The sequence below is a fragment of the Coenobita brevimanus genome, chromosome 102, assembly GCF_032717465.1.
Source record: "Coenobita brevimanus isolate Jiangsu-jjx chromosome 102, ASM3271746v2, whole genome shotgun sequence".
Classification (NCBI taxonomy): Eukaryota; Metazoa; Arthropoda; class Malacostraca; order Decapoda; family Coenobitidae; genus Coenobita; species Coenobita brevimanus.
In genome coordinates this window covers 4152329-4224417 of record NC_137055.1, presented here as the reverse complement: position 1 = coordinate 4224417, position 72089 = coordinate 4152329, and positions in this window count along the sequence as shown.

The window sequence follows — 72089 nt, the reverse complement described above, 5'->3', positions numbered from 1 at the left end:
TCCCTCCTACTCACACACCCCTCTCACATATATCTCTCTACACCATCCTTCCATCACATCCTTGGTCTCCTCCTTCTCCTCTCCCTCTCCACATCATATACACTTTTCTAGGAGTCACTCATTCTTCATACTCTCTTCACCTCTCTCAGACTAAGTGATCTGGTTTTGACCCAGGATGGATGCAATAACAATTAATAATGATCTGATATAGATTTGATATGTTTTAGATACATAGATATTCCACTTTTTATTGACCAACCATATTCAAAAGCCAACTCTCTCACTGCTTGTCCACCACCCTGCAAAGCGTTAGTCCGTGTAATTGAATACTCTCCCCCACTTCCTTTTTTCTCTTTCTCCCCATCTATCATTCTGTGTGTGTGTGTGTGTGTGTGTGTGTGTGTGTGTGTGTGTGTGTGTGTGTGTGTGTGTGTGTGTGTGTGTGTGTGTGTGTGTGTGTGTGTGTGTGTGTTTAGCACCACTGCCTTCGTGATACACAGGCTACTTTCCATATTACAGGTAGTTATTCTCTTGCATGCAGTGATGCTTAATATCAATTACAGCTTGCATAAATTTCATGGGGGGGGAGGGAGAGAGAGAGAGAGAGAGAGAGAGAGAGAGAGAGGCCCAAGACATCACTATGTTTTGTTCTTGCTTCGTTGATTAATATTATTCAGCTAGAAGGCTTCCCGAGCTGCATGAGTTAAATGTAGCCTTCAAAAAAGCCTTTGATAATAAATAAAATAATATAAAGAAAGAACAACAAAAAAAGTAGAGTTCTCTGGGCTTGTGAGATTATTATGAACACACACTGACTAATAATGGCTCAACATAATATTACGCTGCCTGACTTTGTTAACATATGCTGGTAAGGATGAAATATCAGTAAGTTTTCTTGGTCAACGCGAATACAGTTTTTGGTCAGGTGAAGAAAGAGGAAACTGAAATGCGACACACACACACACACACACACACACACACACACACACACACACACACACACCTCACTGAGTCTCACAGGCCAGTGCATCTCGACCACCACCACCTCCACACAGTATCACCTCCGTCTCATCGATTCGTAAAACTTTTTCTCTAAATTTTTTTTCTTGCCTTTCCCTACGCCTTTTCAAAACAGTTTTCAATTTCCAGAGCAGATCGCTTCATTTTTTTTTTTACCCTTCGTATCTCTAAAGTATTTTTTATTTTATTTTTTTAACTCCATTCAAAAACAATTTCCGGTAACATTACTTTTTCTTCTTACTCCTCGTTCATCATATATCTCTTTTCCATCAAAGCTACTAATTATCTGGGAACACACACACACACACACACACACACACACACACACACACACACACAAACCATCCCTCTTATATCGAACCTCCATTTTTCTTTCTCACTCATTATTTTCCCTTCCCTTTTGCATATTTCTTTTTCATTACAATTTTCTGTTATCGGAGAACATCACAATGGCTTCGTCTCGTTTCATTCACTTACATTTCCTTTCTGCTTATTATTTACTTTTCGGGGACTATATTGATTATTTATTTATTTATTTATTTATTTATTTATTATTTTAATTTTAGCAACTTTTTTCAACACAGTTTTCTGTACCACAATATTCTGTCTTCTTCGTTTGCTTTATACATTTTTGCCATTCTATTCACCGTCGCCTCTCTCGCCTCGTCTCTCCACGTTTTTCTTTAAATATTTTCTTGCATTTTCGCACGCGTTTCCGGAAAACCTTTCATAGTTCGGGGTGCATATATTATTTTATTTTTCTTCCTCCGTGAATTTCTTTGACATGTATCCTTTCCCCGAGGCCCTTCAGTCCTACGCCTAACATACCTTTTCATGTCACCTCCTGGGTGCTTATATGTCAACTTGCATTTTCTTTTCATTTAATAATTCTCAGGTACCATATCTGGCGGTCCTGTACTAAGCTGAAATGGAGATTTCATAATACCTAATCCTCATCATCTCATTATTATGTTGTATGTTCCTGATACAAACCATGTTGAAGTTAAAACGACATAAGGTATTCAACAGATACAGTACGAGAATGTAAAAATGTAATATGCAAAATAAATCGCTAGGGAGGAGAAAACAAGAAGCCTCCTCTTCCAGGTAAAATACGATCCTTGGTATCACAGTCTCGTACCTGGCCGTGGTTTTCCAACTCATTTTATTTATTTTTTCTACATTTTCGCTCTTCTTCTCAAAACACTGTCCTGTTTTCACTGTCAAGTTAAAATTGGTTTCCCATTCCTCTTTTACCGTATTATGTGCTTTCCATTTGCCTGTCTTTTGATACTAACGTAACGTCTCAGACTCGAATTCATTCCCCAACTTTTCCTCTGCCGGTTAAATCAGTTTCACCTTATGGCACCACGTTCACAACCTACTTTACATTCTTGAAAAAAACATCATATTCCCGCTTTTCCTTATTCTCTGTTTATCTTATATCTGCTTTCTATTGATTCATCCTCAGCTCCACACACAATATTAACTCCGCCCTTTGCGAAATGCCATACTTTTCTCTCAAATATTTTCCGAAGTTTTGCACCTCTTTCCGAAAAAAGAAAAATCTTATTTCTATGCGCATGATTTTGCATATGTTTCCTGATGACGCATTTATTTCTTCTTTCCTTATATTCACTGCTGGACACAGACTTTACCCTTATTACTCTAACTTGGCTAAAAATTGCCGTCTCTCCATCTTGAATGCTGAGATGTGACACTAGATCAGCAATAGAATGTGATGCAAGTCGCGAAGAAGTGCTACGTATAATATGGTGAACCGTAGCACCATCTCTTTCTACCACTAAGCTACGTGAAATAAATAGCAAATGGACGAAAATCTGCGCCAAGATAAGGTGAAAGAATTATAGTACAGGTCCGTTCCCTGAGGCCCTGGAGATCTACCCGCAACACCTGGCTCCATACATCTCAACACCTGTCACGCGGTGTTAATTACATGTCACCTTATATTACCTTATACGCCAGTTTGCTTCTGTTTACTACTCCTCGGCAACACTCAGACCTGTATTCTCGTCGCTTAATGAGGCTCCCTAGCACCTCTCCCTTAATGACTTACGTTTGGATACGGATTGTTTATATAATTTTTCATGTTATTTATGAAGAGTACAGTGATATTAGAATTATTTACACAACAAAGAAGAGGCCACCAAGGTGATGCAAGGAAAATAAATCCCTTAGGAAGAGCTGTCAGGAAGCTTCCTTTACCAACGGGAATACGGGCCCCAAAGTTTTGCTGCTTCCCTCATCACTTTTCTGATATGTTTTGCATTCCGTACATCGTTTCAAAATTATTTGATATTTGCTGGGAACATTACGCTAATTTCGCGATTCTTTGCTGCACCCGCGGTCGCGAAGCAAGAACAACCATTGCGATTTGTTCGAGGTGTGTGTGTGTGTGTGTGTGTGTGTGTGTGTGTGTGTGTGTGTGTGTGTGTGTGTGTGTGTGTGTGTAAGGGTGAGGGAACGAAAGGCTAGATGCATGCAAAATTGTTTCCTGCAAGAATAAAATAAAAACAAGACAAAATAACTCGAACAGTTTTTATCAGATTTTGACTAAACTTGATGGAAAGGCTGAGAGTGAACCAGAGCGTTAACCAACTGGTTTTTACAACAGATCAAAGGTCAAGGTCATAAGACAAGCTTAATATTGTTTACCTTTCAATGCGAGAGTTAATTTTTTGTCCGATTTGGACTAGATCTGGTGGAAAAGTTGAGGGTAACGCAAGAGCAGGATGATTCGACTCTGAAAACAGTCAGTAAAATGTCAAGGTCACTTGGCAACGAGATCAAAGTTCGACTCTTGTATCTGTGTATGAACAAATTAATTCACTTTTGATCAGGTCTGGACCAAACTTTGTGGGAATACTGAGGAGCAGACAAATGTTGACTTTTTTTTTTCTTCTACTTTTAAGAGAAGCAGATCGATGGTCAATGTCGCATAGCAAGGTCAGCTTTAAATTTTCATCTAAATTAGATCAAAATTCGTGGAAAGAGTAAAGATTCGGCATGGCTAAAGCGATTCAATTTCGTAAACAATTAAAGGTCAGTGCCAACTGAAAAGATCAATGGTGTAGGTCAACTCAAACAGTCATGATTCGATTTCCACCATGCTGGAAGGGTTAAGGGAGAGATAGGAACAACTGGTTATAGGTCAAGGTCACGTGGTAAAATCAAATGGTTGGCCCTTAGACCAATTGGTGGGCGTGGGGGTTGCACTAGGCGACAGCTCCATCCTGTCTAAATTTCCTTTTGCATTTCAGTAACTCCTATCATAACAGTTTTCCTATACCATAATATTCTTGCTTCCTCATTTAACTTTTTTTTTTCGCTCTCTATTCACCCTCATCCATGTCTCGCTTCGTCTCTCCACATTATTCTTAAAACATTTGCTTGCATTTCCGCGCGCGTTTCCGGAAAACCTTTCATATTACTAGGACGATAAATTGTTTTTCTTTTCTTTCTTCTTGAATTTCTTTGGCATGTATCCTTACCCCTAGGCCCTCCAGTCCTACACCGAACACACCTTTTCATGTTATCTCCTAGTTTCTTATACTCACGTCAGTTTTTTTTTCTTTTTTTTAAATAATTCTCAATCACTATATTTGGAGGTCGTATAACAAGTTCTTTCTGAGATTTCTCAACACCTATTTCTTAGTGATTTAGTCAAAACATTACACCTCGTTACCGTCTTGCATATTACTAATATGAAATACAAAGAAATAAAAATTACTCCAAAAATAATATGAATGGAAAAGTGTAATTTCCAAAATAGAACGCTATGGATGAGTAGAAACCCTATAGAAAGAGAGACTGGACAGCCGGCACGTAGGTGCAACGAATGGGTGTTTGCTGGGCACCACTAAAGTACGTATAAAGATAGTGACACTGCTAGATTACACCAGGCCACTTAACTACTTTTCATATTTTATGGCACGTTTTCGAACAACTGTTACGCAATGTTTGCACAAATGGTGCTTTCGTAATAGGTAAGGTTGTATAAAAATGAGACTGTCCTCTACCGTTTGTATTAGCTAGGCTAATTTCAAAGTACAGAAAGATCAGGGACAAGTTGCCAGACAAAGCTAGATCGATTAACATCAGCAGGGTTTGCCTATTTTGCCTGTGGATCCACTCATTCGATGTAGTGCTGCTCTCGGGTGTCTGCCCTTTCCTCTCCTTTATCCTTCTGTCCTTCCATCCTCTTCTGTCTTCGTTTCCTTCATTCTTTCCTTGTCCTTCTGCCTATGGGTAACTTTACACTCCATCTTCTGTATTTCTTTCCTACATTCTTTCCTCTTCCTTCTGCCTGTGAGTGACTCTGAACTGAGTGACAAGCCAAATGGTTTCCTGTACACCAGGAAACCATTTACTGCTCTGGCTGGGAACCATATAACTAAATTTTGGCGCCTGGTGGTTTAGTGGGTAATTATTGCACTCCAATCGGATCGAGCTGGTGAACGTTTATATCCAAGGGGTGGTTAGGGTTGACTGCTCATGTAATGCCACTCAGGGATGAGTGAGGCTGGTCACTCTCATCTTAATGTCGAGACCAACTGTCTAGCCCCGTGCTCCTGTGCTCCTCATGGGGCAATGTAGGATTGGATGATGGATGATGGTTTTTACATCTGATTGAGTTTCGGTTGAATTTAAAGATTATCATTCTTCTTCATATCCATAATTGTGATAAAGTGGTATCCACTGGAAAATATCTAGGCTTACCTCCCTACGTGGATGTGGGCCAAATTCATGTAAAATAAATAAAACTTGCCTAGCAAAGCCGACGACATTCACTCGCAGATCAGCTTACTTTCTTCACCTTAACCAATCTGTATCATAATGATCCAAATTCTGTATGAATGTTTGTTACCGTAACACGGCAAAAACGGCACAACGCAGCACAATTTTTGTTAGAGTTAGGTACCATGAAAATGCTCCAACTTGAAGAAAATAAAACAATCTCCACTCCAACTGGGCCACTGGTTCCCGAGTTATGACTCATTTCTGGTATTTTGTTTAAAGTTTAGTATTTGCTTTTGGTGGAAGGGATGGATTCGTCCTTGGTCCGGCACTGAAATTACCAGCATGACAGATGAGAGAACAGTGACGTGTTTGTTGTATTACCACTCTCTCGCCTCTCCTTCCTACCTCCTTATACTCCGAAAATAACGCTATATTATTATTTAGTATATGACCAAATACTACTATCCTGCCTCTCTCTCTTTTCTCAACGGAGGTCCCAGCGGGATAAAAATAAGGGAAAATTCTTCACTACGTCTCGGTCACGGCATGAGTACTTCAAATTTGTTACCTTTCGACTGAAAACAGGTGACATCAAGCGGAGGTCATCAAAGGCGGCCTTCGCTCAATGCCACTGAAGGCAGCCTTTAAGCGAGGAGCTACAACGCATCCCATGACACATAATACAAACCTTTGTATCATTTTAGCTTCGTGCCTGGTATATTTGTGTATCGAATCTTCAGTGCTTTATCTACATCTTTTCTGAATGTTCCCTGTAATTTTATAAATTTATTTCCAATTTCCAGAGATCGCCACACAAATTTTGGTTTCCGATTCCTCTTTGGCCCTTTATTTGCCTTCCATTTCCTTATCTTTTGAAGCCAGTACATAGCCTCAGTGTTACAGTGATTTTCCAATTATATCTTTGCAGGTCAAATCTTTTTCAGCTTTTCACAACGCTTTTCTAACTGATTTACAAGTCTAATAAACACATTCGTCTCTCTCTCTCTCTCTCTCTCTCTCTCTCTCTCTCTCTCTCTCTCTCTCTCTCTCTCCTTTTTCATCTTATATTTGCTTTCCACTAACTAATCCTCAATACCCCACTCAGTATCATCTCCGTCTTTTGTCAATTCTCAGATCTTTTTCTCAAATATTGTCTGAATTTCTACACCTTTCCGAAAAAAAAATAATAATAATAATTCCGATTGAGTCATCTGCATGTTTCCTGATTACCCGATTTTAACATTTCTTTCCATATATTCGTGGCTGAGCATATTCTTCACACTTTTTACTCTAACCTGGCTTATAAATGCCGTCTCTCCATCTTGACGACTGAGTAGCAACACTGGATTAGCAATAAAATGTGATGCTGGTTGCGAAGAATCGCTATGTCAAGGCTGTGGAACCGTAGCATTGTCTCTTCCTGCCACTTACCTACGTGAAATAAACTGCAAAAGGACGAAAATCTGGGCCAATTTAAGCTGAAAGAACTATAGTACGGGTCCGTTTCCTGAGGCCCTGCATATCCCCCCCACAACACCTGGCTCCACACCCCTCAACACCTGTCACGCGGTGTTAGTTACGTCACCTTACACGCCTCTTTGCTTCTGTTTACCAATCCTCGGAAACACTACTGCATGTATTCTCTCCGCTAACGAGGTTCCACAGCACCTCTTCTTTACCGATTTTTTCTTGGAAATGACCGGTTAATATAAGTTTGCACTTTATTTATGAAGAGTATGGTGATGTTAGAATTATTTAAATAATAGAGGAGAGGCCACCAAGGTGATGTAAGGAAAAAGTATCGCTTAGGAAGAGGCATAAGGGAGCTCCCTCTACCGACGGGAATACGGGCCTGTGGATCCTGGTGTTTCCTTCATTATTATTCTGGTATGGTCTGCATTCCATACATCATTTCAGAATTATCTGATATTTGCACAGAATATTACACTAATATCATGATTCATTGCTGCACCCGCGGTTGGAAGCGGGAGCAACTATTATGATTTGTTCGGTGTGTGTGTGTGTGTGTGTGTGTGTGTGTGTGTGTGTGTGTGTGTGTGTGTGTGTGTGTGTGTGTCTGCGTGTGTGTGTGTGTGTTTATGCAAGGATAATGGGACCATAGGTTAAAAGCCCGCAAGATTGTTAAAAAAAAAAAAAAAAAAAAAGCTTGAACAATTTTATCAACTTTAAGAAACTTGGTGGACTGGTTTGGAGAATGACTGAGGGTTGACCTACTGACTTTTGCAACAACAGGTCAAAGGTCCAGGTCACAGGACAAGGTCGAAATTTTGCTTTCACTGCCAGATTAAAATATTTGTCCGATTTAAATCAAATTTGGTGGAAACAATAAGGATAACGCAAGAACAGGGTGATTCGATTTTGAGAACAATTAATTAAAGGTCAAGGCCACAGGACAAGGAGATCAAGGTTCAACCAATGTGTCTGTGTCTGAACTAAATAACACAAACACCTCGGAATAGACCTTGACCAAACTTGGTGGTAACATTGAGGAGAGCCACATTTTGACTTAATGTTATTAAGAACAATAGGTCAGAGGTCTGTGTCACATATCAACATCAGCTTAAATTTTCATCTGAATTAGAACAACTTTTGTGGAAAGGGTCAACGTTTGGCAAGGCTAAAGTAGTTCGATTTCGCAAAGAAATCAAAGATCAATGTCAATTGAAAAGATCAAAGGTCAAGGTCATGCGACAAGTTAACTCAAGCAGTCTTTATTCGATTTTGCCATCCCTTGGTGGAAGAGTTAATGACACAGGGGAAAACCAAATGTTTGCCCCTTTGACCAATTGGTGGGCGTGAGTGTTGTGCTAGGCAACTGCTCCTTCCTGTCTCTAAGTTTGATTTTGTGTTTTAGCAACCATTATCATAACCGCTTTCTTCACAATAATATTCTTTCTTCCTCTTTTAACTCACACATTTTTTCCTCGCCCGGGACGGAGTCTGGCGAGATATTGTTTTTCGTCGAATTTCTTTGTCCCTTTGTTTGTTAGTAACACTACGGATAAACAGCTAAAGGAAATTAAGTAAAACTTTCAGGATAAGTAGGCATTGATTCCACAAGGAAGTGACTAAATTTTGGAGGCAACTGAGTGACCTTGAAAGGTCAAAATCAAGGTCACGGATTTTCAGAGAGCTATAACTTTAAACCCGTTGAAGACGAGATATTTCCTATTATCAACATGCAGGAACGCTCATATGGGTTTTCATCTGGCACCAAGACATCTGACCTCGAAGGGTCAAACTGAAGGTCAATGATATTCTAGGGACTATAGCTCAAAGCTGGTTGAAGATAGAGGTATTTACAATCATCAACATACAGGAAGTCTCATATGGGCTTTCACTTTACACATGACTGCGTTTGGGTGAGGTTTGTTTTGCCTGGCACTTTTTTCTTTTTTTTTGCATTTACTTTCATCCCTGTCTCGCTTCGTCTCCAAATTTTACTTTACATATTTTCTTGTTTCCTGAATTTCTTTGGCATGTATCCTTCCCCCAGGGTCCTCCAGTCCTACACTGAACACACCTTTACATGTTACCTCCTGGGTGCATATACCCAAGTCAGCATGTATATATTTTCTTTCCATTCAGTAGTTCTCAGGCTCAGCCTTTGGCTCCTTCTTCCTCGCATTAAAAAAAAAAATCAGGGGGTCATGTATTAAATTGCTTTTGAGTTTTTGTAACACCCCATCCTTAGCGGTTCAGCCTAAATATTCCATCTCATCATCATCTTGTATATTACGATACGAACTATAAAGTTATAAAAAGGACACAAACAAAAACATATCTGAGTGGAAAAGTGTAATATGCAAAATAAATCGCTAGGGAAAAGAAGCTACGAGGTATTCCATGGCATACAGAATACAATCCTTGGTATCAGTTTAGTTTCGTGCCTGGTGTCTTCGTCTATCGAATTTTCGATGCTTTATCTAAATCCTTTCTGTGTTTTCACTTTTCACATCATTTTTTTCCAATTTTCTGAGATCGCCACACAAATATTGGTTTCCGGTTCCTCCTTGGTCCTTTATCTACTTTCCATTTCCTAATCTTTTGAAGCCAATACATCGCCTCAGTGTCACAGTAATTCTCCAACTTTATCTCTGCAAGTAAAATCCTTTTTGCTTTTTCCTATAGTCTAACTGGTTTACACGTCTGATAAATACCACGTCTCTTCCCCCCCTCCCCTCTCTCTCTCTCTCTCTCTCTCTCTCTCTCTCTCTCTCTCTCTCTCTCTCTCTCTCCGAATCATGTTCCACAAACTAAGATACGACCATACTAATCCCCTCTTCAGTAAGAATAAAATACTTAAATTTCATGACATCATCCACCCTCAGACCTGCTTGTTCGTTTTCAATGCTATATAATTATATTCACCAAGTTGACTGTGGTTTCAGAGAGATATATATATATATATATATATATATATATATATATATATATATATATATATATATATATATATGTGGTTTCAGATATATATATATATATATATATATATATATATATATATATATATATATATATATATATATATATATATATATATATATATATATATATCATACTATTGACACCAGAAGAATCAATGACCTCAGACTCCAACTGTATAGAACATCACACGCACAACAAAGTGTCACTTATACGGGAGCAAAGGTGTGGAACCAACTGCAAGAGGACATCAAAAATACTGTCACTTAACTCCTTCAGTTACAAAATTAAAGCAGAATTATTCAGAAAATATAATTAAATTACAATCTAACATATTAACAATTGTTGTATCTACTAAAGTATATATGGATAGTTCGTGTACTTATTGTTGTGGGAGTGTGTTGGTGTAGGTAGGAAACAGGAAGTGCATATGTACAGCATGTAAAAAGATGTGTACCGGTATGTTAATAAACTGGGAGTATGTTTATCACAGGATAATGTTACTGGTACGGACAATGATGGAGAGACTGGTAAAGCTAGTGTTTTCAGTACATGTTAGTGCTGTAATTATTATTATTTATTAATATTTCTATTATATTATTATCATTATTATTATTGATACTACTATTGCTATTGATACTATTACTATTATCATTACTGTTAAAAATTATCATTATTATTATTAGTCACTGTCATTATTACTACTAATTTAAGTTATCTACCATTCAATACCATTTATGAATTCATATGCTATTATCATTTAAGACTACTGTTGTAGGCAAAGCACTGACATTATTAGTAATTATTGTTGTTAATATTTTTTCCATTATTAATATTATCATTGCTTATTTTCCATACAACTTATGTTCACCTCTCTCTCTCTCTCTCTCTCTCTCTCTCTCTCTCTCTGAAACTACGAGAAATCTCCATCTCATGTCCTTTCCCCTATCTTTCTCCTTGTTTCTTTCTGCATTCCTCACTCTTTTTCAAAATAGTTTAATCTTTTCAGGGAACATCACACTACTTCCATGATTTCTTGTTTCTCTTTTATCTGCTTTCCATTTACTGTACATCGTCCAGCTCAACCAGGCAAAGATTTTCGTCTTTTTGCAGCGTATTTCCTGTAGCTCAGGGGCTGAATATGACAATACCCTACAGTACATTGGGTCTGCATCCTTTCCACAGCACTTCTTAATGACTAGCATCATATTCTAGTGTTACTCTCCTGTTACAGTTTAGGAATAAAGTGAAATTGCAATTTTAAGCCAAGTAAAATAGGAAAGGATAAACTCCATAAAGATCCTCCCGACTCTCACCGTTTTGTGTACCGAAATGAGTCTGTATGTTGGCGCTTCTTTCGAAAATCATTCGTATTTTCGGAGAATATCAGTCATTCTGTTCTTTAACCCCAATTTACCACATATTTTCGTTTCTTTCGGTAATCTTTTTCCATGACTCTTTGCATTCAGTAGTTTCTCCGTGATTCATATGAACTTCACTATCATGTGCACCACAACCATTACTTTCAGATAACCTATCAATAGGTAACCTTCAGATAACCTTCAAATAACCTTCAGATAACCTTCAAATAGTCAGATCGAGTTAGAGGTAGCACACTTGCTTCCCACTCCGGGATTCGAAACTCAAAACGTGGTTATGTCTTTGCACATATTCAAACCCTGGTATACCGGTTTTACTCTATCTTGTCCTAAATTTTGTCATCTCTCCATGTTTAATTACGAGCTGTAACAAGAGGTGACACTAGCCTATGAAGCTGGCCAAGAAGAAGTTTCATGAAAAGAAGGTAGAGTCCGTAATATTGACTTATTCTGACATTGATCTACGTGAAATTTGTTATGAAAGGATGAACATATGGGCCAGGTTAAGATAAAAGAACTATACTTCACACGAATGACGAATGCTCACTAACTCAGTTAACATTACCTCCAACCTTTGGTCGTGCTCTATATTTTATTTTAGCTAGGCCCCTCGGACTAAATAAGTAAAGGTAAATGACTGATCTGTGCCCATTTGTGACATTATATAACAGACCACCCTACATTACCTCTTTGGGATAAAAACTATGCAAGGAAGGTGTACCTCTTTGGGATAAAAACTATGCAAGGAAGGTGTACCTCTTTGGGATAAAAACTATGCAAGGAAGGTGTACAGACTCTGACCACTAGATTAACAGTGCCTTAATGTTAGCCCAATTAAAACTACAAGGTATCCCGGCCTGTGGTGTGGTTTATAATATGTGTGGAAACAAACATAATTACTCCACATATAATAAGAAGCATGAGTGGCTAAGTTAGTCTGCTTAGAAGTTATGAAATAATTGGTATTCTATATCACTGTTAGCCCTTTAACAGCCAGGGATGGTTATCCGCTACACAAAACAGATCACTGGCAGCAAAGAAAACAAAAAGAAAAATGACAACAACAACAATAACGACGACGACGACGACGACGACGACGACGACAATAATAATCACTGTAATATGTCATATGTTTGTCTGTTGTCAATGAAAGTGCTAATCGAGATGGGTTAGGACGCATTTGTTAATGAGGCAAAAGCATTCAGAGGCCGAATGCTAATAATCACCTGCAGAAATATGCTGGACAAAGTGCAAGTTATGTACAAACAATAGAGAACACTAGAAAAAAAATAACAAAAAGGCTATGGAATTCAGTCACCACGTTTCGCAAAACAAGCCAATCCACATTTAAAAATATCTGGCGGCTGGCATTCGGTCGTCTTCGATCAAATCCTTACCAGCAGTAACAGGCTTCTGCCCGTCCACATGGTTGCTATTTCCTGAAGGTTTGGTGATCATTCGTCCACAACTTTTTGAGATATTTTGGCAAAACACACACATACACGCTCGCTGGTGCAGTGGTAACGTTCTCGCTTGCCAACTGGTGGACGGGAGTTCGCGCCTCGCTCAGGTTGCGAAAAGTTTCACTGACGAAGTGGGTGGTTACTGTCCCCCTTGAGCAAGGGGACGGGTGTGCCTGTGTGAAGGTCACAGCCTTGCCCTTAGATCGGACTATATGAGCTCCCAGATCCCTTCCGGGAGGGTAAAAGCTGACAATCACGACCATCAAGTGATCCTGACCGATCCGGTGAATTACACGCACACACACTGACAAATATTATATTGACGCCTTGCTACAGGCAGGCTATAATAAGGGTGCACATGGGTTTGTTGTTGAGGCTAACATCAGACGATTTTTTTCACCTGAGAGAAACCGTAGTACTCAAGGGTAAATGATACTATTAAATTCATGCTGCAGACCTTTCTTTCTCTCAACCTTCTTGCGCAGTGGTATGATGGTGTTTCTTTTTCTCAACCTTCTTGCGCAGTGGTATGACGGTGTTTCTTTTTCTCAACCTCCTTGCGCAGTAGTATGATGGTGTTTCTCCCACTGCCATCACTATAGTCTATTTGACTGACCTGTGCACCTGACAGTCTGTTTGAATCGCGGCTGCTGATTGGCTGCCGATGATTTAAATCTACACCTCTTCTTATTTTAACACATATTTATATTTTTTAACTGCCTTCAATACAAGCTGCCAGATTAAAAATGGAATAATTTCCGAACCTGAAGAGGTCAAAATTAGCTTTCAAAGTTAACATCAAAGAAAATTAATGTTGATTAGAAAGTTTCATAACACGATGAGTGACGTTTGAAATAAATATCCACCCACGGTGTACATCCACGTCAGCGTGTTGACCTACATCCACGCACGGACCTACGTCCGCATGTTGCGCTAGAATATCCAATTACGGTGTTGCCTACAGCTAATCCGCATGTTGCACAACAATACATGCCTGCATTTTTTTTTTTTATGTGTCCGACTTTGGGCATAGGCTTTCACAGCCTGCTATCAAGGCCCAGCAGTCCTCCTACATACCATACACCTCTACATGTCACCACTTCGGCGCTAACACCCACCGTCCATATTGAATACATGCTAGGGCTGTCTCATGCAGGACTGGTGTATTGGTATTAGCGGGGGTATTTTTACATGTCGGCGGGTCTTGTGGTAGATCAGTAAAGCCTGATTTAATAAAATTCAAATCCTTAAACTGTTTCCTGCCCCAGCCGGGATTCGAACCTGGGTCCGTCAGGACTGCAGGCCATCTCTCTCCCGATTGAGCCACCGCCTCCCCCAATTTACTTCAGTGACATCATCAGCGGCCAATCAGCAGCCGCGTATCAAACACACCCTACTTGCCGCATACATCTCAGCTGCACAGGCCAATCAAACAGACTACAGGCTATTCACACTGAAAAATTCTGTTTTAAAGGAGTAAAGAACGGGAAAAAAAGAGACTTTCAAAAAACTGTAAGTATTACATCTTGGTCAGAAAATGTTTTACCAGCGCATAACAATTCCTTTCAAGAAGTAAACTGAACACCTGTAGCTACCTGCTTACTCTCTGGTGGTGTGCGGGGCGATAAAATCGAGAAGGGTAGGAAGTTTCTTACAACTTTGGCCCGAGGTTGCATTTACTTTTAGATCATTCTTTACCGGGTACTTATATATACTCACCAGCACCGAACAACTAAGTTAAATATCCACATACCTTGAAAAAGAGGACAAATGTAACATCTTCATTTACTTCAAAGCAGAATTCTTGTTGTCAGCAGAAAAATTATCAAAAGCAGATAAATTGTAATTTGCACCCATATTAACAGTAATCAGTATATAAAAATAATATCGATAGGATTTTTTCCAAAATATGGCGATATTGGAGGGATTTGTGTAACACAGAGAACAAAATGAATCGCTTAAAGAAAGGTGTTAGGGAGTTTCCTCATTTGACAAGAATACGGGCCAAAAAGAACAGACATGATAACATTGTGAGGGGAGAGAGGGACTGAGCGGAGAGATGGCACAGTAAAGGACAAACAATTAGTAGGACAGGACAAAGCCACACAAAAATTAGAGGATGGGAGAAGCCAGGAGACAAAGTTATATGATGTTGTTTAAAGATTTTACTGAAGAGAAGACTATGGTGTGTGTGTGTGTGTGTGTGTGTGTGTGTGTGTGTGTGTGTGTGTGTGTGTGTGTGTGTGTGTGTGTGTGTGTGTGTGTGTGTGTGTGTGTGTGTGTGTGTGTGTGTGTGTGTGTGTGTGTGTGAGACAGAGAGAGAGAGAGAGAGAGAGAGAGAGAGAGAGAGAGAAGGGGCACATAATAAGCAAGCTAAGGCAAAACACACACACACACACACACACACACACACACACACACACACACACACACACACACACACACACACACACACACACACACACACCATAAAAGATACATAAATAAGTGACATCACAAGCAAAATGTGACTAAAAAGAACATTGATTTAACTCTAAGAGATGAAAATATGTGACTAATACAAGACATCATTTTAAGTTCCTTTCATGCATTCCCCTTTGCTAGAGTCTATGCGGAAGGTTAGATACACTGCAAATATATAATTCCAATTTCTACCTATATGTTGATTCACCATTTTCCCCAGTTTAGGCTATGATAATACATATGGAAATCATTATGCTATTCTGGAGCGCCTCCCGGACTTACAAAGAGGATTTCCAGTATGTGAAATTGAATCATGCAAATTCTGAGAAGCAAAGGGGAATCAGGCAGGGCGGAGAGCAGACTAATTAGCAGTCGAAATACAAACGTGGACACGGTAGGGTTATGTTGGGGAGGCATGCAATTAGCCTTCAGCCAGGTCACAAATGCATATTATTCCACTTTGTTTAATTCTTTTATTTTCCTTTTTTTTATGCCAGGAAGAAGGAACTAAAGGCCGCTAGCCTGCAATTATTGTTCCTTCCAAGAGAAAAACAAAATACAAGAGAGAGCCAAATTCAAGATCCTATCATTTCGAGATGCCTGGACTCACTGCGTTTGAAAGACTGGAGATCATAGGAAGCACGAAACACAGACAAAGGGAGACAGTTCCAGAGTTGACCTGTTGCATAAAAGAAGAACTGGGAGTAACGGTTAATTCTTGCATTAGAGAGTTGGACAGAAAAGGGATGGGAGTTTGCTGCTAGACGGGTGCTACGCGCCCGTCACAGAGGTGGAGGAATGCATGCAGACAATTCAGAGGAGCAGTGACCATTGAAGTAGCGATAGAAAAGAGATAAAGATGCAACAGTGCGACGAAGAGACAGAGGTTGAAGGGAGTCAGTAAGAGGAGGAGAGTTAATGAGACGAAAAGCATCTGACTCCACTCTACTGAGAAGAGCTGTATGTGGGGAACCTCCCCACACATGAGAGTTGTACTTTAAACAGGGGTGGATAAAACCTCTGTATAGAGTCAACAATTGTGCAGGGGTAAAGAAGGAACGGAGTCGGCTTAACACACATAATCTCTTGGAAGCAGATTTTACAAGAGATGTAATATGATCTTTCCAAGATAAGTCCCAAGTAAATGAAAACCCAAGCATGTTAAATGATGATGCAGGATTAAGCTGAATATTATTAAACATTAGTTGGGTATACCTATGGAAAATAATGTCGGGTTGATAGATGTAAAAACTGGGTCTTTGATGCATTAAAAACAACCAGATTATTTTTACCCCAGTCAGAGATACAAGCCACGTCAGGCATTAGGTGCGCCATAGCCTTATCACTTCTTTGTTGAAGTAACCTAACTGCTGAGACGGACGTTGCGAGAACCGAATGGAGAGGTGAAGGGTGTAGTCATTAGCGTATGAGTGGATAGGATTAGATGTACAGCTTAGAAGGTCATTGATGAATAAAAAAGGAAGAGAGTTGGTGATAGGACAGAGCCCTGAGGAACACCACTGTTGACAGATCTAGGAGAAGGACGATGGCCGTCTACAACAGCGGCTATAGAACGGCCAGAAAGGAAGCTACTGTATACTGTAGATGAAGGCACAGATAGGAGGATAGAAACCGTAAGAGGGCAGTTTGGAAATTAAAGATTTATGCCAGACTCAATCGAAAGCCTTTGAGATGTCAAGTGCAATGGCAAAGCTATCGCCAAAGTCCCGAATGGAGGATGACCAGGAGTCTGAAAGGTAGGTGAGAAGATCGCCAGTGGAGCGTCCCTGCCGGAACCCATACTGACGATCAGAAAGAAGGTTGTGATAGGAAAGATGCCTTAAAATTTTTCTATTGAGAATCGATTCGAAAACTTTTGAAATACAGGACGTTAAAGCAATTAGATGATAGTTAAAGGGTTGGGAGTGGTCACCCTTCTTTGGGACTGGCTGAATGAGAGCAAACTTCCAGCAAGAAGGAAAGGTACAAGTTGATAGACAAAGGCGAAAGAGTTTGCCTAGGCAGGGTGTAAGCACAGAAGCACAGTTCTTGAGAACAACAGGAGGGACTCCATCAGGCCCATATGTCTTATTAGTATTGAGACCTGTGATGGCAGAAAATGCATCAGCTGAAGAAATTTTAATGTCACCCATGAGGAAGTCAGACACTTAATGTCTGTCACTTTCCTTCCTGTATCAGAATATAAAGAATTATCTAAAGCTACAGAAACATACCTGGAATCAAGCCAGTCTCTGTGTAGAAGTTTTACGCTAAAGACTGAAATGAGAAGTAGAAGGGGTGAAAAACAATGCGATATTTAAGAGGGATATCTCAGCCATTTTCTCATTTGTTAGCACAGGTGATTTCTTAAGGCGTCTTCCTGGTTATTAATAACTGTCCAAGTCTTTTTGCCAGAAAACGCTTTTATTCACATGTTACTGCTACTGTTAGGCGATTAAAAGCAGTCTAAGCTAGATCTCTCTTAGCAACTGAAGGAGGTAATCATGGCCGTATCAAACACATCCAGTTCATAGAAGAAAAATAAAACTTAATGCAGTATAAAATCATGTGGAGATAACAACAATTAACTATGACTTATGTTAACGCAGCGTAGGAGATAATGTGTAAATAGTGTGCAACAATAAATTTTATGAGCATTAAAAGGTAAAGAAAAAATGAACCGCTATGGAGCAGGAGTTATGAAATCTCTTAAACCATTAAGGATATAATCCACAGAACGACTCTAGCAAGGTGACAAAAAAAAAAAAAAAAAGCATATTGGATGATGCAGGAGGCTTTCAGGGTAATGGTGTAAAAAGGTGAGTGGGCGGCAGAGAAGGTGAAGTTAGGAGAATCTGCCAGTATATTTATTTTAAAAATGAGTCTGCTAAACATGCATTTTCCAGGAAGAAGTGAACACAAAAGAAAGTCAAACGTAAACATTATTATTTCGAAATGCCTGGACACACTACGTTTAAGATTGAGGGTCACAGACAATGGGATAGACTAACTGAGGAAGCCTGTTCCGCAGCTGACCGACGTAATGAGCACAGTGGGCAAGGGTGATGCAGGTTTTATAGGCAAACTGGAATAGGATAGTGTAGATACCTTTTTTATATTTATTTATTTAACTGAAATGCGCGTTGCACATTCCGAATGTTATATGGGTGAACACAGTTAATTTTACTGAGTGACACTTGCTAGTTATATACTGGGCTAAAACAAGTGCAATGTAACTGAGCACCCTTACTTCATACCAGGCGACTATAAAACCTACAGACTCACAACAAACTCATAAAATACCGGTGGCAGCATCATAACGATTTCCCTAACAATACCACAGTTAGTAATTAAATCGTTTTCTGTAACGTGTCGTTCCTGGTTGCTTGACAACACTTTCGTTTTAAACCTCCTCTATCCGCTCCCATCTTAACATCAGTCCCCTACGGGAAAAAAAAAGTGTCTTGTCTCATTCCTTGCGCACGCAGTGGACAAAGTAAAAAAAAAAAAGTTTTGTTTCATGCCGTGGTAGTAATATAATTTTTTCATGATGTTTTCTTACTAGATTAAGGTAGAACTTCTTCAAGGCTGGCAGACTGAATATAAACTAAAAATGATGCTGCAAGGTGAACCAACTAAAAAAAAAAAAAAAAAAAAAAAAAAAAAAAAAAGAATGTCGCATTCGGCTGCATTTGACTTTATTTACTGACACCAGTATTTAACTCTTGCCTATTTTTTCGCATTTTGAGTATGTTTCCCTTACAAAATTGTATGATAATATACGGCGGCCATTGCTTGTAACCCTTTGGCTATACGGTAAGTGATGCTGAAAAAAAAAAAAATGGCTGGTAAACTTGGCGGTATGAAGGCTACAGCACTATCCAGTGGTCAGTGACAAGAGCAGAGTCACCAGATGGTTTTCACTTCAACTTGGTCTCAACGTGCCATGTCTCCCTCATGAATGCTGAGTTGTCACAAGAAATGGTGGTAACATTAGAATGTGGGCCTTGTCCAAAAGAAGTGATGCGGTTCGTAATGTCTTTCTCTGTCACTGAACTACCCCTACGTGATATAGGCTGCAATGGACGAAAATCTAGGTCAAGTTAGGGCGAAGAAACTACAAAAGAGCTGATGGTCAGCGACGTGTATGGAAGTAGAGCTCACTAGTTTTGAGCAGTCTGGGGTTTAGTCTTGGTAGTTGGGTTTTTGCACTTTTAATAGCTGGAACGGGTACAGTAAAATCCTGCCCCCATATTATAGCAGATATAGCTAGTAGTTACAACCCCATGCTCATCTGAACGTGACCCCGGTGGACTGCAGGACGGTGCTGCCTTTCTTCCACCGGCCAAAATCCCTTTTCCAGGGGAGAGGATGGGGGCTGAGGAACTCTTGTATAACTGTGCTGCTTCACCGCCCGGTCATAAAGGTGCCACCACGTGTAGGGGTCTCTCCAGCACCTCCCCGCACGTGGAAGACCTATGCAAGGCGGCTGCTATTCTACATATATACCAGGTATATATATATATATATATATATATATATATATATATATATATATATATATATATATATATATATATATATATATATATATATATATATATATATATATATATATATATATATATATATATATATATATATCCTATGGAGAATGAAAGGCTGACTAAGAGGGTGTATGTAGGTGAGGTGGGGGGAGGGAGGGGGAAGGGAAGACCGAGGATGAGGTGGAGGGATGGAGTTGAGAGGTATATGAGGGATGGTGAGTGACTTGGGGGGAGCGGAGTCAAATGGTGGGTGATAGAGCGACTTGGAGGCGTTTTGTCTACGGCCACCCTTTGCGGGATTAGGGCGTCGGGCTATAGATAGATAGATAAACATACCAAAAAATCATTAATACACTTGTTTCTTTTGAGTTATCGTAAATTCAGGACAGCCCTAACCTTCCTCTGTTGATGTACTGATGAAGCTGGAAAAATAAGAGAGAGACAGACAGACAGACAGACAGACTGATAGACGGAGACAGAGAAACAGGCAGACAAACGTACGGTGTTTGGATCTTGAATTCACAGTCATTATGAGTATGTTTAGAGTTATATTCCTGAAACAAAAATGGGGGAATGAGAAAGCATATGTAAACTCTAAAATTTATTGTTTAACTAGTCACTGTTACGATAGATATCCTGATTGTATAAGATATCGCTATTCGCCCTATCCTGCTGCAGTATAAAGCCAGTAGTGAATTAGTGAGGCTAAACTTTTCCACTCACCATATGCTCCTTCAGTGACTTCAGTAGCTGATATTACACTCACACTCTGCCTTACTCTGGAAGAGTTAGACACAGCTTCCATTAGCCTATACCATTTGTACATTCAGATTATCAGCAGCGTCTTATCCACCTCACAAAAACCACCCTTATCCGGAGAATGTCAGTCCTGATGATAAAATTCACAATACATTAATGCCCTGTAATGATGCAAAATAATATACGAAAAAATATACGGTACAAGTATGCGTACAGGGGAATGTGAGGAAAAATAACGGGAACGTTGAGGAAAACGAACGAGAACGTGGGGAAAAAGGACAAGGATGTTAGGAAATGGGAGGAGAACTTTAAAGGGAAAAAGAAGGAAGGTGAAAGAGGCAATGAATTTGAACGCCAGGGTTTAAGTATCGCTCCTGGCCAACCCGAGCCGCCACCGTCCCACTTGCCTTTCGAAGTTTCACTGGTAGAGTCCTGGGTCAGTATTCTCGTCAGCTGAGGCGGTTCCCTAACACATCTTTCTGAGCGATTCATTTTGCTTCTAACACCTTGCCGTCCTCATCCGTGTTACTTAAAGCATTCTACCATCATCACACACTACAAAAATTACGTACAAAACGATATTAGCCAGCCATATCCAAAAATAAACCAGTGAGGAATAATACAAGCCCTGGAGTGGAATATATAAGGGATCCTAACCCATTTTTACGATGGGGTCGAACATACAGGATCCTAACCCATTTCTAGGACTCGACGAATTTTAAAGGATCCTAACTAATTTCCACTATCTGCTGATCCCATGATGGATTCTAACCAATATCTGTTTTCTTTTAAGCGTCCGACTCTAGGCATACTCTCAGTAGACCTTTCCCTGAAGCCCAGCCGTTCTCCTACGCACCACACCCCCCCACATGTCACCTATTCATAAAGTATCCTAAGCAGTTTTTATGATGGAACCATATACACAAAGAATCTTAACCAATTTCTTCGATGAAACTATACATATTAAAGATCCTAACCAATTTCTACGGGATCCAAGTCAGTCACTATAGTGAAGCCGTAATTATAAAGGATCATAACCAATGTCCGTGATCGAAATGTATTCATAAAAGATCAGTTTCGTTGCTTGGGCTGTATTATAAAGATTCTACCCAATTTCTATGATATGGCCAAATTTATAAAGAATCCTAACTTAATTATGTGATGGGATCGTAGTTTATACAGGATCCTAACCGATTTCTAAAATGGGGCTCTATTTACAAAGGATCCTAACCAATTCTTATAGTGGGGCAAAATTAATGAATGATCCTGACCAAATTCTAAAATTAGGGAAGAATTTATAGTGTTCTAACCAGTTAATAAGATGTACCCATATTTATAAAGAATCCCAATCATTTTCTATGATGGAGCCTCATTTATATATGATCCTTACCAACTTTTATGAAGGGGCAGTATACATAAAGCATACTAACCAATCTCTAGGATGGGGTTCTTACATAAAGGATCCTAAGCAATTTCTGAGGGAACTGTATTCAGAAAGAATCTTAACCAGTACTTACAATGGGCCGTATTCACAAAGGATCCGACCAGTTTCTATGCTGGGAATGTATTTATGAAGACTGCTAATCAGTTTTTATGATGGGGTTGTATTCATAAATAATGCTAACCAATTTCTACAATAGAGCCGCAGAGACTTCACCAGATCCTTTTTCAGAAATCTGCCACTAGGTCCGCTTCCGTCGCCCAGCTCTGATGCGGGGTAGGCACTGAAAAAGTAGCCAGTGCTCATAGGTCCCTGCCCGGGGGTTCCCTACTTTATAAACACTTGAAAAATCCCAGTTCTGTCCAATACTCGGGACACTGGGCTCCAGTGGGTTAAAGAGACTGATAGGTTTGCCAGTCATTAACCCATTGGATCCCAGGGGTGCTGGGCGAGGCATTGCACTGGGAGGGTACTAAGCGTACCGCCCTCCGCCTATCGGCTCATAGTCGCGAAGCTCATAGGTCCCCACCCGGGAGTTCCCTACTTTATAAAGACTTGAATAATCCCAGTTCTGTCCAATACTCGGGACACTGGGCTCCAATGGGATATATGCGCTTGATTGAATAGGAAAAAATATTCCCATAATAGCAATATTATTATAAACTTAGTATTGGGTACAATTTCACAGGTCTTTCAAACCCCGCAAAAATATTTAAATCGAGGCTGGGCGACGCTAGACCACTTGGTGGCAGACCTCTGAAACAGGGTTTGGTGAAGCCTCTAATTGGAAAGGATCCTAACTAGCCTGTGCGAAAATGAACTCTCAACAGCAGTGAATTATTTATCTGGAGTAATTTTAATTAGTTGCATTTAAGGAGTTCACTCTATTCCATTTTCACCTATAGCTGACCCAGATTTTCGTTCGTTGCAGCTTATTTCACGTACTTCAATGAAAAAAAAAAAAAAAAAGTACAATACTACGATTCTACATCTTTCCCTTAGCACTTCGTAACTGACACAATATTCTAGGGTTAACTTCTTGTAACAGTTTAGCATTCAGGATGAAGAGACGGTAGTTTTAGGCGAAAAAAAGTAAAAGCGATATAATCTGGCTCTGAAATGTGTGATAACAGTATCATAATGATAGAAGAATATATCAGATAATCTTGTACGCTTCCAAGCTCGTGGATACTTTGTAAGCACAATCCATGATGATCCTTTCATGGTACACATTTGACGCTCGAACTCACAAAAGAAAAAGCTAATCTCCCTCATTCTCAGTGGTCATTAGGCTTTGATATACCCGGTAGTCTAGCTTCGATCGAGTGTCAAGGAACTGCTGACGATATATGTACAGTCAGTTTGAAAAGTCCTGTCGCCTCTCCTGATTTTCTCTCCATGAACTTTGAAAATCAGTGTTGTGAACCCGTACCAACCGACACTGATAATTTCATTTGGCCTCAGATCAGTGTCCAAAAACTGCAAATATATAACTGCAAATATATACCTCCAATTTCTACCTGTATGTTGATCCACCATTTTCCCCAGTTTAGACTACAATAAGATTTACATAGAAATTGCTTTAATATAACGGAACGCCTCCCGGACTTACAAAGAGGATTTCCAGTATGAGAAATTCAATCATACGAATTCTGAGAAGCAAAGGGGGAATCAGGCAGGGCGGAGAGCAGACTAATTAGCAGTCGAAATACAAACGTGGACACGGTAGGGTTATGTTGGGGAGGCATGCAATTAGCCTTCAGCCAGAGTCACAATTGCATATTATTCCACTGTGTCTGATTCACACTTAATGTCTGTCACTTTCCTTCCTGTATCAGTATATCAAGGAGAAAAATCTAAGGCTACAGAACAAACCGGTACCTGGAACCAACCCTGTCTCTGCTTATAAGTTTTACGCTAAAGATTAAAGTAAGAAATAGAAAAGGTGAAAGATAAATGCGATCTTTAGTTCCCGACATAATATCTCAGCCATATACTCGTTCGTTAGCACAGGTGATTTCTTAAGGTCTCTTCTTGGTTATTAACGACTGAAGTCCGTTTGCCAGAAATCGCCTTTATTACCTTGTTATTGCTACCGTCAAGCGGTTTAAACCAGCCTACGCGATTTTTCTCTCAGATACTGAAGGAGGTAATGATGGATGTATGAAACTCATCCAGTTCGTAAAAGAAAAAGAAAACTTAATGCAGTATAAAATTATGTGGGGATAACAACAATAAACTATGATTTATGTTAACGCAGCGTAGGAGATAACGTGGAAATAGGTTGCATCAACATAATTCATGAACATAAAAGTAAAGAAAAATGTATCTCTATGGAACAGGTGTTATGAACTCTCTTAAGCCATTAAGGATATGACCCACAGAAAGACTCTAGCAAGGTGACGTACAAAAAGGATATTGGGTGATGCAGGAGGCTTTCAGGGTAATGGTGTAAAAAGGTGAGTGGGCGGCAGAGAAGGTGAAGTTAGCAGAATCTAACAGTATAAAAAAAAAAAAAAAAAAAAAGTCTGCTATACTTGCCTTTTCCAGGAAGACGTGAACATAAAAGAAAGTCAAACGTAGAAATTATTATTTCGAAATGCCTGGGCACACTACGTTTAATACTGATGGTCACAGGCAATGGGACAGACTAACTGAGGAAGCCTGTTCCACTGCTGACCAACGTAATGAGCACAGTGGATGAAAGTGATGCAGGAATATAAGCAAACTAGAAAAGATAGTGTAGATACCTTTTTTTTTATATACATTTTTATTTATTTAAATAAAATGTGTGTTGCACATTCCAAATACTTTATGGGTGAACACAGTTAATATTACTAAGTGATATTGGCTAGTTATGTATTGGACTAAAACAAGTGCAACGTAACTGAGCAACCCTACTTCATACCAGGCGACTATAAAACCTAGGGACTCACAACAAAATCACAGAATACCAGTGGCAGCATCATAACGATCACCCTAATACCAGAGTTAGTAATAATATCGTCTTCTATAACGTGACGTTCCTGGGTACTTGACAACGCTTCCTTTTTAACCCTCCTCTATCCGCCGCCTCCTTAACATCAGTCACCTACGGGAAAAAAAAAAAAAAAAAAGGTGTCTTGTCTCATTTCTTGCGCACGCAGTGAAGTGGAGAAAGAAAAAGTTTTTTTTTGTTTCATGCCGTGGTAGTAATATAATTTTCTCAAGAAGTTTTCTTACTAGATTAGGGTACAACTTCTTCCAGTCTGGCAGACTGGATATAAACTAAAAACGTTGCTGCAAAGTGAACCAACTAAAAAATTATATAAAAAATGAAGTGCGTCGCATTCGGCTGCATTTATCTTTATTTACTGACAACAGTATTTTGCTCATAACTATTTTTTCGCATTCTGAGTATGTTTCTTATACAAAATTATATGATAATACACAGCGGACATTGCTTCTAACCCCAAGACCATACGGTAATTGATGCTGAATAAAACTGGCTGGCAAACTTTGTGGTATGAATGCTAAAGCACAATCCAGTCGTGTCATGAGCAAAGTAACCAAACTGTTTTCACTTGTCTTAAAAGTGCCATGTCTCCATCATGAATGCTGAGTTGTAACAATAAATTGCGGTAACACTAGAATGTTGTTCTTGTCCAAAAGTGGTACAGTTTGTAATTCTGTCTTTTTCTGTCACCGAATTGCCAGTACGTGAAATACACTGCAGTGAACGCAAATCTAGGTCAAGTTAGGGTGGAGAAACTAAAGAAGAGTTGATGGTCAGCGACGTGTGTGGAAGTATAGTCCACTAGTTTAGAGCAGTCCGGGGTTTAGTGTTGGTAGTTGGGTTTTCGCACTTTCATAATAGCTTGAATGGTTACAATAAAATCCTGCCCTCATATTATACCCCAGCAGTTATAGCTACTCGTTGCAACCCCATGCTTTTCCGCACGAGAACCCGACTGTAGGACGAAGCTCCCTATCTTCCACCGGCCATCATCCCTCTTTCGGGGGAGAGGGAGGAGACTGAGGAAATCTTGTATAACTGTGCTGCTTCACCGCCCGGCCATATAAGTACCACCGCGTGTAGGCGTCTCTCTCTCGCTCTCTCCAGCACTTCCCCGTATGAGAAAGGCATATGCAAGGCACCTGCTACAATATATAACGGTATAGGCCCTATACACAAAAAATTCACGCAGACACTTATTTCATTTGGGTTATCACAAATTCAGTACAGCCTTAGCCTTCCTCTCCCGCTGTACTGATGGAGTTGAAACAATAAGAGAGAGAGACAGACAGACAGACAGACAAACTAGTGTTTGCATCTTGAATTCACAATTATGGGTATCTTTGGAATTATATTCCTGAAACAAAAATGGGGGAATCAGAAAGCATATGTAAACTCCAAAATTTATTGTTTAACTAGTCACTGTTAGGATAAATATCCTGATAGTATAAGATATGGTTATTCGCCCTATCCAGCTGCAGTATAAAGCCAGGAGCAAAATAGTGAGGCTAAACTTTTCCACTCACCATCTGCTCCTTCAGTGATTTCAGTAGTTGATATTATGCCCACTTTCTGCCTTACTCTGGAGGAGTTGGACACAGCTTCCATTAGCCTATACCATTTGTACAGTACATTCAGATTATCAGCAGCGTCTTATCCACCTCATAAAAAACACCCTACTCCCGAGAGTGTCAGTGCTGATGGTAAAATTCACAATACATTAATGCCTTAATGACCAGGGGCTTTGCCTCAATGGTCGATAGGCCGGAAAAAAAAAAAAAACTGTAATGATGCAAAATAATATACGAAAACAGATACGGTAAAAGTATGCGTACAACGGAATGTGAGGAAAAATAACGGGAACGTTAAGGAAAACGAACGACAACGTGGGGAAAAAGGACGAGGACGTTAGGAAATGGGAGGAGAACTTTAGGAGGAAAAAAAGAAAGGTGAAAGAGGCAATGAATCTGAGCGCCGGGGTTTAAGTGCCGCTCTTAGCCAACCCGCACGCCACCGTCCCACTTGCCTTTCGAAGTTTCACTCTGGGCCCGTATTCTCGTCGGCAGAGGCAGTTCCCTAACACTTCTTCCTAAGCGATTTTTTTTTTCTTTTTTTTTTTTTTATTACACTATGCCTCCCTCTTCTGTGTTGTTTAAAGCATTCTACCATCACCACACTCTACATTAATTACGTACAAAACGATATTACCCAGCCATATCCAAAAATAAACATGTGGGGAAGAGGTGTTGGGAAGCTTCCTTAACCTCCGGGAATACGAGCTCTGAAGTTGAGTATATTAAGGATCCTAACCCATTTCTACGACTGTACCGATTTTATAAAGGATTCTAACCAATATCTATTTTCTTTTAAGCATCCGACTCTTGGCAAACGCTCAGCAGACCATTCCCTGAAGCTCAGCCGCTCTCCTACGCACCACACACCTCCAATGTCACCTATTCATAAAGTATCCTAAGCAGTTTCTATGATGGAACCATACACAAAGAATCCTAACACACTGCTACGATGAGGCTGTATACATAAAAGATCCTAACCAATTTCTACGCCATCCAAACCAGTCAGTAGAATGGACCCGTACCGGTATTTATAAAGGAACCTAACCAGTCTGTGATGGAAATGTATTCATAAAAATTCTACTCAGTGTCGTTGCGTGGGGCGTATTTCGAATGCTAATTTCTAGGATATGACCACATTTATAAAGAATTCTACCTCAATTATATGATGGTGTTGACTTTACAAAGGGTCCTAACCAATCTGTATGAAAGGGCAGAATTTATGAAGGATCCTAACCAAATTCTAGAACTGGAAACGAATTTATAAAGTATCCTAACCACATTATAAGATGTTGCCGTATTTATGATGACTCTCAACCAATTCCTACGTTGGGGCCTTATTTATACATGATCCTTACCGTACCAACTTCTATAACGGGACAGTATACATAAAGCATCCTAACCCAATTCTGTGATGGGGATGTTACATAAAGGATCCTAAACAATTTGTGAGGGAACCGTATTCAGAAAGAATCTTAACCAGTACCTACGATAAGCCGTAGTCATGAAGGATCCTAACCAATTTCTATGATGGGGACGTATTCATAAAGACTCAATCAATTTATACGATGAGGCCGTAATGGGAAATGATCCTAACTTGTTTCTGCGACAAAGAACTCTCCACAGCAATGAATTATTTATCTTGAGTAATTTTGATTGGTCGTATGTAAGGTGTTCACTCTATACCCATCTTGCCTTAACCTGACCCAGATTTTCGTTCTTTGTAGCTTATTTCACGAAGTTCAGCGGAAAAAAAAAAAAAAGTACAATACTACTGTTCTACATCCTTCCCTTAGCACTTAATGACTAACACAATATTCTAGTATTAATCTCTTATTACAGTTCAGCATTCACGATGGAGGGATGGCCGTTTTAGACGAAGTTAAAGTAAAGGGGCTATAATTGGCTATGAAATGTGAGATTAACAGTATTATAAAGATAGAGGTATTTATCAGGTAGGCTAATCTTGTACGCTTCCAAGGCTGTGGAAACTTTGTGAGCACAGACACACAGACAAACAGGGAAACAGACAGACAAACATATGGTGTTCAGATGTTGAATTCACAGTCATTATGGGTATGTTTGGTGTTATATTCCTGAAACAAAAGTGGGGAAATGAGAACGACTATGCAAGCTCCAAAACTTTTTGCTTAACTAGTCACTGTTACGATATATATCCTGATTGCATAAGATATGCTTATTCGCCCTATCCAGCTGCAGTATTCAGCCAATCGCGAATTAGTGAGTCCAGACTTAACATTTCCACTCGCCATATGCTCCTTCAGTGACTCCAGTGGTTGATATTACCTTCATCTCTGCCTTACATCGGAGGAGTTAGGCACAGCTTTCATTAATACCATTTGTATATTCAGATTATCAGCAGAGTCTAATCCAGTTTATGAAAACCACCTTTATCCAGAGAGTGTCAGTCCAGATGATAAAATTCACAATAAAATAATGCCTCGGGATTACGCAAAACAATAAACCAAAACAGATGAAGGTACCAGTATGTGTGCAGCGGAATGTGAGAAAAAGTAACGAGAACGTGGGGAAAAACGAACGACAACGTGAGGAAAAAGGACGAGGACGTTAGGAAATGGGAGGAGAACTTTAGATGGAAAAAAAGAAAGGTAAAAGAGGCAATGAATTTGAGCGCCGGGGTTTAAGTGCCGCTCTTAGCCAACCCGCGCCAGCACCGTCCCACTTGCCTTTCGAAGTTTCAGAGGTAGAGACCTGGGCCCGTATTCTCGTCGGCTGAGGCAGTTCCCTAACACTTCTTAAGCGATTTATTTTGCTTATATCACTTTCGCTGTCCTCCTCTGTGTTACTTAAAGCATTCTACCATCACCACACACTGCATGAGTACCAGTAATGGAAAAAACGATATTAGCCAGCCATATCCAAAAACAAACCGGTGGGGAAGAGGTGTTAGGGAGCTTCCTTAACCTCCGGGAATACCAGCCCTGGAGTCGAGTACATAAAGGATCCTAACCCAGTTCTACGATTGTACAGATTTTTATAAAGGATTCTAACCAATATCTTTTTTTTTCCTTTTTTTTTTTTTAAGCATCCGACACTTTGCACAGGCTTAACAGACAATTCCCTGAATCCCAGCCGCTCTCCTACGCACCACACACCTCCGCATGTCACTTATTCATAAAGTATCCTAAGCAGTTTCTATGATGGAACCATATACAAAGCATCCTAACACACTGCTACGATGAGGCTGTATACTTAAAAGATCCTAACCAATTTCTGTGGGATCCAAACCAGTCAGTATAATGGGGCCGTATTTATAAAGGATTCTGGCCAATGTCTATGATGGAACTCTATTCATAAAAGATCCTACTCAGTTTCGTTGTCTGGGGCGTATTATTAAGGGTTTTACCCAATTTCTAGGAAATGGTGACATTTATACAAAATCCTAACTTGCTTATATGATGGTGCTGAATTTATAAAGGATCTTAACCGATTTCTATTATGGGCTCTTTTCACAAGGGATCCTAACCACATTGTACGATGGGACAGAATTTATGGATGGTACTAACCAAATTCTAGAATTAGGGATGGATTTACAAAGTATCCTAACCAATTTATAAGATGTAGCCGTAATTATAAAGAATCCCAACCAAATTCTATGATCAGGCCTTATTTATACAGGATCTTTACCAACTTCTATGACGGGACTGTATACACAAAGCATCCTAACCAAATTCTATGATAGGGCTGTTAAGTAAAGGATCCTAACCAATCTGTATCAGGGAACTGTATTCAGAAAGAATCTTAACCAGTACTTAGCCGTATTCATAAAGGACCCTAACCAGTTTCTATGATAGGGACGTATTTATAAAGACTCCTAATAACTTTATATGATGGGGTTGTATTCATAAATAATGTTAACTAATTTCTACGATAGGGCCGTAATTGGAACGGATCCTAACTTGTTTCTGCGATAACGAACTCCACGGCAGTGAATTATTTACCTGGAGTCATTGTGATTGGTCGCATGTAAGGTGTTCTCTCTATACCCTTTTCACCTTAACTTGACCCAGATTTTCGTTCTTTGCAGCTTATTTCACGCAGTTCAGTAACAAAAAAGTAGAATATTACGGGTCTACATCCTTCCTTTAGCACTTCATGACTAACACAATATTCTAGTGCAAATCTCTTATTTCAGTTCAGCATTCAGGATGGCGAGATGACAGTTTTAGGCGAAGTTAAAGTAAAAGGGGGCATAATTTGGCTATGAATGTTTGATAACAGCAAAGACAGGTTTTTATCAGGTAGGCCTAATCTTGTATGCTTCCAAGGCTGTGGAAACTTTGTGAGCACAATCCCTGATGATCCATTCATGGTATACATTTGACACTCGATCTCACAAAGAATATGGCCAATCTCCTTCATTCTCACTGATCATTAGGTTTTTGTAAAATCTGCCTGCCCTCCTCTCTTCCTATTTCTCCCATCTTTCCTGTCACTTCTTATTGCTAATCTTTCCTTTACAGGTGGCTTTACATTGAGTGAAAAGCCAAATGGTTTTCTGTATGCCAAGAAACCATTTACAACGCTGGGTGGTAACCATATAACCAAACCATATGGTTTTCTGTATGCCAAGAAACCATTTACAACGCTGGGTGGTAACCATATAACCAAACCATACGTGCTCCCTACGTGTCAGCAAGTGGGTTGGTGGAGGATTAGTGCCCCTCCCCGTAAAACAAATAACTCTAAGTCAAATGGCCACTCCTTACGGGATTATGGCGTCTGGCAATAGATAGAGATGGATAGTTTCGATCAAGTGTCAAGGAACTGCAGACGATACATACCGTTTACAGTCAGTTTGAAAAGTCCTGTCGCCTCTCCTGTTTTTCTCTCCATGCACTTTGAAATCAGTGTGATGACCCCGCCGACACTGATGATTTCATTTGACCTCAGATCGGTGTCATACTGGTATGCTTTGTTCGCTGCAGGTCCACCACACTGATTTGCAAAGCCCAAGGAGAGGCAGGCAGGAAAGACAACTGGACTTTTGATGCTGTCTGTACCTGAGCTTCCCAAGGACGGAGAATAGTCTGCGTGAATGTCTGGCCCAACCCCATACTTGGTTCAGTCTTAGGGATACGGGTACCGTATATCACATGGTACAAGTGACCTGTAAAAAGCTGAGCAACTCTTTTATTCCTCCCTTCTCCCTGGCAGAGCTTTAGAACAGTAAGCTGCGACTAAAGACTATGAAAAATGATAGCACAATATAATGTATGTTGCGGGATGAAAGATATCAAAACAATTACCTTGAACCAAACCTAGGGGAAAGGTTAGTCGGTAACACGGTACGCAGCATGTATAGGAAAATATTTTAGTACGTGGGTGGAAGGCTTACATTATACTGTTTGTGTTATCACATTTGAGGAAAATGAATAAGCATGTTGTCAAGGAAAACTTCCAGAACGCTGGTAATCTTGTTGATCTCGATGGTAGGCCGCTCAATAACCCCGCTAAGGTGAATAGACTCCAGACAGTTCGAAGAATAATGACATCCTGAACTGTTCTCTCCCTGTATCAACTGATCAGCTTGCATCAAAGACTAGGAGAGAAAGAGCACTTGTTTCTTGCGCAAAACGTTGGGACATGTATCGAAGTAGTGCAGGATAAATAATAGGGTATCATCAGTATAAATCCTCCACATCATCAGTTGCTACAGTGGCGGGGCGAGCTGCAATATACATGGAGGAACCAGATGTTATGCATGACCTGGATATTGATCAGATCAAGTGATATGAAATCGTTTTGAAACAGGCATCGTCTTTTGCAGGAGAGTAGTGACTTTTTACCTAAATTTGCATGATTTTTCATTATTATTGTTTAACGTCCTTTTGAGGTTCTGATAACAGCAAGACAAGAGGATTACACGATTAAGTTACACTGTGAAAGATGTGATCCAAGAAGTTCCCTTCGAAAAACGTAGAAAAGGGGAGCTTGTAAGTGCGGTATCTTAGCTACCTACAGTGCGAAACAACTGAAGAATTAGCTGCTCTTATAATTAGTAGCGGTATCGGGTAGACTTTGATGGTAACGATATCGTAGGATGATATAAGTGTCTCTTTTTTTCCAATACCTTTATCTGTTCAAAAGGAAGATAATTTTCATACCCTCTAAAGAAAATTGCATTTATTGTAAGGATACAACCGTTTCAGACAGACATGGACCCTCGAAAATTATCTTTCAACTGTCCCGGAAATTTTTAACAGTAGTTTAGAGTATATACTCATCGCTATCTCACACACACACACACACACACACACAATTTACTGAAAATGTCACACACACACACACACACACACACACACACACACACACACACACACACACACACACACACACACACAATTTACTGAAAATGTGCCTTCGAGGTATTGGTTAGAATATGTGAATAAGACTAATATATCCTGAATACAAATATAATTCCAACACGTGATATTACTCAAAGGTAGCGGTTACACAAAAGAGTAAGTCTGATAGATGTTAAAATTCCCTATTCCCTATTTTAACAAGGAAACTAACGGCTACCTTGCGAATCAGTTGTACAATACGTAGGAATATTGTAGGAACATTGTGATATACCTATACTGCACACTTTCCACAGTACCTCTCACAGGGTATACCCATTCTATGGAGGATGCATCTTGTCCCGTCCTCCACATGAGAATCGGTATAGACAGTGTGTACCGAAATCTGTTGCTGGCAGATATGCTTTACCTCAGGGAATGGAGTATGACAGTCTATACCCAGAGTCTGATACATGAGAGAGAGAGAGAGAGAGAGAGAGAGAGAGAGAGAGAGAGAACCTATAACTACCTGATATACTTTTTGGTTAAGAGTGGCGGCACTGACAGAACATTATGAGCGTTAATTAGGGAAAAAGATATGTAGTCGTGTTCTTTCGGTACCATACTTGAGAGATGGAGAAAACATTATCAACACAATGCCCTGTATTCATAAGTGAAGGAACAGTAACAACTTTGGTGGTGACCTGACTGGACAAGGTAAAGAAAAAATGAAATTAAAAAAAAAAAAAAAAAGAGATGAGTAGAATGGCTGCAGCCTCGACAGCAAAAGATTTTAGGATGGTAAAAGCACCTGGTGATGGTGTAGCGAGGTTATGGGGAGAATAAGCAAAAGCACAGTGGACATGGCTGAGGGAAAGGGTAAGATGAGGGAACGCTGGCATTCAGGGATTTCTGCTAATTTATTAACTATTGAAGGGAAGATCTATGGAAGAGTACTGAGAGAGACAGTATGAACTAAAACTTAGAAATTTATATATATATATAGTATAGCCTACATACACGAACAGATGTGCTGCCGATAACAAAAGTGTTACGTTTTTGTTCATTTCCTCGAACAGTACCGTACCGAAACTCAGTATTTTCTTATTAAAAAAAAAAAAAAAAAAAAAAAAAGGCTCTGAAAATACACACCAGTGGATTTCGCCTTGTTCATGGTCTCTTTGTTTATCCTAATGAAGTGGATCAGAATCAGTGCCGCAGTTATAACTACCATGTGGATAAAAAATGCTTATAACCTAAGGCGATTGAGAAATATTTTTCAAGATATCCCAAACTGACGTTATTTGGAAGCTGTCACCGTAATGGTATATGGACCTGAAAATGTCCTGTACTGAGACAAAGCTGGCAAGTGTACTGAAACGTATAGGACTCAAAGGATAAAGAATTCAAGGCATACCGGGTATCATTGAAAGTAGTCGAGAGTTAGCTATGAATGAACGATATTGTCACAGGTACAGTACAGTCCGTAAAACATATTACCTAAACGATATATATGTATATATGAATACTGGTACAGGTTCCGTATCATGGCCTACTGGTATTGTAGGCCTATATGCTGGGAGAAAGCTTATACTATGGTTAAATTTGAAGTACAGTACTGGACAGGTATAAACTTATATGGTGGACACTTTGTGGCATCTACCTTGGACCAGTTAGGAATTATTTTAACACTGTTCTTTTCTTTGACCATATGGTGATGGCAAAAGGCGCCTTCACGCAGTGGCATAGAAATAACTGAACAACTACGCTATCGAGTTATACAAATTCCATATCTCTCGAAAGGATGATCCTCCCCAAAGCTAACAAAACCGTCTGCAAGCACCAAGAACAAAGTGATTGAAAGGTTTAAGAACTGTACCACGAGTGCTAAGAGGGACGCCCTCAAGTGGTGGCGCTGATATGACCAGGTGGCTGAACTGCTTGCCTTCTAATAAGATGATGGATTGTGGGAGACTGCAATCTACCGGGTACCATTTTCAGATGGGCCTTGAGCGACGTCAACAAGTACCACGACGTCTTTAATTTGTAACATTGCCAAACGGTTTAATTATGATGGATTATAAGTCCTAGACCAGTATTTTCGTTGGTTAAGGAAGCTCCCTAACAACTTTTCTCGGAGATTTATTTTACTTTTACTCCTTACTATCCTCTTCTGTGTTATGTAAATTCTTCTAATGTCGCCTCACTTTGCATACATAACGTGCAAAAGTATACTAACCAGCAACATCAAAAAATAAAACACTAAGGATGAGGTGTTAGGAAGCCTGCTTCCCCGACGAGTATAAAGGCCCTTGAGACAAACCCCCACTGGATCCTTCAGCGCCTACCACACGTTATTCTCTTCCATTATAATTTTGACACCTACAGACGATTTTGTACAGCACAGGGAAACCTGCTGCAGTGCCGGGGCAGACAAGCACACTGACACCCTGGTCGTATTCCCGTCAGTTAAGGAAACCCCCTAACATCTCAATCTATGCAATTGTTTTTGGTTATTACATCTCACTGTCCTCTTCTGTTTTACCTAAGTCCTTCCAATATCGCTTACTCTGCATAAATAACGTACATAAGGATAATAATCAGCCATATCCCAAAAAATTAATCGCCAAGGAAGAGGTATAAGAGAGCTTTCTTAACTGATGAGAATACTGGCCCCTAACCCTTTCAATGCTATGATATCCTTGACTTCTATAATCCCTTTAATCCAGGGTCGTATTTTTCATTGGATTCTTGTTATCTCCAGACGATTTTATTCAATTTCAGAGATATTTTTGTCACTGGCGAGGTTAGATATAAAATCCAATAATCCCATCACTCCAGGTGTACCTTAAGTTTAATATAAGAAAAATCCAGGGACAGTCTGAATAAAAATACATTGACAGACCGAAGAGGTTAATCCGGATGACGCTAGGACTACCAGACGATTCCATTCAGCTTAATGAATGGACTAGTATGGAAGGAGTACGTTTATTCTTACCTATATCCAAACCCTGCAAATCCAAGAGTTTCTTCCAAATGAAATCGTCAGCAAATAGCAAGGATATAGTGAAAAAGACATACCGGCCTCAGCGGGTTAATATATTCTTCCCGCGTCCAATTCAATTTATTTAGCGTAACTGCTTCACTCGGATAACGTAGATCTAATCTGAGTTTTCCAAATTTTAAAGGATATTTATTCAGCCTAGGAGATACGTGTCCAACTGGCGGAGTTAGACGTAGCCTTCACTGGCCACATTACAAGTATGTAGACAGATAACAGACATACATATACAGATCGGCGGATGGATGGATGGACAGGTAGGCTGGTAGGTATATACAGACAAACAGCTAGATATGGATGAATAGACAGATGCATCCGTCCCGAGAGAAAAGGGCACAATTTTCAGAAATGATTAGAATTTTGAGAAACAACGCTGAATCAACATGTGTCTTACTGTTATTATCACAGTGATGAGTTCAAGGGTGAATTATGAGAGAGGCCAGTTTGATCCATAATGTCATCAGTAATACTAGCTCTGTAACGAGTGAGTGGTTCTATGTTGATACAGCATTTTAGGTTAAAATTCCCTCACCTTTGCCTCCCAATGATGCCCTTCCTCCTGGGATATATATATATATATATATATATATATATATATATATATATATATATATATATATATATATACCTGTGGAGTCACATGGAAAGACAGGCTGACGAATGAGGATATAAAGGAGCGTTGTGGTGTTGATGTGGATGTGATAGGAAGCGTTATGAAGAACACACTGAGGTGGTTTGGCCATGTGGAGAGGATGGAGGGTGAAAGACTGACGAAGAGAGTGTATGTGAGTGAGGTGGCGGGGGGAAGAGGGAGGGGGAGGCTGAGGATGAGATAGAGGGATGGGGTGGAGAGGTATATGAGAGAGGGGGGCGTGTGAGTTGGGAGCAGGGCAGTGAAATGGCGGGGGACAGGGCGACGTGGAGGCGATTTGTTTGTGTCCATCCCATACAGGATTGAGGCGTCTGGCATATATATATATATATATATATATATATATATATATATATATATATATATATATATATATACTGGAGAAATGAAGAAACACACATTACGCGTGTGAACATGTGGAAAGTTTTTAACTGTTCAGCAGGGAATCGAACCCGGGACTCATGAACAGAAGTCAGGGGTTGGTCCAGCGATATCAGTGCTTGGCTCCTATCTAGGAGGCCCGGGTTCGATTCCGGGTAAGGCGTTAAAAAATTTCAATAGTTCTCTCTCTCTCTCTCTCTATCTATATATATATATATATATATATATATATATATATGTGTGTGTGTGTGTGTTTGTGTGATGACAAAGGTTAGATACCGTATACCTGTTTAGCTTCGTTGCTAAGAGAATAGTCTCAGCTCCACGGGCTTTGTGAAGAACGCAGTATGTATTCATTTGCATAAGTAATCTTTTGAGATGATAGACGTGGAACCGAAAATCTCGGAAACTATGTGACAATGAATATAATCACGGCACTGGGCTCTATTTTCTGTACTTTCCTGTTTCTGGATTCATCGTACCGCGGGTATTAATGGGAAATGGTCAGGATGATGGCAGACTAATCACGATGCTCCAGCAGCGTCAATACGAAGGGTTTTCTCGCCTGAATAGCAGCCTGTATTACTCTACTGTGCGTGATGACGCCTTTTATCTTTGCTATCGCATAAGATTCCATCCTGAATTACTAAACCTATGGTGGACAGCCACGCTGCTAACCCCCTGTGCAGTCGATATGAATAAATCAATTTTTTATATAAGTTCAGCTTTGGGGAGACCTAAAGTAGTAAAGGGTTTAGACAATCTTCAATACCATGGTGATATGACTGGGTGATATCTTCATCGAGGGCTAATACGCTGCTTTTGGTTGTCTGAAAGCTGGGAAACGCAAGCACGATAGGAAGATAATTTCACTAACACATGCATGAAGTCACAGTAGTAAAAAATACAACTGTGTGTAGTTCTGGTTACTTTCGAATGCCACTATTTTCGAGTTCGAATTACTTTACTATAATTACATTCCATATATACACCCAAGACAATATACTATTTACATGAGTTGCTTTAACAGTAACAACTTGTGCAACCAGTACCATTATCCACGAGGATAAATTATGGAAACTGTAAATCACTAATTCCCCCTCTGGGAGCTCCGGAGGTGCATGGTATGTAGGAGGACTACTGGGCCTTGAGTGCAGGCTGTGAAGCCTATGCCCAGAGTCGGACAAAAAAAAAGAAAAAAAGAAAAAAGCGTATATACCCACGGAATAACGTGCGGGCGAGGGGCACCTTCCTGTGGTGGCACAGATATGCAGTACACAGCAGCGCGGCTAAACTGTCCGATTACACATGTCCCTCAACTATCTCCCCTCAACTATATCCCTCTCCTTTGCAAGGAGAGTGGTGGACTGCATCAGGCAGTTTCAGTCTGCAGTTCAGTAGCTTCATATTCAGACGAGTCTGGTGCAACAACAACAACAACGACGACGACGACAATGACAACAACAAACAGCACTAAGAGTGCAGCAACTTCGCTCACCTGCGTGTCTAAGGGTCGAATATGTGACCTGACTCTTCCCATTCTTTTTTTTTAATGCGAGAAAGAAGGAACCAAAGGCCGTGGGCCCGCTATTATTGTTCCTTCCAAGAGAAAAACAAATTACGAGAGCCAAATTCAAGATCCGATCATTTCGGATCCTGACCTTGACTTTAAAAATCGAAATATTCCATTCCCGTCTGATCCTTACGTTTTCCAGCATCTTTGGTTGAAATCAGATCAAAACTGTACAGGTTAACTTTTCCCGGTGACCTTGACCACTGGCTGATTCTCAAAATCGAATCTTTATTCTTGTTTAAATCTGAACCCTTCCACAAAACTAGGCAACGATGTAAAAAAAAAAAAAAAATGTATACGTTGATCCTGCCATGACTTTGTCCTTTGACCTTGTTTAAAAAAAAAAAATCGTCAGCTTCGAGTTTGATCCGCAGTCCATTCACGGAGTTTGATTCAGATCAAATAGAAATTGTTTTAGCTGATTATCTACACATGGGTCGAAATCTGACCTTGTCCTATGAAATTTATCTTTGATTATTCTCAAAACTGAAACCGTTCTTACCTAGCGCGGAACCGTTTCACCAATTTAGTTAACAGATAAAAATTTTCAGTTGACCTTGTCTTTACACCTTTTCCTGTGATCCTGACCGTTGACTTAGTGTTCTTAGGTCGAAACCTCTTATTCTTCCATTATCCTAACCTTAACCTCTTCCACAAAATCTTGTCTAAACTGAATAAAAACTGTTGAGACCTTGTAGTTTGACATTATATCAAAAGCGTTACGTTCACTTCATGTCTGATCCTCAACCCTTCCAAGATGAAATAAAAACTAAGTTATTTTGTTCACACGTACAGTACAAACGCGCACTTGCCCCTCAAAAGATACCGGTAACGTTTGTTCTAGTTTCGCTGAGCAGGTATAACTGCAAAAAACACTCAGAGAGACCAAAACTCGCTCCCTTCAAGTGACAGTCAACACCTCGAAATTAAATTACTTCAGTTTTGCTGAAACCTCAACTTTTCAACAACAAAAAATCCACTGAAGATCTGTTAAATATATATATATATATATATATATATATATATATATATATATATATATATATATATATATATATATACCTTATTGAAAGTGACCAAGTTCTGCGTTGTATATTTTCTTCAGTATATTTACACCTCAGGGGTGTCTTCGTCTCATCCGGTTGGTTGTGTGTTTCGCCGTAGTTTGCTCCATTTCATTTCTTGCGAAATCATACACAACCTGTAAGTCGAGACTAAGGTACTCCTGAGGTTTAAAGATAATAAATACACTGAAGGAAATACACAATGCAGAACTTGCAACCACTTTCAACGAAGTATGTATTAGACAAAATCTCCTGCCCATAGCCCATGAACTCTCTCTCTCTCTCTCTCTCTCTCTCTCTCTCTCTCTCTCTCTCTCTATATATATATATATATATATATATATATATATATATATATATATATACTGGAAAAAAAAATACTTCAAGTATTTACCTAGTGCCGGCGAGAATGAGGCCACCAGTGCCGCTGCATTACATTCTCCCCCCTCCTGAATGTGATGATTTATTTCAGTAATTCATTAAATACTTCACTAACAAACAATTGCACTGTCTGGTCCACCTAGAACATTAGCTGAATCAGTAACGTGCGTTATTATTAATATTCTGTTATTTTTCAATGAGCTGGTAATTTTCAATGAGCGAGTACAAGTTACCACGAACTTCTCAGACTTCCGGGATGACCGGGGTAACCGTGAAGCACACTACCACTCCACACGAGCGCCAGAGACACACTGATCAGCTGTTCCTGTTTACACGTGCGCTGCAAAGCCAGTGGTGGGTGTCGTACCGGGGCAACACCTAGCGACAGTGGGTCAATAGAACAACGCTGAGCTGTGTACGTAAAAACACAGACTTTCTTCATTTAATGGAGAAAGTAGTATTTAGAAACTGGTCCTTATCAAACTACCTGCTTCATTCACCGCGAATATTGATTGATCTTGCGCCCGCCAGCCAAGCCATCACCTAATCATTTCAGAGATGCGCACTGCTATATTCTTTCATTAAAGAATATCAGACAAGTGTAATCAGTCTTATCGTTATATAAGAAAATTAGTAGGACTTGAGCTCCTGGGAGATATGACAGCATGCCGAGGCGGGGAAAATTAAGATACACTTGACAGGCGTGTAGTACGTGAACAAGATATATATATATATATATATTCTAAGTGGTAAGCTCACTTATTTCTTCCAGTATTTCTCCTGTGGGTCTCTTTGTGTCACCTATCTCTCGAATCGCATTTTCTCACTTGTAGTCACCCGTGCAGTTAGAAATTTGTGTTGTCGATAATACACACAGCCAAGTTTATTGATCTTGTGCATGGCAAAGGAAGGTGAAATTATGAGACCGTTCTCCAGCTGTCTTAGCTATCTTAAGTTCTTTTATCTTGGTTTGACCCCTTCAGTCAGGTGATTATACTTTTTAATTTTACCTTGCCATCATTAGGACGATTTTACTTAGATTAGGAGAGAGATTTCCAACGGTCGGGGATAGACAGAGCCTTCAGTAATTCATTCAAAATCGCCCCCCAAACTTAATAATATCGTCTGTGGTTTGCATGAACGAACTACAAAAAGACACCACCTTAAATAAACACATAAAGTTCACATGTTATCCCCTTTCCCATCACCCATCTCTCCCCCCCCCCTCCCTCCAGTTCTCTCATCCTCAACCCCAGTACCCCGACCCCCTCCCTCCATATCCTTGCCATTGGTTCCTGTCCCATATACTTCCCCCCCCCCCCTCCAGTTCTCTCATCCTCAACCCCAGTACCCCGACCCCCTCCCTCCATATCCTTGCCATTGGTCCCTGTCCCATATACTTGTTTCACTTTAATTTGACCCATTTCATGTAGTCCAGTGACAGAAAAAGGTAGTGCTACAGTTCTACATCCATTCCTTAGCACTTCATGATTAGCGATGTTTTCTCGTATTAATTCATTGTTACAATTCAGAAATTATGAGGGAAAGATGGCAATTTTAGGCCAACTTAGAGAAAAGAGATATAGTGAATGGTTCGGACTTGTGTTTTCATATCCTCGGAGTTCATATCTCACGGTGATTGACACCGCAGAATCTACCAGGTGGAGGTGTGGACAGGTGACCAGTCGTGGGCCTTAATCTGACCATGACGCTGCCAGAAACAGGTATTGCAATGAATTACCTATATATTCTGCTCACCTTTTCCTGTTCCTAACTGGAGAATCGTAGTCAAAGGGTTGATTGTCAAACATATTTACGATCGATTTGCTGTTTTAACTTACTTTTGAAGGAAGACTTATAGACATGGGAAGGTTTTGCTTGTTCTTTTCCGTCTCCTTCCTGCAGGAAACAGTTGTATCCTTCGATGATTTTTGCTCTGGTACTAAGATTTGTTTTTCGTGGTATTAATACGAGACTTGGAAACATTCTGCACATTTCTTTCCTTGTCCTTCCTGCGATAACAAGTCACTGGTACGACATGGAATGGATCTTAAATATGTTCTACAATATCACGCAAATGTTTGAAGGTGGTAGCTCGAAACAGATCTGGATTAACCTCATTGAGGGCCCTAGGCAAAGTTAGATATGGGGGCCCCCCTACCCAATGTGCAGGGCCCCCGTATGAACATTTTAATGACCATCATTGGATCTTGCTGATGCCAGTTGCTGTAATTTTCACCATTTATCCATTTACTGATTTATTTAATTTTAGATTCATCTTTAATAAATTCAGACTCCTTCAAGGGCGGGGGCTGTAGGCTGAAACCTAGTCAGCCTGATGGTTAATCCTCCCCTGGTTCGAATCTTTGTTAGACAACACGAGGAACAGTTCACGATGACAATGTTACCTGTGTAGTATGGAATCTTCAAGCCATTAACAATTGATCTTCGTTTGGTATATACCCAGGCTACGACCTCCCTACAGACAAGGATATGATCAGAGACAGTATTATGAATGGCTTTGGAGATTCCATAGCGACTCTTCTTAAGCGATTTATTCTTCCCTATTTCATCACCCTCTGTCATTGATGCATCTTACGGCGATATTAAAACAGTACAAACAGCATACAAAGGAAATGTCATGACGTGATGAAATTACCCATTATGCAGAATATATCATCTTTATGTAAAAGGGGTTACGGATCATCTCATGTAACCTCGAATACAGTCCTAGATGGTAAGCAGAATCTCTGAGTCACGAATATTCATGTAAAGGAGGAAAGGAGACATTAATACATCTCACCACTGCATATAAAAAAAGAAGAAAAAGAATATTCGTTGTTTACGTTCTTTGCATTCACGAGATTTAGATGGTATCAGATCCATCTTGCATAGGTTGACCTGAGTAAAAACAACAACAGTAATAATAATAATAATAATAATAATAATAATAATAAGTGGATATCGTTCACTGGAGGGCATAAATGAACAGGTCTGCATTATTCATTTTACATGCACGACTGGAAAACGTGGTCTTTTAGTTTGACACAGTTGACCCCACCAGACTGATGACGTTTTTTTCACATTTTGTTTTTCCTATCTTCAGATGATTGATTCAGCTCAGGTGAGACTCAGGAGAGGTCAGATATAGCCTTCATTAATCCCTTTCCTTCACGACTGAACAAAACAGCCTGGAAGTAGCAATAACAGACAATAACGTCGTGGTATTGAAAGAATTAATCATTACCTTGCAGTACTATCATGTATTGATTAAACCATATCATGAGGTCCAGTATACAGTTGCGGTAAATAATTTCCTTGCACTGTTTCGAAACGCTTCAAAACCTTATGCTACCCTGCTAAACAAACCAGGAATTACTAAGCTGGTTGGTAGAGTTGATCTCTTGCATACCCCAGACATGCAAGCGAAAGTATAATGCTCTTGATCAAAACTCTAGTTAACCTACATGCTCTTTGTGTGTGTGTGTGTGTGTGTGTGTGTGTGTGGGTGTGTGTGTGTGTGTAACTTCCCTTATTACTTCCCGGGGAATGCCTAAGACTAAAGTTGGATATTAGGATCAATACCGACTCAGTTTCACCTTCGTTTTATGGTATCACCTGACGTTATCTAAAATGAACTTAATTTATTCCTTGGCTGTTGGCATAATCTGCCAGTCAAATTCCGACTTTTATAACTGTTTTACCTTCCTTTTTTAAACACATACCTGTCTATCTCTCGGCCACTTAATTCCATCTAACCCTAACTATTCCTTGTCTACCACTTTCTTTACATCCACTGATACACTCACTTCCTCTCTTCACCAAGCGGTCCCTCTTGCTTCTCCAACTTTCCTCCTCACACCGCACATCTATGCATTACCACACAGGCACATTACCTCATTTTTTTTCCTCCATTCTCCTTCCACTTTATTGCTTCATATACCATCTTACCTCCTTAAGTTCTCTCGTTATTTCACAGAGCTTTCTGGAACGTCTCCGCACTCAGCTTTTCCCCATCTTCCAATTTTTCCCTTTACTGACATTTATCTAAGACTCGTCCCATTGATAAAACAAATAGTAGTCTGACAGTTCACTCTTCTTTCCATTTTATCCATTTCCTCCCAGGACCGAATTATATACTTGTTCTTACCACCTCGAAACTTTTGTAATTTGCTCTTCTCACCTCAAAACGCTTTTATTTTGCCTAGAGGATTTCTTTTTTTTAATTAGGACATAAATTTCGCACTTTCAGCAGAGCAGTCTTTTCTAAACTTATCAGAATCGTATGGAGACAGTATAAAATTTTTTATAAAGCTTCCTAGTGGTGAAAGGGTGAATGAGGAGGACGTAGTGGTACTTCATTACATCAAGCCTTTGCCAAGTGGTGGTGGTGTGCCTTCTTTGCCGAGTTAGCCTGATGACTGCAAGCATTTCCTCTCACCGTATAAAAATTACATGGCATTTCCCTGATTAAAATAGACCAGTGAATTCAAACCCGTAGACAAGATTACTTAACCTTTACACGATGATTAACCACTCCATAATATATAAAAATAGTCTTGTGGTCGCGATAAGGAAATTGGTTAGTCTTCTGGCAACGTTAGAGAGTGTGTGGAAATATACTGTATATATATATATTATATATATATATATATATATATATATATATATATATATATATATATATATATATATATATATATACATATATATATATATATATATATATATATATATATATATATATATATATATATATATATATTATAGTTTCCTACGATGAAAATCCAATCCTAAGAAGAACAAAAACCGTATGCCCGCTGCAGCAATATAATATGTATGATTTCTAGGGTCTTCAAATGGTTAAGATATTTAAATACAGGGAACATAATGACATAAATGAAGGTGCTACTGGGGTAAATAACATTGACCATTAACCTTTAGCCCTTAACCCTTAGCCCTTGGATTAGGCATGGTTTCTTCCTGCTGAATCAATCGTCTGCAGTTAATCAGAACGAAGTATCTATGTCCTTCCAACGCTGTGAAAGGGTTGAAATCAATGAAGCGGTTCATCAATACTTCCATCCACGGCCAGTCGTCGCCAGTGTCACACAAAACTATTCATTATGATACATTTTCCGATACTTTCTTGACACTTCGATGGAGTAGCGTGTTATATCTTTCAGTATGATTGTTTGTGGTTTATTCTTTCTTTCAGTGTGATTGTTTGTGGTTTATTCTTTCAGTATGATTGACTGTGGTTTATTTTTCTTTCAGTGTGATTGTTCTTTATTCTTTCTCTAAGTATGGTTGTTTGTGATTTATTCTTTTTTTCAGTGTGATTGAGTTTTTTTTCTTCTCTTTTAGTGTGATTTTGGTGTATTCTTTCTTTCAGTATGATTGTTTGTGGTTTATTCTTTCTTTCAGTAGGATTGTTTGTGGTTTATTCTTTCTTTCAGTAGGATTGTTTGTGGTTTATTCTTTTTTTCACTGTGATTGTTTGCAGTGTATACTTTCTTTCGGTGTAATTAAGTTTATTTCTTCTAGTGTGAGTCTTTGTATATATATTGTCTTTTCCAGTATGATTGTAACTACAGTATTCTTTCATTTCCCAGAGGACTTACTTCAGTCTAGTGGAGTCACTTGGTAGTAAAGGAGCTGAAGTAGAGTAACCCCCTCCTCAGATCGAATAATATAGATATCCTGACACATGAAATCTAATAGAAGAAATAAGAAACCATAAAATGAAATGACCGTATTGAAGGGTTTAAATATCGTGGCACAACTAGACTTCCTTATTGTATTCTGTCTTATCCCACCCATCATCCAAGAACATACTAAAAAAACACAATTTCTGTATATCTTTGCCAGCTTTCTGTAAGGCGGGTAAAATTCAGTTCTTTATCATAGTTTATACGCCATAATCCCGTAAGGGGTGGCCATTTGACTCTGAGTTATTTATTTTACGGGGAGGAGCACTAACCCTCCACCAACCCACTTGTTGACACGTAGGGAGCTTCGTTCGTTCGTTCAAAGATTTCCTGCACATATAGTGCAGGCCGGACCATACATTAGCCCGGTCAGTGGGGTGGCTGGTTAAAAAATAGTAAGGGGGGAGGACAGGACCTGGGGATTGCCCAGCACACACGTCCAGTCTCCTGGCTGGCTTTGTGGTGTGTGTGCGTACGGAGCTTGTTGTTGTTGTTGTTGAAATATTCCCTGCACATATAATGCAGGCCGGGCCATACTTAAGCCCGGTCAGTGGTGTATGGGCTGATTAAAAAACAGTAAGTGGGGAGGACAGGACCTGGGGATTGCCCAGCACACACGTCCTGTCTCCTGACTGGCTTTGTGGTGAGTGTGCGTACGGAGCACGTATGGTTTGGTTATATGGTTAATACCCTGCGTTGTAAATGGTTTCTTGGCTTACAGGAAACCATTTGGCTTGTAACTCAATGTAAAGCCACCTGTATAGGAAAGAAATGCAATATGAAGGGACAGGAAAGATGGGAGAAATAGGAAGAGAGGAGGGCAGACACAGAAAAAGAATGATAAAGGCTAAGGAAGAAGTAGGCAGCACTACATCAAGTGGCGACCATTATCCATTCACTTGATGTAGTGCTGCCTACTTCTTCCTTAGCCTTTATCATTCTTCTTCTGTGCCTACGCTCCTCTCTTCCTATTTCTCCAATCTTTCCTTTCACATCTTATTGCTTTTCTTTCCTTTACAGGTGGCTTTACATTGAGTGACAAGCCAAATGGTTTCCTGTAAACCAAGAAACCATTTACAACGCTGGGTGGTAACCATATAACCAAACCATACGGGCTCCCTACGTTTCCTGCATCTTTTTTAAATCACATTTCTCACCTGTGTGTGTGTGTGTGTGTGTGTGTGTGTGTGTGTGTGTGTGTGTGTGTGTGTGTGTGTGTGTGTGTGTAAATACCAGTAGGTAAATTTATTCAAGAGAGGAAGGACCTTCATTAGTGACGTGGTAATTTATGACTGTCCAATACCTCCAGTTCCAAACGGTCTCTTTAAGCTAAATCGTCTGAACCTGGCAAGAAAAACAGACTTCCTCGTCGTCAGAGAGTTAAGGAAGTGATATTGCTGGAAAGATCTTGATGAGGACATTTCAAGTCATTCAAAAAATTTCTGAATGAGATGCAAGTCGACAGTAAGAGGCTGGCAATGTCAGCATATTTTCACCATTACCTTTAGCTAGATTTGGGATTAAAAGTCTTATTGTTATTGCTCATTGACCACACGAGGGACAGTAAAGATTTTTTTCCTAAGGCCCACAGTAAGAGGCTAGGAATGTGAGCATATTATCACCATTACGTTTAGTAGGATTTGGAAGAAAGATTATTATTAGTGCCTATTGACTCTACGCGAGTGTCAATACAGCTGTATAATTATTTTATTCTAAGGCCCAGTCATCCCCTAGCAACTGACCCACAGTGGATGATGCTATATATCCAGGTCCTCAAAATATGCTGCTTTGAGACGAGAGACAATAGGGAAACAAACTTTGTACAAGAGTCTGACCGGCCAGAAATTACCGTAAACAAAGGCTAAGGTCCGTGTTCTCGTCCGTTAAGGAGGCTTCCTAGCACCCCCTCCTTAGCTATTTATTTTTGGATACGGCTGGGTGATATCAATTTGTATGTTATTTATGCGGGGTATGGCGATAATTAATTAAGGATTATTATTAACACAGACGAGGACAGTAAGGTGTAATTAACAAAATAAGTCGGTTAGGGAAAGGTATTAGGGAGCTTCTTCAACAGACGAAAATACGGGCACCATTCTTGACGACAAAGCGTGATGGGGATATAATGGTAAAGCATTCGTGGTGTAAACAGTAAATCATTGAGGGAATGCCAATGCGCGACATACTCACATTTCTATTTTGAGTATAACACCAAAGCTTAAGTAATATACTATACTAAATCACACCCACACACCCACACACACACCCACACACACACACACGCTAGAAAAAACTACAAATCATCTAATTGGGTATCATTTTTTTCCTTCCTCCATTGAACATGAATTTGTCATTTACGTTTCATCATGTTAAGGAGAACGTTGAGATGTTATCGGTCAGTGATGCGTCGATGATGATATTTGCGGAGATAATTCGTATGCCCATTTCTAGATTAGTTAAGTAAAATAATTACGCCTATACTTTATGCTAACGTAGACTGCTTTTCAGGATATTAAGTACAAAGATCTGTTAAAGGGATTATCCTTATCTCACCAAACCTGTTTTGCAAAGGAAGTCTGTTTTGCTTTATTTTTGCCGATATCAAAGCATTCTATTCAACTTAACAGATTATGAGACAAATGAGGACGGTATCTAACCCCTCCAGTTAAAGAAAAAATCTCCCCTAAACTCATTGTTTGTCGCTCGCTATCCATCTATGTACCTAGACTGCTTCCCCCAAGGAAAGGGGAGTAGCCGAGACAGGGCGACACACTCCGTTTACTCAAACACATTCGCTAGCACACACACACACACACACACACACACACACACACATATATATATATATATATATATATATATATATATATATATATATATATATATATATATATATATATATATATATATATATATAAAGACAAATATATGTTGTATAGTACAGAAACGAAACGGTGAAACAACAGTACCAAGAAAATAATTCTGTTTTGCGTTGAGGAAGTTATTTTATTACGAAGCATTAACAGCAGCTCAGTTAAAACCATTGCTGATGATTCTATTGGCAAGAAGATATTTCATCCTACCAGAGAGAGAGAGAGAGAGAGAGTGTTCCACGGCCATCAGCACGACCTGCCTTATTGCTGTGTGTGTGTGTGTGTGTGTGTGTGTGTGTGTGTGTGTGTGTGTGTGTGTGTGTGTTATTGATTGTGCTGCCGACGCCAAGCCAGACAGCACCGCCACCGCCTCCTTCACGTTCATTCACAAAGACTCTTACATTTAGTTCTCCATCTCATCTATAGCTTGATTACTCAAGGGGGAGAATGATGAGTGAATTTACGGTATCACCACCCATTTTATTTTACTTTATTTTAATTTGGAATAGTTACAAAGTAGTCCTTCTTTTCTTTTACTATCTTTTCTCTTCTTCCTTCTTTCTCCTTTCTTCTTTCTTCTTCATTCTTCTGTCTTCTTTCTTCTTCCTTCTCTCTTCTTGTTTTCTTTTTTCTTCCTTCTTTCTTCTTCACTTTTCTTTGTTTCTTCTTTCTTCTTGTCTCTTCATCCTTTTTATTCTTTTTCTTTCTTCTGCAGTTCATGGTAGATTTTGCTCATCCCAACGAGCAAGCGCCGAATTCATTAGTGCCACGTTTCTTTTACACACATTCACTCTCCAACATCTGGGAAAATAATAGCAATAGATAGTTTCTTCATCAGATCTCCAAAGTCCATTGCAAGTTGACGTAAATATGCCATCTCATTATTTTGAATCTATTTTAATGTTGATTTGCAAGAATAGGTCAACACTGGAAAATATGCTAATCAGTAAAGACTGGTATGGAGAGGATGTTGATGTAAATACTGTCTTAGGGTCGAATTCTGGAAGGTTGAGGAAGCTCCCTAGCACCTCTTCGTTAGTGATTTATTTTTGTACATGGCTAGTTAATATTCTATTGTATGCAGAGTGTGGCGTTATTAAAAGGATTTATATTCACGGAAATGAGTAGTAAGGTGTAATAAGCAAAATAAATCGGTTAGGAAGAGGTGTTAGGGAGCCTCATTAACCAACGAGATTAGGTGTCTAGGTCTTATGCTAAGGTGCAACAAGAGATGATATTAGTAGACGGTTTACAGTGGTGTATAGCTCTCACCCGCCCCAGCAAGCAGTTGGTGTGGTCGAGCTCTAAGAGGAAAAGTATCGTCAGGAGACAGGAAAGACAGTAAATAAACAGAGAGAGACAGACAGACAGACAGACAGATAGATAGATGGACAGATAGATAGATATAGATAGACTGAAAGATAAGTAAATAAAGATAGCCGTTCTTCTCTGAAGGGAAAGCAGACAATCCCTTATTTTCCCCTCTCAGGCCTAGGGATCGGAGGCTAGGCTGTCGTTGGGCAGTACATTTAACTACTGAAGTGAGTCATTCATATTCAGTTTCCTCTTGTTACCAATGAAAGATTTTATTCAGCTTGATGGATATTCACTGATTTGGAGGGGTTACACAGAGCTTTCACTAAACCCTTGATTGCCATAAACCTTTCCAGTATTAACCACTCGCAAATCTATCAGTTTCTTTAGCCCATTTGCGTCCAGTGTCCTCAGTATAGGACGGAACTGGGCATTTTCAAAAGTTAATAGAGAGGAGAACCCCAGGGTAGGGACCTATGAGCTTCGTGGCTATGAGTCGTTAGTTGGAGGGCAGTACGCTTAGTACCCTTCCAGCACAATCTCTCACACAGGAACCCTGGGAGCTAATGGGTTAAACGAAGCAAATGCATTCGGGGCCCGAATGCTAATCGCGCGCCAAAATATGTCGCATTGTCTCTTCCTTCTCAGCATCCTGTGTTCCAAATTATTCCACATTTCTATCATATTACCTCCAATATCCACACAAAGTTACAACCAAAATTTGGTAACTCGCAAGTCTATGGAATGCACTTGCCGCGTTTCGCCAAAAGCCAATCTATTAAAAATGAACCAAAAGCATTCTAGGGTCGAATGTCAATCGCCCACTAAAATATATTGTTGGTTAAGGTACAGTCTACCTACAAACCATAATTATGTGAAGAATATTTGCAAAACTCTACGGAATTCAGTCACCGTGATCCACAAAAAGCAAATCCATATTAAACAAATATACTCGTATGGTGGCTGGCATTCTGTCGTCTTTGATCAAATCCTCGCCAAAAGCAACATCTACATAGCTGCTATTTCCTGAAGTTTTAGTGAAACCTCGTCCACAAGTTTTCGAGATATTTTGGCAACACACACACACACACACACACACACACACACACACACACACACACACACACACACACACACACACACACACACACACACGGACAAAAACTATAGCGCCTTGTCTTTTTAAAGACTGGCGATATTAAGCATATGTGGTGGTGATAAAAATTAAATTACCTGATTAGAGTGAAAGAAAGAAATAATCACAGTATCGAAGAGCCTCCTATCGCTTTTTGGAGGATCGAACCTACGTGCATTCCTTGGTGGCCAGGCTCGAATTCTAAGTGCATTTATAGATTTCGTAACATCTCTTTCATAACGATTTATTCAACACATTACACTAGTCCTTACTATTTTCCCCCCTGCACTTTACGTTCTCCCTTAGCGATTTATTTAGCACTTTATGCTCTTCCTTAGCGATTTATTCAGCATTAAGCTCCTCCTTGGCGATTTATTCACTACGTAAAGCTCTTCCTATGCGATTTATTCAGCACATTCAGCTCTTCCTTAGCGATTTATTTAGCAAATTACTCCTAGCAATTTATTCTGCTAATTAAGCTCTGCCTTGGCGATTAGTTCAACACATTACGCTCTTCCTCAGCGACCTATTCAGCACATTAGGCTCTCCTTTGGCAATTTATTCAACACATTAAGCTCTTCCTTAGCGATTTATTCAGCACGTTACGCTCTTCCTTGGCGATTTATTTGCTTCCTTAGCGATTTATTTTGATTTTTTTTTCGTCCCAATTTTCTGAGTTAATGCAGTGGAAATATAGTATTATAAAGGACGCGTCTATTGCATACTTTATTTATTTATTTTCTTTTTATGTGTGTGACTCTGGGTCTATTATTTCTCTGGGGCATTGGCCTACCTCAAGGGACAGTAATCCTCCTGCATCTCCACATGTCACCACTTCGGTGCAAACACACACCGTCCATAGTGGATACATACTAGGGCTGTCTCATACAGGACTCGTGTACTGGTATTAACAGGGATGTCGGTGGGTCTACTGGTTGATCAGTAAAGTTTGGTTTTATGAAATTCAAATCCTTAAACTGTTCCCTGCCCCAGCCGGGATTCGATCCTGGGTCCATTAGAACTGCAGGCCACCTCTCTACCAGTTCAGCCAACGCCTCCCCCCAGTACTCTCGTAACAAATTTTACATGACTTATGGGGTATACCGAGAAACGTAAGTGATATATGACGCACTGGAAATACATGTTTATATAGCCAGTACTAGAGTAGCACTTTGGCCGTATTCTTGTCGTTTAAAGATGTTAACATTTGTTCCCAAGCGATTTACTTTTGGCCATGGCTTGTTAATGTCTCTGTGTACGTTATTTATGCACAGTATGGCGGTATTGGAAGGATTTATAAGATACCGAGTAGGAGAGTAAGGTTTAGTAAGTAAAATAAATCGCTTAGGAAAAGGTGTTAGACAGCTTCCTTAAGCAGCGAGAGTATGGCTTAACTTTCACTTCTAAGTCTCGTATTCTTATCGGTTAAGGTAGCTTCCTAACACCTCTTCCTAAGCGATTTATTTTGCTTCTTACTCCTTCATGTCATCGCCTATACCATATAATAATTCAAATATGACCATACTCACCACAAATAACATACAAATTGATATAATCGGCTGTATCCAAAAACATTTCGCTAAGAAGAGGTGATAGCTTTAACAGAAGAGACTATGGACCTGAGGCTTACATAAGCTAAAAAAAAAAAATAATAAAATAAAAAAAATGGAGAAAGAAGGAAGTTACGTCATCAAAATAGAGGAACAAAAGATATAAAACAGAACAAAAATACAATTAAGGGACACCACTGTAACCGTACTGAAGGCATAAAACACAAACATGGAGGAACATTCACTGCTACAACACCAGCGTCAGCCAAGTGGTCAGAGTGACGAATTAGCCTTTGCTCTCTGACCTTTGCCAGCCATCGATTGTTCTCAAATTCAAGTTATTTCCTTCATGCCTAACCCTGAACTCTTCCATCAAGACTGGTTGAAACTGAATTAAAATTGTATGAGATGATTTTGTCTATGATTCGGACATTTGCCTTTTGGCTGTGACCTTGATTTTTGCTGAATGGTCTAAAAATCGACTCTCTTGATTCTTGCTTTACCCTGAACTATCCCGTAATGTTTGGTCTATTTTGGAAAAATATCTAAGTTTACCTTGCCATGTGACCTTGAACTTTGACTTACTGTTCTGCAAAACAATACTCAGCCCCGTGGATGATCCTCAACACTCACCAAATTTTTTTTTTTTTTTTTTTTTTTAATGTCCCACGGGTCGAAATCCGACCTAGCTTCTGAGACAGTGACTTTCGACTGATTGTTCTCAAAATCCAATTCCTTAGTCTTTGCGTTCCTCTCAGTCCTTCCACCTAGTTTAATGTAAACTCGATAAGGGCTTTTTAAAAATGTTATATTGCTAGATCAAATCTGACACACCCCTGTGACACTGGACATCATCGTATTACTCGCAAAAAACTTGGATCAAGCCCTAGGCTACGCCTGAACCCTTCCAGTCAACTTAGCCGGAATCGGATAAAAACTTTTTCAGATACCATGTTCTCTCTCTCTCTCTCTCTCTCTCTCTCTCTCTCTCTCTCTCTCACACACACACACACACACACACACACACACACACACACACGTCGACCACCTGAATGACATATCTGGGTTGATTCTTTTCTCCTTCAACATTATTTTTCCTTATATGCTGTTCTCTGCGTCTGCCAAGTATTTCCAGCTCGTCTTTTCCTCACAGGTACGTACATATCTCGTCTGCAATAGAACTAATAAAAACTGATCTTGTTATCTTCTACCTTATGTGACACTGGAGAACAGAACACTAACTACACAAAATTTTCCCAACAACCGCTCCCTTACGTGTTCTGTGACGCTACTCGACGTTGGAGCCGTATTGGGAACTATCTTTAATAACTTCTACTCCAAACAAGTCTCAATACTTCCTATCTAATATCGCAGATCGCTTTGTTTTTGTTATTTTATGACCTTCATGTGTACTGTCCATTTATTAAGAAGGGCTTAGCTGCAGTAAGAATGAAAACAAATTTATATATAATCAAGGAATCTCATACACATCCTAAGATTTATAGTTTATATATTTCTTTCGTTACCTTCTGTTTCGTTCGCCTTTGCCCTAACCCTTTCAACCGATGAACGTAGCTCTTTTCTTTATTTTTATTGCAACCAAAAGCTTTCAGAACAAAGTTAAAACTCAAAATCACTTTCTTAAATAAACTGTGGTTTTTAATCAGCCATAATCTTTACCCTTTATCTTTCTTCAGCTCATTACCGTCATTGAACTAAGGTCGTCAATGAGAGAGAGAGAGAGAGAGAGAGAGAGAGAGAGAGAGAGAGAGAGAGAGAGAGAGAGAGAGAGACGCAGTGGGAATAGAGAAAATATGAGGAGGATAGGACAGGTAGGTGAAGGAAGTGTGGGATATGAGTGTGTGCGAGCCAGTGTTTATGTTTGTGTATGAGAGAGAGAGAGAGAGAGAGAGAAAGAGAGAGAATTGTAGTTATGCATCGGACTTTATATATATATATATATATATATATATATATATATATATATATATATATATATATATATATATATATATGTGTGTGTGTGTGTGTGTGTGTGTGTGTGTGTGTGTGTGTGTGTGTGTGTATCTATCTGTCTATCTATCTATACGTATATTTTACACTTCCTCTTGGTACGTATTATTGTATGTCCACACACTCTGAGTTTCATAATGTCTGCAAAATGCTTTCTTCAACAACGTACACGTTCCTGATTTTTTACCTATACCCAGCTCTGTCCATTGACATAGCCTGCATCCTGTGACTCAACAGTCCTTCTACCTTGGAATGTCATTGCTTCGACACTAAAATCCACGGTCTATGGCGAACATATGCGGAGGCTGTCACGCTCTGGACTGGTGTGATATCTTTAGTGAGGTTATTTAAGTGACATGTAAGTGAGCCATGTGATTGGTGTTTACTTTGATTATTGGCACAGAGAGAGAGAGAGAGAGAGAGAGAGAGAGAGAGATTTAAATCAATTCTCTCCTAACCAGGAATCGAACTCTCTCTCTCTCTCTTGAGAGAGAGAGAGAGAGAAGCCAAGTTTTCTAATCACTCGACCGCTGGACACTCCAACGCCAATACTCCTACAACTCTGACCAATGTTGTTCATTCACTTTACCTTGTCCCAACTTTTGTCCCTTTTCAGTATATTTCCCGTTGCTCAGCGGCAGAAAGACAATACTATAGCTCTATATCCTATACATGATACTTCTTACTGACTAGCATCATATTCTCATGTTAATCTCTTCTTACAGCATAACATTCAATGAGAGATGGAAATTTTAGGCTAAGTTAAAGCGAAGAGTATTGTAGGTGGATTTGTAGGCAGTGTAAAAAATGCGTTTGTATGTCAGAAGTAAGTTAGTGTGTGTGTGTGTGTGTGTGTGTGTGTGTGTGTGTGTGTGTGTGTGTGTGTGTGTGTGTGTGTGTGTGTGTGTGTGTGTGTGTGTGTGTGTGTGTGTGTGTGTGTGTGTGTGTGTGTAACCAACCAATGATTGTAGAGGCAAGTTAATTAAATATAAATCAGCGATATTTTCTCTTAGTGTGCGTCCACACGTGTGCTGGAACAAGCGCTGGCAACTTGAAAAAAAAAATAAATAATGAACAAGTTACAAGCATGCTCGAAACAGCAGCTTCCAGATCACGATGGCAACATCATGATGAGGTCTCAGTTGTCTCGTATGGACACTCTGTATCACATCACATCTGCTGCCAATAAGTTAGAAGCTGCACTGAAACATTTTTGCATGTATCTGTCCAAATACTGCTGCATACATGTATGCAAACATGTTGCCGGCTGGGCTGTCAACACATGTTTTGGAGCACGTGTGGACGTGTCCAAGCTGGAACAGGGAAATGCAGTATGACTGATTGAAATATTACACACACACACACACACACACACACACACACACACACACACACACACACACATCACTAAGCCTACACTTATACACTATAACCTAAAGACGTGTTACCTAAACTCATTTAAATTGCCTGTGATTATCCAGATTAAAACAAGATAGCTGTCATCAGACCTTAGGGACTTTATATTGCATACCAGTACTTATTCAGGTGTAAATAATAACCCTTAACACCCACTGGATTTTATTATTATTATTTTTTTAAGTAAGTACTCTTAGAAATTGCAGCATAGTTTCCCCGTGATTCACTAAGATATATTTTCAGGTGTGCCCGGCAATAGGAGGGGTACTGTGTGATGGGGTGGAGTGAAGAGGGAGGCGGGGGTTGGGGCCTGCATTTGCATGGTAAGCACCTGCAATAACGTCCCATGAGCGGAAGTTCAGACCAGAGCTCGCCCGTTCGCCAGTACTGACTGCAAAATACGTCAGGTGGGTGAGGCTTCCGTACTGGCTGCCTGGCTACTCCACATACCGTACTGTACTTCCCTGCTGTAACACATTTCAACACTGAGTATTAAATTTACTCTTCCCAGGATTATTGCGCTTAGTAGATTCAGCTCTACCCCATCATAATCTAACCTGACCTGAGCTAACCTCACTTCAGCTCAGTTAATCTCTCAGAGTAACCTACCTGTTACTTTTTAAAAAATACATCAAAGATCAAGGCCATTTGGCAAAGTCATTTTAAACAGTTTTTATCCGATGTAGACTAACATTTGTGAAATAGTTTAAGTGTAAACATGGATAAAGATATTCTGTTTTGAGACAAATTGGTCAAAGGTCAAGGCCAAAGGGAAAGGTCAAAGATCAGGTAACTGGGCAAAGTCAAGTCAAACAGTTTTGATTTGAACCGAACCAAAGTTGGTGAAAGAATGAGGATTTAGGTAAGAATGAAGTAATTTGATTTTGAGCAAAATCTATCGCAGATCGAGTTTACATAACAAAACTGTTTTTACGACTCTTAAGCCAGTTGGTGATCGTGTGTGTTGCTCTCTGAGTGCTGTTTCTTGTTAGAATTATGAATTCAGAATATGAATTTGCTACAGTGTACGCAAAGCTTAGTTATCATACTCAGCTTTATGTGAAAGTGATGGATTTTTTAATATTAACTCTTTCAATCCGTGGACGTATTTTCTACTACCTTGTCATCCTCAGACAAAGATATTTAAGTTCGGACAGACCCATCATATGGAATGAAAAACAAGTCCATTTTTATTTTAACTGAAAATGGTCTCCACTCTCATGTATAAACTGATCCAACAATAATCGTTCGTTCGTTCGTAGATTTCCTGCACCTATAGTGCAGGCCGGGCCATACATTAGCCCGGTCAGTGAAGATGCTGTAGTCGTTCGTGTTCGATTCTGTTTACGATGTAGTTCATAATTGCTGTATCGTCGGGGTGAGTGTCTATTAATTCTTCCAGGCATCGTTCGTGATGTTCTTGGAATGGCACTGGAGTCGCGAGTCTTAGTAGGGCGTCGAGTGCATCTGAGAAGTTGTTGTCCCAGTAGCTGTCTCTCTGATCGAAGAGTTCGTCATACGATAGTGAGTCGAGACGCTGCTTGATGGTGTGATGGAGGGGTGGCAAGATGTCTCGGATGCGTTCTTTTGCTTGATCCTGAGGGCTGACGTTCGTGGCGGTGGTGGGTGCAGGCAGGTCGAGTGTCGAGTTGATGGAGGGGGCTAGTTGTTCTGCCTTCCTCTTCTTGTTCTTCCCCTTCTTCTTCTTCTTCATGGTTTCAGTTGGTGGCAGAGGGGATGCAGTGCCTGTTTCCATGGTGGTGTCTTCATCACCGTCGTCAATGGCAGCAGGATCTAGGGTGTCTGGAGGGTCGGGGATGGTCTCCGTGTCCTCCTCAGCTGCCGGTGGCGAGGCGTGGTGATCAGTAGTCGGTTCGAGGTCCAAGTTCAGTGCCGGGTCGTCGGGAATGGTGGCAGTCCCTCTGTTAAGAGGAGCATCCAACTGCAGCCGTTTTCGCGGTGTTGTGCGAGGTTGGACAGGCTGCTGAGGACGGGGCTGACGCTTCTGACGAGAGGCGGGACGGACATCGTGGGCGAAACTCTCGGGGATGACAATGCGTGGCAACCCATTCTCCTCGAAAATCCGAGGGAGGAGAATGCGCAGGGCCGCCCTGTCATCACCGCAGAAAGCCTTCGCCGTCGCGATGCACATCGCAACAATGGTGTCCATCTTCCCAGATCTCCCAGGATCCTGAGGCCGGCGCCTCTGGGCCGTGGGGCGTCGCCATGCATGGACATAGCCCTGCACAGCTACACCCCCCGGCCCAGAGACATCCCTGGCCACAGGACCCTTAGGAGACTGTGAAAGACTGAACTCCACCGTCTCACCTTCGCCAAGAGAGCGTTGGCGGTGCTGTTCGTTTGGTACAACGATCGAACGGCCAGGGACGAAAACATCAGCACCAGTGTCCTGGCACGTGATGAAACAGTACCCAGCCTTCACGTTGAACCAACGAACAGTTCCCCTGATCTTCTGGCTCCCGGTAGCTCCGATCTGCTGTTGGATGCTCCCCTCAACGGGTCGTAAGCATTAGCAGATGTGCGAGCCATGGTGAAGTCTACGGGATCGGCGCACCAAGGTTCACTAGCTCTCCTATAGACTTGCTGGCACGGTGGCTGGACCAACTCTGCCAACAATAACAAAAATTATGCTTTAAGTACTCGTCTTACTGAAGTGTTTACAGTGACGGCCTATTTTACTGGGTATTGGCCATGTTAGCTGTTGTACCGATGAAAAACAACACCTGTATTTCTCTATTTTGACATTACATAAGTGGAAGTTACTGAATTTAACTGCACTGTAACTGCAAATAACAGCCACCCACTGTCAGACTTGCACCTACATAATATGAAGAAATGGTTTATTGGGGAGATGTAACACTTTCGATCTGACTTGGGCCATCCTTAGATATGAATAGGGATGGAACAACTTACGCGTTTAAAAATAATGAGGTCAGTAGGGAAGAGAAGGAGAGATTGGGAAGGACGGGAGGGAGAGGAGGAAGGGAAGGAAGCAAGCAGCAGAATTAGGGGGTAGAGAAGAGATGTGAGGGAGGAGGGAGGGGAGGAAGGGAAGCGAGTGGGGGTAATAGATAAGGGGAGGAAAGCTGCATAGGTGCTGGGTAGAATTGGTAGAGCCACAGAACAAAGTCTAACTATACCATTCTTTTTTCTCCAACTTGGCCTGAAACTCCCATGTCTCCATCTTGGATGCAGAGTTGTAGCAATACATTAACATTATGGTGGAAGTCACAAGGAAGAGCTTTGGGAAGAATGGAGAGCCACAGTATTGTCTTTTTCTGCCACTGAGCTGCATGAAATAAGCAACAAACAGACGAAAATAAGCCAAGTTAATGTATAAGTAGCATTGTCCATCTTCTCCGTAATTAGGTAAAAGCGTCTGAATAAGGTCATGTAAATGCTTGGTGGGGCTTTTCCTATCACATTTTAACTCATATCACTCGCCTTAAGTGAAGAGGAGGGAAGATATGAAGATATATAAACATCCAGACTGTGCAAACCACAAGGTATATACAGTTTGATTGAGAGCTTGTGCTGAGCATGTATACGAACCCTAACATAATTAGAATCACTTTTGTTAAATTGTTAATTGATATATGTCTTTGCATTCAGTGTTTCATATACTGTTCTGAACCTTGCCTTTCCCTCTTCTTCCTCCTTATTTTTCACATTTCACTCACTTTTTCTGCCTTAACGTTGGTACGCACTGTATCAGCTGTCGATCAAACATCGAAATTTGATTTACACAGAATGTATGTGTACATGACATTAGTAAGCCATAGCTTGCCCTCACCTTCATCTCTCACACTGCAGGAATGAAAGTCATATCAAGGGTTTCAAAAAGAAGGGAAATCTGTTGTCCAGTGCTAGTCTGTACGAGGAACTATTCCCGATGACATTGTTGCTCGTGCAGTGTGGAACAGCTTCGAACCACCAACAACAGGTCTTCGTTTAGGTTTAAACCTGGTTACGGTCTCCCTCCAGCAAAGAAGAGGGGCAAAGGCCAGGCAGATGCTCTGACACAAGAAATTACAATATCACATTCTAGACTGGAGTTTGTCCTCAGTTTTAGTCTGACGAGGATGTTAAATAAAGTCTCCTCTTTTTTATGAGAAAAACAGACTCTGCGCGTTATGTGCTGTGACTGTAAGTACCATAAAGACAAAAAAATGTGATCGAAGGAGAGTGAGTAAACAGTGGTTTAATATCACCACGTCTATTGCCAAAAACAACTCCCCCTAACTGCACACCCCATAAACCACAACATCCACAAGTTCAAACAAGCGTGTTCCTTGCAGTTTGCGTGCTTGGATTATCAGCTAGAACTGTGCATGTTTGTGGACACTAAGCAGCAAAACGCATGTTCGTGAATTTGACCCGATGGTGATGCAAAGAACGAAAATTCTTTCATCCTCAACATCATACCATCCCTGCTTCCGGGTTGCCATTGCAAGCGTGTCTCATTCTATTTTTAACTCTTTCAGACAGAAACACAATTTTACATTAATCTAAAATCTTGTTACGCAGAACGATTCCATTCAACGTAGGAAGACAGAAACGAGTGTAACTGTTTCTCACCACTTCACAACGACATTTCTCTCCTTGGCTGAATAATATATATATCAGTTAATAGTACTAAGAATTAAATGAAGACTTCATCGTAGTGAATGGACAATTACAATACGTGGGGGCGCTCACCATCCACTCACTCAATGAAGTGCTGCTCTCGGGTGTCTGCCCTGTCCTCTCCTCCATCCTTCTTTCCTTCCATCTTCTTCTTTCTTTCTTTCCTTCATTCTTTCCTCGTCGTTCTGCCTGCGGGTGACTTTACACTCCCTCTTCTGTTTTTCATTCCTTCATTCTTTCCTCTTCCTTCTGCCTGTGGGTGACTCTACACTGAGTGACAAGCCAAATGGTTTCCTGTACACCAGGAAACCATTTACTACGCTGGGTGGTAACCATATAACCAAATTTTGGCGTCTGGTGGTTTAGAGGGTAATTATTGTGCTCCAATCGAATTGAGCCAGTGAAGGTTTATATCAAAGGGGTGATTGGGGTTTATTGCTCACGTAATGCCAATCAGGGATGAGTGAGGTTGGTCACTCTCATCTTAAATGTCAGGACCAACTGCCTAGCCCCGGACTCCTACGCTCCTCATGGGGCAACATATGATTGGATGATGATGATGATGATGATGATGATGATATAAGATTTAGAGTTATATAAATGCCCTTGAAACACGAAATCCTATCCTTATGCGCTGGCCCTATGGTACTCGTGGCCTATCTCACTTCCTCAGGGCCATCGATATGCAAGCAAATCCTGAACACTAGCCTGATAACTGTGGACGTGCATGGCAGAGAAATTGACGGAAAGAGCGAATTAATAACAAAACTGCATTTTCACATAATTATATAATATCTGCTATAAAATCATAATTATATTTTGAACTTGCCTTGCAGAACTCAGCAAGGAAGTATGACGCTGAGCAAACAGTTCTATAATCTCAAACAATGGAAGATTAAATTTACTTCCAAAAAGTTCCAGAAGAGAACCAATGACGATACAAGGTTTGAGGAGCTGCAGCAGCGTCGTCAAGACTGGAGATTGAGGTTGTGGGCGGCATCGTGAAGGTCAATAGGGCGTGTGTGTGCCGTGCAAACACCGACCCTGGACCCTCACAGCCAACCACACACGTCCACTAGCCATGGAGGGAACTCACGATTGTATGCTTAGCCCTTCACTACGAAGACGTATATTTGCACCAGCGCTCGCAAAACGAATGAGAGTATTATGTTTTGATCGACGCGCGCATGCGTGTGTGTGTGTGTGTGTGTGTGTGTGTGTGTGTGTGTGTGTGTGATGGAAGGGTAAGGTCAGTTCATGATGAAACCAATTTTTTTTTTTCTGCGAGCAACAGATCAAAGGTTAAGAATACGGAGTTAGGTCAAATGCAGGGTCTAAAAATCGACTTAAACAGTTTTCATTTAATTTCTACCAAACGTTTAGAAATGACTGAGGGTGTGGTAAGAATGACGTGATTCAATTTTTAGAACAATCAAAGACCAAGATCACAGGGCTAGGTCAAAGGTCGATCCGTGAGAGTATCTGCTATCAAGTCAAATAGTTTTCATCCGATTTTAGCAAGATTTGATGGAAGGGTTGGGGGTCAGCCAAGGGGTACTATTGAGAAAAATAGATCCATGGTCAAGGTAAACTTAATCAGTTTTTCATTAATTTTCATCAAACTTTTGGAAAGGGTTAGTAGTCAGGAACGATCAAAAGAATCCAGTTTTCAGAGCAATTTTTTCAAAGGTCAAGGTCACAGGGCAAGGTCAGAGGTCTACCCGTGTGAGTGTTTGTCAACAAAATACCTAAAAAAATTTTTATCTGATTTCAGTCATGCTTCGTGCATGGGCTGAGGATCGGCCAAGGAGATGATTGATTATTATTATTATTATTATTATTATTATTATTATTATTATTTCTATTAGTGTTATTGTTTCTTTGCTGAAAACAATAACCAGTGGTCAAGGTCAACTTAATCAGTTCTAATCGATTTACACCAAAACTTTTGGAAAGGGTTAAGGGTTATAGAAGTACAAAGGGGTTCAATTTGGAGAACAGTCAAAGGCACTGTCAGAGGGCAAGGTCAAAGTTCAAGCCATGTCTCTGTGGGTTAAAAAAAAAATAATAATAATAACTAAAACAGTTTTGATCTGATCTGGATCAAAGTTGGTGGATGTGTTGGGATAATCCAAGAGTGTGATTTATTGTTCTTGAGAAGGATAGGTCAAAGGTCAAAGTTCCACGGCACGGTCAGCTTAAACTATTTTTATCTGGTATAGAGTAAAGTTTGTGGATGGGTTCGTATTTAAAAAAGTAAAAAGAAATTCGATATTGAGAGCAATCAGTCGGAAATCAGAGTCACAGGAAAAGATCAGAGTTCAAGGTCATCCGACAAAGCAACTCAATTCCGATATGAGTTGAGCCAAAGCTGGTGGAGAGGTTTAGCTTTAGGCAAGAATGAAACGATCTGATTTTGAGGCTAATCTGTAGAAGGTCCAAATCATAGAGTATAATCAAATATTCGGCTAGCAGTTCAGGTGATGGAAATTGTGTACCACTTCCTGAATGCTTCTTCTTGTTTCATCATGTTCTTGATACAGCCATACTATTTTTATTCTGCCATACTATTTTTGATATTACCGTACTATTTTTTATATTACCATCCTATTATTTTTACTATCATACCATTTTTTATACTACCATACTACATATTTTGATGCTACCATACAATTTTTGATACCACCATCTCGAAATGAATGGATCTTGGATTTTGCTCTCTGTTATCTCATATTTGTGTTTTCTTGGAAGGAGCAATTTGCAGGCCCCCTGGTTTTTGGTTCCTTCTCCCTTGCGTAAAAAAAAAAATACCGAAAGATGTCTCTTCAGAGGGAAATGGAATAATAAGGAGACAGCAACGATTATATTCGAAAGCCGCCATCGGACTGAGAAGGTTACCTAGATCTTACCGTAGTTCGCCCCATATACTAGACGGATATTTTCTTTTTCTTTTTTTCAGGTATCCCCGTGGTTCAGTGACAGAATCAGATAATATTACGAGTCTTCCCTCTCTACATGGCATTTCTTCCTAAGCAGCACCATATTCTAATGTTTACCTCTTATAATATTTCACAGCAGGAGAGATGGCAAATTTAGGGCATGTTAGAGTGAACAGGGTATAGTCAAAGTCCTTTTCAGCACACTCCACGTAACAAACGGCCTCTGTATATTTCTATTTACTTGTTTCTGCACATTACCTTGCGCAGTGGATCCCTCTCAGAAAAGCATATTTGGCCATCCAACTCTCCAATTTGCCACGCAAGCACTTCAAAGGTAACATATATCCCCAGGCCTCATTTTCAGTTTGTGTCCCTCAAACATCGCCCAGCCTTCACCACTGCACATGTATACGGGATATGTAACAAGTGCACGTGTAAACGAGAAATTTAACAAGTGCACATGTATACGAGAAATATAGCAAGTGCACATATATATACGCGAAATGTAGCAAGTGCACATATATACGCGAAATGTAGCAAGTGCACATGTGTATGAGAAATGTATAGCAAGTGCACATGTATATGAGAAATTTAACAAGTGCACATGTACAGTGTAAGAAAAATGTACCAAATGGGCATGTATACGAGAAATGTAACAAGTGCACATGTATACGAGAAATGTACCAAGTGCACATGTATAAGAGAAATGTACCAAGTGCACATGTATACCAGAAATGTAGCACGTACACATGTTTACACGTACACATGTTTACGAGAAATGTAGCAAGTGCACATGTGTATGAGAAATGTGGCAAGTGCACATAAATAATAAAATAAAAATAATTTGGTTTTACGCCAGGTATCCCCGAAGGGCTAAGGAGTTGCCCCTGGGCAGAGGACTTTGGACAGGAGCGTAACATTTTATGCCCGGATGCCCTTCCTGATGTCTACCAATGACCCTTGGGTGGATTCGATCCTCCGACCCTTCGGTCTGAGCAGAGCGCTCTAACCCACTGAGCCACGGCTGCTACATGTATGAGAAAATTACTGTGGCAAGTGCACATGTATATGGGAAATGTAGGAAGTGCACATGTATACGAGAAATGTAAGCTGTGTACTTTGCTGTGTTTCGATTTCACAGTGCAGTGGAAGAATAAGTATACAAAGACGTTGAAAAGATGTTTATTCAGATGATGCAATGATTTTTTTTTTAATAAGTGTGTATTATTTTTTGCTTTCGACACTGCGCTGGAGACTTACTAGAATTGCTCAGTTTCTTCCTTCTTTTTCTTCTTTCTTTTAAACACTTTTTAGTTTGGTGTCTATGCTTCGTCGTTTCAGTTCACTTCAAATTTGATACAGATGTTCCTTGGGCAAATACCCTCAGACTCTCTCTCTCTCTCTCTCTCTCTCTCTCTCTCTCTCTCTTTGATGTATGCCTTTCAAATGGTTCTATGGAGCCAAAGGTCATACTGTACAAACGCAGACATTTTAGGATCCTCTGTTCTTTTATATTCGTTAATCGTCATAGCAATTTACACAGACGGTAGTTAGTGTACCGTAAATGTGTGAAAACCATCATGCATTCCCTTGGCCTTGTTAGCAATCTTTAATTTCATATTATACTGTAACTCTGCTCTAGTCTGGTGCTCTCATTCTTATTTCATGCAATTACTTTTAGTGCTCCGCCTGTTTCCTGCCTTGCTGCACGTTTTAATTCATTTAAGGGAGCACCTCTTATTTTCATTTAGGCTAACAAGAGAAGACTGTGTTAAACTGAGACGAAAATTTGCGGTCATAGGTTTTATTGGTTTTCTAGAGGCATCTTTTCTCTGCCACTGGTACCTTGGAAATTATATAGTTTAACTCCATATGACATTCTTAGGCTTACATGTGAGAGAATCAGAGGGACAATGAATGTGGGTGAGGTAGTCAGGAAGGTGCAAGAAAGAAAACTTCATTGATATGGGCATGTGATGGGACGGGATGAAGATTATTTGGGGAGGAGAGTTGTGGAAATCGAGGTACAAGGAAGAAGGAAGAGAGGAAGGCCGAAGAGGAGGTGGATGAAATGTGTGATCGAATTTGAGCGACCAGACGGGGAAGGAGAGCATGACCGAACTGTTTGGCGATGCTTGGTAAAATACATCGACTCCATATAACAGTGGGAAGAGATAGAAAGTTAAGAACTCCATAGTTTTGTGCAATCGAGAGAAATGCAAGGAGACAAAGAGTTAATTTACCATGTTACCATCTCTGAACTCTTTGGTCCTGGGTCCACTGGAGTAGGTATTGGTTGAAGCAAACGTTATATCCCTGCTTCTTTCTCACCCAGTGTTTAGGATCAAATCAGTTCCTTTTAACCTCTTCAGTAAAATGACGAATAACTTTGTTTTACATTTTCTACCACCAGAAGACTCAAAGGAATACAATAAAAAGAAAAATACGAATCGAATATTGATAGTTAGTGAATATATACACCCAAAAGTCTCTTCTGACCTTTGTAAAATCGTCTATTAGCAGTAGGCATAGTAGCAGCAGCAGCAGCAGTAGTAGTAGTAGTAGTAGTAGTTGTCGTTGTTGTTGTTGTAGCCTCAGGTTCATCTGAATTGTTAAAAAGGCGAAATGCAAACTGAAGCTCTTCTCCTCATTCAGCCCACCATCCTTCTTTTAGGGGACAGCATGGGATATAAGGGACGTTTTTATAACTGGGTAGTTGACCCACCCAGTTACTGAGGTGCCACCACACGAAGGCGTCCATCTCCAACACAAGAACAAAATACAGAATACAACATAGCCGTAAACGGGTTAATACTGAGCGTTCTAGAAAACATATCTGATACACACATCCTATGCCTTGCCCATCCTGACCTCATTCTTGCCTAGACCCTGAAAAGCAAAACTCTGGCAAAGAATTCTCTCAGTAGGGTGTGTTTGTAGTGAGACTGTATCTGATGAGAGAGAGAGAGAGAGAGAGAGAGAGAGAGAGAGAGAGAGAGAGAGAGAGAGAGAGAGAGAGAGAGAGAGAGAGAGAGAGAGAGAGAGAGAGAAGAAACATAAACATAACTGTCACAACAAGATAGAGTGAGAGGGGGGGAGGGGGGATTGGGGGAGGGAGAGAAGGAAATAAGAACTGACATAGCTGAGAGAGAGAGAGAGAGAGAGAGAGAGAGAGAGAGAGAGAGAGAGAGAGAGAGAGAGAGAAAGAGAGAGAGAGAGAATAGCCAATTTCCCGGGTCGACACTACGGATGAGCCATTTACACTGCCAGGCCATATTATGTCAGATTTTGGTGCCTCAGTCCAACACATATTCTCCCATGACACTCTCTCAGCTGAATAAAATCATCGGGAGTTTGATGGAATAGCAATACTAGAGTTTTTACGCATGTGAGGGGGTTAATGATTACTATATTAACACTCATGCGATTTAGCTGAATGAAATGTCTGGCGTCAATTGGAACAAATAACTAGATCTGTCCCGTTCTATAGAGAGTTAATGAAGGAAATAACTTTATCTATAACACGTATATATGATTCACTTTGGGTTGAATATAATCCCTTGGCCTTAGTTGAAGTAGAATACCAGAATTGCAGTTTATGAAAGGAGTGATTTTATATTTTATTTACATTAACTTGGCCCAGACTTTCTTCCTTTTATAGCGTGTTTCATGGAACTCAGTGACAGAAAGAGACACTACTGCGGCTATAAATCCTCTCCCTAGCACTTCTTCGTGATTGGTAAGATACTTTACTGTTTATTTCTACAACTCAGCATTCAAGGTGAAGAGAAGACATTTTTAGGACAAGTTAAAGTGAACAGAGTACAACAATATTAGCTCTGTCAGGTTCCTATGGCTGACTCTTATCTTAGTAATTGTCTGAGAGTTGCTGAAAAAGAATACCATGGTGGTCCCCGCCTTGAAAGTCTTGATATACTTCTACCCTGTCCGTTGCATTTGACTCTCCAGAAATTATACATAAAAATCTTAATAAATTTCTTGACCGATGTTTTTGGCTGTCCAGAAACTAGATGTTAACATCGTTGTACTCATCTTAATTTTACAATGCAGTTGGCTGTCCAGAAATCAGACATCCCTTTAATAAAATAACCCACTGTATTATCTTGTTTAGCTTTATTATTATTATTATTATTTTTTATGAAAGCGTCCCTTGTTGAAAGGGGATAACGAAGGGTATATTTTCAGCTAGCACTGTCTCTTCAGATTCATATTCTGAGGATAACAAGAAGGAAATATAATTGAACTTCATTAGGCTGAAGCTAATGACAGGGAGAAGTGGTGTTGCAGGTACTGACAGTATCATGTGTTGATGTTTTCCAGTGTTTAAGTTTCTTTTATGTGTCTGGCTCTAGGAATGAAGTATATAATTCGTTCTCTGAGGTCCAGTAGTCATACGTATCACACACTCTCACATATCACCACCTTGTCATTAATACACATCCCCGTACTGAATTTAAAAATTTTTGTTTTTTTCTTTTTTGCTCCCTGCCTTGGGGATGTACTAAATAATTCCCTCTCTAAGCAGTCGTCCTACGTGCCACACACCTTTACGTGTCACCACTTGGGCGCCAATACCCATCGTCCATACTGATTAGCGCTGACGTGATGGTGTTAGTGGGGGTGGCTTTGTCAAATTTCTGTGATTCTTGTGCGGGATCAGTAATGTAAATTTTTAGTGAAATCCAAATCACCAAACTGTGCCATGCGCCAACCTGAGAAAAAAAAAATCTCTTTATCCGGATTATTACACTACTTCTGCAGCCATTCGTCTACCACCTCTCCCAGTAAATACTGCATTCCCTCCACTCATTCATCCACCATACGGTATTTTCCTTCATTGGTTATTTATTCCCTTCAGCCTGTGCAGTTGATTCTTGTTACAGCCAAGCGATTTTCTTCAGCTAAGGGTAATCTTTTTGATATGCGTGCCAATGCATATCTTTGCTCTCATGTACCCTTCCTCTTGCCTATGTATGCATCGGTGTGTCTCTTTGCATTTATGTATCCTTCCTGCTTGGTCCCGAGTGATATCGTACCCGAGAGTGTTGCGGCCTGTTCTGATTGGTAAATAATCTAACCAGTAATAATAATAATAAAAAAATAAAATAATAATAATAATAATAATAATAATAATAATAATAATATCAACAGTGGTAGTAGTAGTAGTAGTAGTAGTAGTAGTAGTAGTAGTAGTGTTAACCTTTACATTACAACTCCAACTGGTGAACTATATTAGGAACGTTGGTTTTGATCTGCGCTATATAATTCCCCCATGGATGGAGGTTGTATTAGAAAAAAAAAAAAAAAGTAGCGGTAGTAGTACTGTAGTAGTAGTAGTAGTAGTAGCAGTAGTAGTAACAGTAGTAAGAGTAGCAGTAGTAGTAGTAGTAGTAGTAGTAGCAGTAGTAGTAGTAGTAGTACTACTACTACTACTACTATTACTACTACTACTACTACTACTACTAATAATAATAATAATAATAATAATAAAAATATAATAATATATACATCCCTCTTTAACCCTTTCACTACCTGGCTGGTCCTGTAAAATGAAAATAAACACCTGGAGGCATCAGGAACATCCAGGGGTCATTCCCAGACGTATTTACCAGCCTTTCTCTCTCCTAACTTAGATTATTCATGCAGGAAGAACTGGAAACAGGGAAGGATTCTGCATTTCCCTGTCGTTGTCCCACCTGCAGAAAATAGATTAGTCATACCCCTCGTGTAATTAAGATTTATGTTTTACAGAAGGGACGGGAAAAGTGGGATGACTCTGTGTGTCCCTTTTCATGTCCATCCTAAATAATAATAATAATAATAATGGTTACGAGAGGGAATCGGTGGTCTATATGTCCAGGACTCTCACCCCAGCAAAATACGTCACTGGATTTAGTAGAGCAGCGTACGATCGTTCCATTTAACCTTGAAGATATCCTGCCAGTTAGAGTTTATATTTTTCGCTATTTATTTTCCATACGGTGAAGGTGCACATAAATAAACATGGTACACAGGGAACGGGGATCGTGTTGGAAGGAGCCTGATTGATTATGTGCTCGAAGAGAGGTCGATGATGGGAATGGTTGCTGATACGAGGGCAGTGAGAGGACGATGTGGAAGTCTGTCAGATCATATGATTTTGATATGCAAGATCAAGCTGAGAGGAGTGAGGTGGATCAGGAGAGAGAGGAGCTGTCAAAAAGAAGACTGAAAGTTGAGAAGCTGAGGATCAAAGAAATGGCAGATGATTACAGGACCAATGCAGAGGAGGAGTTAGAATCAGTGAACTGGAATGAATGGGATCTGGACAGCCTGTGGAATGCATATAGTGACTGCTTAGTTAGAAATGCTAAAGCCGTGTATGGTGTGGCAAGAGTAACAACAAAGAAGAAAGGTACGGCATGGTGGGATGATGAGGTTAAGAGAGCGGTGAAGGAAAAGAGGAAGAAGTGGCTGAAGTGGTTACAGGACAGGGGTTCAGTTGAAATAAGAACTGATTATATTGAGAGCAAGAAGCACGTAAAAAGAATGGTGAAGAGGAAAAAGAAAGAGGTAAATGATGATCTAGGAAGAAAAATGAATGGAAACTACTCTGATAATAGGAAGTTATTCCGGAAAGAGGTGCAGAAATGTAGAAATGAAAGCAGAAAGTAATGTGATGGTGTGAAGGATGCAGTTGGTAGATTATTAACCAATGGGGATGAAGCAGGGACCAGATGGAAAGAATGTTTTGAGAGCCTGTTGAATGGGAATAGAGAGAGCATAGCGGCTGTAAACCTGATTGGTCTTGGGGGTGTGCAGAGAAGGAATGCAGTGCCAGGAGACGTTACACTCGCACAGGTGAAGAGTGCTGTGAAGCGACTGAAAAATGGGAAAGCTAGGGTCGATGAGGTGTATGCAGAGATGCTTAAGTGTAATGGAGAGAGTGGAATGAAGTGCTTGTTGGAGATATGTAAGAAGGCATGGATGAGTGAAACAGTGCCAGCAGAGTGGAAAAAGGCTGTGATTGTACCCCAATACAAAAATAAAGGTGAGCGAAGTGACTGCAAGTTGTCGTGGCATAAGTTTACTGAGTGTCGTGGGGAAGGTATATGGAGAAATTACTATAGAGAAGATAAGAGAGATATCAGAGTCCTAGTGAGTGATGAACAAGGTGGCTTTAGGAGTGGCAGAGGATGTGTGGATCAAATATTTGCAGTGAGGCAGATAGTAGAGAAGGCTTGTGAGAAGGACCATAAGGTGTTTATGGCATTCATGGGTCTGAAAAACAACATACGACAAAGTAGACAGAGAGGGATTGTGGAAAGTTTAGAGCATGTTCGGTGCAGATGGTAAGCTGCTAGGTGCCGTCAAGAGTTTTTATGATGGTGGTGAAGCATGTGTAAGGGTTAATGGGCATCAAGGTGAATGGTTCACGATTGGTGTGGTCGTGCGACTAGGTTGCGTGATGTCCCCATGGTTGTTCAACATATATATGGATGGGGTGATGAGAGAAGTAAAAACACGAGTAATGGAGAGAGGGATGGCGTTAGTAATGAATGGTGATGAATAGAATATCTCAAATTTGTTGTATGCTGATAATGCAGTACAGCTTGCAAATACCGGACAAGAACATGGTAGGCTAGTGCAGAGTTTTGCTCATATCTGCGAACGTCATGCCTTGTAAGTAAATGTAGAAAAGAGTAAAGTGATGGTTATTGAGATAGGTGAATCCCAGTGCGATGTTACAGAGAATGGAGATAGACTGGAATCAGTGAGAGAATACAAATACCTGGGTACAGTGATAGAAAAGAGAGAAAAATGTGCAAAATAAGTTGAAAGTAGAGTGACACAAGGAAGAGAAGTAACTGGTGCAATGAAGGCCTTGATAAGAAACAGAGGCTTGAGTGTTGCAACTACACGAGGCTTACATGAAGGAGTGTTAGTGCCAACTCTAACATGTGGATGTGAGACTTTGGTGTGGCATGAAAATGGAAAGTCAAGAGTAAGAGCAGTGGAGATGGGACTGCTAAGGAATGTGTTTGGAGTACAGAGAATGGATAGGATACAAAATAATGTGATTCGTGAAAGGTGTGGAGTGAGGAAGTCGGTGGACACCATACTCGAAGAGAGTTTACTGAGATGGTATGGTCATGTGGAGAGAATGGATAACAATAGAGTGGTGAACAAGGTATATCTGAGCGAATT